We start from the raw sequence: 72,089 nt of genomic DNA, 5'->3' as shown, positions 1-72,089 counted from the left end.
CACAATAATTAAAATAGCTAATAGGTCATATTAAATATTGTATAATTAACTTTAATTTTTTAAGACTTTTTTGTTAATATATAAGGACCCTTTATGACTCGATCGTTGGGGTTTTTCTTTCTTTACCCCTAAATTTTCTTCCTACATCTCAACTTTTTTATAATTTCACTGCTATCCTTTTGGTTGTAGTTATCGGCTCTTAGAATTCGGTGTCACCGGCTTTCAGAAACCGGTATTACCGGCTTTCAGAATCCAGTTTTATCGATTTTCAAGATACGAACAGTGGCGAAACATGAATAAAAATTTTAGGGATGCCAAATTTAATTTTTTTTATATATAAATTAATTTTCTTGTTAAATAAAAAAATCTTCATTTTCTTTACTTAAACCATTTTCATAGAGTGATTCACATATGCATTTCTCAATTTCTAATATTTCTAAATCATTGAATTCACGCAACAGAGATATTCTAATTTTTATTCCAAATCAAGGTTATCCAACTAATTCATTATGTGTAGCAGAATTTGTAATGCAACCCAAGATTTATCCATAAATTTTACCATTTCAGCAAAAAACACAACAACCTTTAAATTTCATAATTTAAGGTTGTACTAATTTGGATAAAAATATAATCAAGGTTCATGCTAATTTGGTAAAAGAATTCCTAAAATCACAATTAGGGTCATATTAATTTGGGTAAAACTTAATTTGGAAGAAACATCATAGGAGAATCATAAATTTAAGATACATAAATCATAAATTTACCGGCTTTCAGCATCCGGTGTTACCGGCTTTCAGAAACCAATATTATCGGCTTTCAGAAATCGGGGTACCAAATTTTAGAAATCGGAATACCGAATTTCATTCTTGGGGATGCAGACTACGAAGATATTTAGTTTATAATTTTTATTTTATTTTCTTGAAGGATTTAATGATTTTCACACTCAAACTTGGAGGTGCAGGAAGAAAAAATAGGGGTGCAGGAAAAAAAACCTTCGTCGGGTTAGTTTGAGAAACCCATAATTTATTTTAAGTTAGGGTATTGAATTACAGGCTCCGAAAATTTGGACCTATTGACCTTGCTTGTCTTGTTGGGCTTCTGAGTCAAGTTGGGCTTTGATAAACAAAGACACAAAGAGTGCTATTCAAAAAAAAAAAAAAACCAATAGTATTAATCAATTTTAAATTAATATTTATTCAATTATTTTATAAACATAGTGCCTTTATATAATTTGAATATAAATTTTTCACTAATTCTTATTAATGTACAATTGTATACTATTTTGTAAAGTACTTTGAACAATATATGTATTCAATTGTTTAATTTAATTATTTAAATTATTTTTAATTTAATTCATTATTTAAAAATCTATACGTTTAAAGTTTTCATCGTCAAATATTATTTCACTGATTTTAAATCATTTTTATTTGAATATTATTACATCAATTAGTTACATATATAATTTTTTATTTAAATATCTAATTATCTAACTCATCATTAAATTTTTCGAACTAAATTTCACATTTCAATACAAAATAGGTTTTATATTTAAAAAGTAATGACTCCATAACGAATTATGTAACATGTTTTTTTTTTCTTCTGATGTTATTAATTTTTAGCATTGTTTTATTAAATTAATATTAATTTATGGATGTTATTTTCTTAATTAATGTAATCATTCAAAGTTTCAGAAATATTATATTTAATAATTCAACCTTTATATATAATCTTTCAAACTACTAAGGTTTTAGTTATACAAAAAATAGTTTCTAAATATGTTTTATTAGTGTCGAATTTATATATAAATTTAGAAACCAATTTTGTTGGTAGCTAAAACTTTCATACTCAATATTAGTAATCAATTCATTATATGACTAGTTATAGACCAATTTAAATAATATTTTAGTCAAAAAAAATTAGTTTTTAAATTGATATCTAAATTGGAGTTGTGATTAATTTTTTTATCACTAAAATTAGTCATTAATAATTTTTTTTTGAAATATTAATTATTAATTTTTTAATTTTTTCTAAATTTTCGGTTTTCAAAATCTAAATAAATTTTCTAATAATACAGGCCATTTTAATCAAAATTTATTATGTAAATAATTTCATAAGAATTCGTTTTATATTATTTTTAAATCAAAATATCACGTGGGAATTCAGTTTCCAGAAAGTTTAATTCTGATTTATTTTCCAATGACATAGACACATGGAAAAAACCAGAATTCGGGACTCGAGGAAAAATTATAGTTATAACAATAAAATGTGTTATTTCTGTATATAATTTGAACTATACATCTCATTAAAAATTATGTTCAAGAGTGCTATAGGGAAAAAAAATTCATTTACGTCTTATTATTTTACTTCCAATCTCAATGTAACTGGCTTAACTGGGTTATGCAAAACCATTCCATGAAAATCAACAACAAAATTGTAACTTAAATTTATTAAGTTTTGAAAAATGTTTAAAAAATAAATAACAGCAGTAGTTGAGTAATGTTTTCTTCTTTTTGTTTTTTATAAAAATAAAAAATTTGAACTCTTTAAGGACAAGTATAAATTTTCCTAACAAATATAACAAAGATTATAGCATTCATAAGGAGGAGAAAATGATGAGAACAATTTCACGACAATTTACTCAAAAGCTCTTTTTACTTTGTATTGCTATAAACTTTAAATTGTTAATTAGACAACATGGTAATTCTAGAATGTGATTCTCTACTAGAGTTTTTTTTTTTTTTTTTGTTTTTCTACTTTGTCTTTAGAATATCATAATAGTCACAAATTTAAAAATTTTAAAATATATTTTAATGATTTTTAAAGTATCAATATAATGTATTTTTAATGCTCAGTAGAAAACAATATAAAAAAATCCTAGTAGAGAATCTAGACTCGTAATTCTACTAGACTTTAGAGAAAAAGGTGCACAAGAATTTAACATAAGAGGTTGAAGGAAGAACCAAAACCCTAAGATTTAGATGAAGATGCAATCCAAGGATTTGCTGGAGTTGGAGGTAGAGGAAGAGGGTAGTATTGGCACTGTGGTGAACCTTGAAAGCACCTTAAAACTTTTGGTGATGAACCTCTTCCAGGGGCACACCTGTTAGCACTAGCATGGTTGGAAGGGCGTACACCATGTGAGTTTTTTTTGGGACCAACCTCACCAACCATCTCATCATGTAGATACTTCAACTTGTGAACTATTTCACTCATAAGGGGTCTTGCTTTAGGGTCTAGGCGAAGACAATGAGTAGCTATTCTCATTGTCCTATGAGCACACTTTGTAGGGTATTGTCCTTCAAGTCTAGGATCCATCAAATAATGAAAATTTGCTTTGTTTCTCAAATGAGGTCGCAACCATTCTATCAGGTTTTGTTCCTCTACAGGCATTGTTTCATCCATGGCTCTTCTTCCTGTCAGTATTTCAAGCAGAACAATCCCAAAGCTATAAACATTGCTTTCAGAAGTGATGTGTCCTGTGTCATCCACATTCTTAATGTGTCAAAAGACATAAAAGTCACTAAAGTTAGATGTCATAATTTTAATGAAAGGAGTATACAGTTAAAAACTAAGAAAATGTCAAATATGATGGATTTTTTACCCAACAATTTAGAGAGACTAATGTTATATATATATATATATATATATATATGTATATATATATATGTATATATGTATATATACATATATACATATATATATATATATACATATATATATATATATACATATATATATATATATATATATATATATATATATATATATATATATATATAACATTAGTCTAATCGACATAAAAAATTGACACTATTTTTAATTTAAAATCTTGAGATAATGAGTTTAAGACTTTTTTCAGTGTTTTGACTATGTCATTGTCTATCAATGTGAAACTTTGACGAATACTTATTATTTGATGTGAGACTTTAATGAATACTTATTATTCTCTATAAGAAGTGAAAGTCTATGAATTTGGTGAATGAATATACTATTGGTATTGCATAGAAGCTATTTACACTCAAGGATCACTAACCTTTCATGACATACTCAGGGGCTTCATAACCTTTTGTTACTACTACTTTAGTTGGTGCATGAATTTCTCTAGCTAGACCAAAGTCCCAAAGTTTTGCGTTGTAGTCCTGAAATAAAATGATATTAAGACGTGTATAAAATTAACATAGTTTGAGATTGCAAAATTGAAGTTATTACCATATCCAATAGGATCTTAGATGTCTTAAAATCTGGAAATATTATTGGCCTTGAAGCTTCCTCTTGTAAAAATGCAAGGCCATTGGCAGCACCAATTGCAATTTTCATCCTCATAGGCCATGTAAGTCGAAGAGTTCCTGCTCACACGTAACAATATATAGCTTGCTAATTTTATGATATATATCTATAATATACAAAATAATAGAAAGAATCTAACTAATATGTCTACGTTGTGATACATGTGAGGTAATATCTTCACATGTCATAAGATAGATAAGATTTAGAAAAGAAAGAGTTAAGAATAGATAAATATAAAAACAATATTAATTTATTCTTATCAGCCAAAGAAATATAATAAAAGATACAAGAAGTATAAAAAATACATAAACCTTAAGAATAACAATAAGTTTAAGAAATAGAAAGAACGAATATGTATGGAAGTTTACAAACCATAAACAAAGGTTAAAACCTAGTTAAGCTTACAAATAACAAGCTTTGCTAAAAGAGCTTTCCTTAATCCTCCCCTTGCCATTAATTACCAATAATTGAACAACTAAAACCAAACACAAAATACAATGATTAACAAACAACTTATATTATCAATTTGCACAAACTTTTTAGTGGCGATCTCCAAAAATATTTTAGAGGTACCAAAATTTTATTTATAAATGCATACAAATTTGAGGGAGTAAAATATATTATGATTAAAAATAATATTTTTATTTATATACTATTTTTATATATACTCATGTTAGCCAATACAATTAGATTATGAAAACAAGTAGTAAATTATAATACATTACCCCTATACCAAATATCTCCTATTTGTTCTAACTCAATCCTAAGGTTAATCACTCATCTAGAGGAAAGCATAAGCTTCTAACAAAAATTTGATAAATATTTTGATTAACCCCACAAGTTATACGAACATAACGAATATAAGGAACTTACCAAATATACAAGAGTAGAAATAGGGTTGCAAGGGTAGAGAGAGATGCTATTATTGTAAATCTTATGGGTAGGTGTTCAACACTTAAGGTGGTGCATGATTGAGCCACGAGAAAGTTAGGCTCAACTACAAAGGCAGCAAAGACAAAAGAAAACCCTTCATAGAAGGAAACCTCTGTAGTTGAGCGCCAAAAGTTCGGCTAAGCACCGCCTAAAAATTTCTATAAATAAAGACCTCCTGTCCTTATTTTAGACATTGAATGGAGAGTTATAAATGTAGTAGTAGATTAGAAATAGGTATTTGAGACTAGAGAGAGAGGCTCTTATTATAAATCCTTTGTGTAGATGCTGTTGGAATTATATTGCAATATTATTTGGGTAGCTGAACTCTCTCGTGTCCAGGTTGGATGTAATCAATTCTATTTCTCTATACTTCTACTTCTTGGATAATTATATATGCTTTCATTCAATAGTTTGTGGTTTGATTTGTATTTATTGCTTGGATGACTTGATCACTCATCTTATTTCACTAGTTTGGATTGAGTTGGAAGATTGGTCTTAAACTTTGGTCCAATCAAACCATCACACTCTAGCTAGAGGCTTCCACATGATCTACAGGATATGTTGGGTGAAAAAGTCTTGCACAATAAAGTAATAATTCATTCATGGAGGAATCACACTAGATTTGAAGTCCTTAAGTTCTAGGCTGTAGGAATGGGCCTCGATCTACCTTTAAGAGTACTCCAGGAAATTGAATGATTTGCATATTAAATAAACAAGATTTTTAGTAGTAGCGTAAAAGAAGAAGAGTTGAAACCCAATCACAGTCTCCACTGCACTCAATCTATATGTATTTATATGTACTTTCTATCAACATCCAAAATCCTAAAAACTACCTACCAATATACTTGCTAAATCTTTGTGGATACGATAACCTTCATTCGAATGTACTACAATTGACTTAGTGCACTTTCCAATAGGTCACACAGTTGAATAAATATCTTAAAATTTGATATTATGTAATGTTAGGGCTTAAGCCTCATGGATATAAATCTCAACTTAAGTTTATCCCAAACACAAGCATGATTACAATAACAGAAAAAACTACAAATGATTGGTAGAAGGTAAACAAATGAAGAAAAATAAAATAGAAAATGAACACACAAAAGTAACATAATTTAATTGAAATTTTAAATAAATTCAATCTATATCCATGATGAAATTTTGCTATGAACCAAGGATTATTAGTCAAAGTTTCTCTCTAAATGACTCATTACTCAACTCGCTTTACAAAGTGACATAACTACCTTATCTATTTTTCATTAAACATGTCTAAATAGGTGGAAAAAACATGTGAACAATGATTCTCACAAAAAAGAAAAAACATCATTGGAAGACTACGTTAAAAAACATTAGTCTTAATAAAAACTAAGGGTTGGACTCCTTACTAACACTATCTACCTTTGATACAAGAAGATAGATGTCTTGTATTGGACACCTTAATGAAGTTAGAATACATGAAACCTTGGTTTAGCCTAAATCTTTTGAGCAAGACTCACTTGCGTGCAACTAAACCCATTATAAGCTTAATCACTAATCAATTAGGTCAAATCCAAGCAATGGTAGAACTTGTTTGAAAAATCTTTCATAATTACGTTGTAAGGGTTACAATTATTTGAGACCTTCAACACCTTCACAAATCCTTAAGCAATCTCTTCTCTTACAAGTATAGCCTAATGTCAATATGCTTTGTTTTTTCATGGTATACTTGGCCCTTTGTTAATTCTATAGTGTTGTTATCACACTATACAATGACAACCTAATATTGCACCCTCATCCTTAGTTAAACACAACTACCATAAGGCTTCACTCATCGCTTTCGTCATGACAATGTACTTTGCTTTAGTGGTTAACAAAGCAACTACCTTCTATAGATTGACTGATCAACTTATAGTAGTACCATAAGCAATAAACACATAACCTATGAGAAAGTTTTTAGTGTCCAAGCCACTACAAGAATTTTGTTTATTACCGACGGAATGTTATTGACGACCAATAATTCATTGGTAGACTTTAATTTACCGATGGACGTTTCCGATGGATTTCACATTTAAATTTATCGATAGATACTTCTGATGAAACAAAGTGAGTTTTTAAAATTTGTTGGAAAGATTCGTCAGTAACTTATCATAAAAAAGTGTTTGTCGGTACTTTAGCATCATAATTACTGATGATCAAATTCTTTCGGTAAACATATTGGCACTTTGGGCAACAAATTTTTCGCCCAATCTACTAGGGATTTATATTATATTAAGGGAAATGGGTGAGGAGAAGAAGAAGAAGATAAGAAGAATAGGTGGGAGGCGGCTAGGGGTTGAGGTGGAGGTTGGTGGCTGACACAAAGGCTTGCTGGTGACATGATAATGTGAATTTTTACCATTATCTTAGCTATCTTTTGCTAACAAAATCAACTACTTTTTAGCTTTTAACCTACTTAATCCTCAATTTTACCTTGCTTTTATTAAATAAATACATCTTGGGTTGCATTGATCTAATGATACCGCTAATCCCAAATTTTTGTATTAATTCAGGGATAGGAACTTTTGCCTCAAACCAAAGAAGTTGGCAACCTAGAGAAGCAAGAAGAAAGACCAAATTTGAAGATTTGAACCCTATATTTAGTGTTGAGCGCCAGAAAGACAAAGTTCAACGCCATTTAGCTTGTATTTTTCCTGCGTTGAGTGCACTAAAAGGAGCGTTGAGCACAAACCTTGCAGGGTTAAACACCTGGAAACCCTAAAGCCAACATTGAGCGACCTTAAGCCAATACTAAGCAACAGCTATCTTGTAAAATGTGGCTTTGAGCACTAGGAGGCGAACATTGAGTGGCATTTTATTCAAAAAAATGCATAGAGAAGTCTTCATACTGAACGCTTAACGATACAGGACTAACGCTGAGTGATACCTGTGTTGACGTGGTAAATTTATCCTATTTCTTCTTAGTTACTCGAAGGAAAGTCATCTTTGGACTTTTGGAGCACGAAAAATACATTGTGGATAGCTTAGAGGTTTGTTAGGGCTGATGGGAATAATCTCTTCTTCTTCTTTGTATCTCCTTCTTCTTCCACTCTTCATTTGTAAGTTTTGGTTTTTTATGACAATGGAGAGCTAAACCCATTTTGTTAGAGGTAGATGTAGCCACTAACTCTTGCATATTCTTCAATGTTTTGAATATATATATATATATATATATATATATATATATATATATGCCTTTTCCATTAAATGCTAGTATCATTGTTTCTTTACTTAATGTTTGCTTTAGTTTGGCCATCCATTGCTTGATATTTGGTTCATTAGGTGTTGGAAAATATCTTTTGTAACCTATAACTGAAACTTGATACCTAATGGGGCTTGTGTCTAAGAATAGAGCTTGACCCATTAGTTGTCGTAAACCCTAACTCATAAAGCGAGTCTGTTTGTTAAGGGTTCAAGGGATTGACTCTTAATAAGGAAATCTAGGCTCATTCTATTAAGGGATTAAGGTTTGAGTAGACTTGTGGGTTGATAGTATATTAATGGAGAGGATGTGAGTTTCTATATGCATGAGAGTGAAGTTGGTGAAATCTAACCCCAATAATAACAATCCATATCATTTGTACCCTTTTACATCATCCTTGTGTTTTCAATCTCCAAAATTTATTTTTATCATTTATGCTCAAGTTTACTTTCTTACACAAACTCAGATTATGAAAATATTTGTTAGTCTAAACTTGTTATTAATAGTACGATTATTTGGTATTACATAAGTCCACTGGGAAACGATATTTCAGTCTTACTGGTTACTACTTGCACGATTTGGTACGTTTGCCAAAGTCCTAACATGATACGCGTTGGTAATGCGTACTAGTGACGTCGATGATTGTTGGTGATGGTGACAATTGTAGGCCTGTGTTAGAGAAGGAGATGAAAGAGGAGGAGATGGAGGACGAGGAAGACAAATAAGAGGAGGATGAGACCTAAAGGATAAAAAGGACCTGAATTGGTGGTGGTGGCACGTCTGCTGGTTAGTGACAAGGAGAAAAAAAATGAAAAAGAAGAGGTAAACAAGGGGGAAGAAGAAGATTCTATCACACATTTTACCAATGAATATTACTGATGGAAATTACTGGTAGATTTGAAGTTGTCGATACTTATTGAAAAATGGTTGTATCGTTGATAAACTTTACCGACAAATTTTTAACTGTTGGTGATCCATCGATAAACATGATTTACCAACAAATTTTTGCATCACTGACTAATATTGACCGTTTGGTAATATGCAATTTTCTTGTAGTAAGCACTTAATGTAGTCTAGGTCAACACAATCTTCTAATTGAGCATCTCAAGCATACTGACTAGCTTTACCATTAACTAAACTCTACCAAGTGACACTTTCAAATATTAAAGCATCCACTTAAGAGCTTGTTAGTGTCTTTCCTAAGATTTGAGATAAACTTGTTAACAACACTCACAACATAGGCTATTTATTATTTTGTTTTTTATTTTTTTAATAAAATGTTCATGTAATGGGAGTGATACCTAGCGTGAGCTTATTTGGAACATAGGCTATGTTGAGGGCAAGCATAAAACATTGCATGCATCACAAAACAAACAATTTTTTGATATGGAATACATCCATATAACTTTGTTCCTTCACCTTCTTAGGAGACTTTGCATCACTCATATTGTAATGTGAAGCAAGAAGTGAGTAAACAAACTTCAAGTTTGTCATTCCAAACCTTTCAAGGTTTTCATTCCAAACCATTCAAGTTTGTTGTTCCAAACTTGTAAAATTATTTGCAAGGCATACAAGTCATTCTTCCTCACACCCTTCATCACTAAAATGGATCCCTCATTACCATCAACATTGTCCGACCACCTTTAAAAAAACATCCCTTCTTCATAAATTTACTAAGAGATATTAGGTTACATTTCAAGCTAGGTATGAGCCGAACATCTTCAAGCTAGGTAGAAGCCTAACTTCTTTAGGAACTATCTCAGATCCATCATCATTTAGACAAATCTTGGTGATTCCAACTCTGATTATCTTACAAGACTTGTTATCTTTAGGGAGAATTGAACTTCCTTCAAGTTTTGTAAAGTTCTGAAACCATAGATGATTAGGTGTCATGTGGAATAAGCAACTATAATCCATTATGCAATAACAATCATCAACATTACTTGACACCAAATAAGCCTATGTTAATTCATGAATATCTTCAACTAGAGTTGCTTCACTAAATGTAGGTGATATATTAGAACTAGACAATCTACAAGATCTAGACAATCTGCCAAGGTTATAAGCATTCTTTTTCCTCTCAGGATAGAACCTTTTGGTATGACATTCCTTCTTGCAATGAAAAGATCTAATATTTAATGCACATCCACTATTGAGATACCTTGACTTCAACTTCTACCACCTCTATTATCAATTGTAAACACTCTTTTCCTCGTTACCAACTAGAGTTGTTTCACTAAACATATGTGGTATATTAAAACTAGATAATCTACAAGATCCAAACAATCTGCCAAGGTTATTAGCATTCTTTTTTCTTTTAGGATAGAACCTTTTGATGTGATATTCCTTCTTGTAATGAAAACATCTAATATTGAATGCACCTCCATTATTCATATGTCTTAACTTCAACTTTTACCACCTCTATTATCATTTGTAAAAGCTATTTTCCTCATTACAAGGTTGTCTTAAAAACTGTATGCCCTACTTTTAAACTTCTAATTAACTCTTTGAAGCTCAGAGTCACTTTCACTTCCTCAAGAAAGAGATAGAGAAAGAGGGAAAAGAGTCTTTCTTCCATAAAACAAGGTTTCCTAAAAATGATTATGCATCTTAGGCAAGATATACAACAACAAAAATGCCTGATCCTCATAATCAATCTAAAGGTCAATATTCTCCAAATCAAGAATAAACTTATTGAATTTATCAACACGTACTTAAGATATAAGTGATTTACCATGGATTTTGGCATGTACAAGCTCTAGACTTTTATCTTTAATCACATTGTGATCTCCCTCTTTAAAATTTGCTTTAATATGTTGTCAATGAGGCTAAGAACAAAACTTGTATAAGTATAATACATGCTTTTGATTTAGACAATTAAACTAGGGATTTCGGCATGTACAAGCTTTCAAGTTTCACCCATTTTTTTTTGCCATCTTCCCTTGAACACTTGTCTCATTACCTTATACCTCTTATTGAGGCTAAGAGAAATGGTGCTAAGACTTTTCTTGTAAAATCTTTGTGTCCTTCTCAACCATGACTACGTTAAGTCTTGATTCACTTTCTCAAACTTGAAGGAGGCCTAGTTGAATCAGAGGATCACACATTTGAACAACCTCAATCTAAAATTGTTTAAACTATTACAACTCTTGTATAAGGACAATACTTATTATTGAGGCTAAGAACAATTGCGCTATGAGACTTCTCTAGTAATGTCTTCTTGTCCATCTCTGCCATGACTATGTCAAACGATTGATTTACTTTCCCAAGCTTCAAGGAAACCTAGTTGAATAAGAAGAGCACACATTTGAAATACTGAAATCTAAAATTGTTCAAAACACTACAACACTTGTATGACTATAATACTTGCTTTTGATTTAGACTATTAACTAAGGATTTTTGCTTGAACAAGCTTTCAAGCTTCATCTATGATTTTTTTGCTAGCTTCGTGTGCGACTTAGATGTTATACCTTGTTATTGAGGCTTAGAAAATCACATTATAAGACTTCTCTACTAATGTTTTCTTGTCCTTCTCTGCCATGACTATGTCAAGCCTTGATTCACTTTCCCGTGCTTCAAGGAGGACTTATTAAATCAAAAGAGCACACACTTCAGCAACCACAATACAATACTTATATGAGTACAATACTTGCTTTAGATTTAGACGATTAGCTATGGATTTCAACATGTACAAGCCTTTGAGTTTCGTCCATAATTTTGTTGCAATCTTCCCTTCAAGACTTGCCTTAATACATTATACCTTGTTATTAAGGTTAAGAACAATCATGCCATGAGACTTCTCCAGTAACGTTTTCTTGTCCTTCTTCACCATGGCTACATCAAGTCTAGATTTACCTTTTTGAGCTTCAAGAAAACCTTATTAAACTATAAGAGTACATATTTTCAATAGTCACGGTCTAAAATTATTCAAAGCAATGAATTTCTCAATCACATACTTTTTGTGAAAGTCATAATGATTGAAGTACTTGCTCATCACACCAATTTGGTGTGGAATGTACTAAAAATAAATCATTGTGAGATGATTTAGCAACACAAACGAAATTACAATAATAGAGAAGAAGGTGCAAACTAACATTAAAAGGAAAATGAAGGAAGATACAAAAAAAGAATCAACGTACAAAAAGCAACATGATTAAATTGAAGTGTTAAGAAACTTCAATTGATATCCATAATAGAATTCACTATGAACCAGAGATTATAACCTGAAGTTTTTCTCGATGAACTCACATTGAAATCACTTACAAAGTGTAAGAGCTGAACTTACAACTCTTATTTAGTTTTCAACTATAACTACAAGTTCCTATATATAGTAATATAACCACCTTAACTAACTTCTATGAAACATGTTCAAACAAGTGGAGAAAACATGTGAATAGTGTTTCCTATTATTGAATTGAAATGTCACTGAGACAACTAATTCCAACTAAGATATATTAAATAACCTAAGTTTTTAATTTATAGTCTTCCACATATTTTAATTTTGTAGATTGTTTTCTAACTTACCCATTCATTTTTTCTAATATATTCTTCTACCTTTTATAGAAATTTTCTATGAAGTGTCTTAATTTTCTTAATCATCTTTTCTGCCATCTAATAGATTGCTACGAAGAATAAAGGTAATGCAAACAATATAAATGTAATGTGAGATACTCTTCCATATATGAATCACTTTTAACAACATGTCTTCAATATGAAATTAAAGGTAAAATAAGAAATTGAAGTATAGTTAATGTATAATTAATTTGTGTATGTGGAAAAAAAGAAATATATTTTAGAAAAGAGGAGTTGGAGATATGAATATAATGATTGAATCCAAGTTCTCATGAGGTTGTCTAGTTTTATGTATTTCTTTTATAATATATATATATATATATATATATATATATATATATATATATATATATATATATATATATATATATATATATATATATATATATATATTATTTTTTACATTAAATTAAATAATATGATTCTTTAGTAGTCGTTTTTATTATGTTCTATAAAATCTAAGAGCATGCCTAGGGGAATTGTAGATTATTAAGGAATGTGTATACGTAGGTGGGGTGCTAGGATTTTAAGTGAAAGTTGGTCAAATTTTTGAGATTATACAAATCTCACTAGATTATGTCTTCCCTTTAAAGATAAATACGAAAGAACAATATAAAAAGCTTGTAGTCTTATATCTTGTACCTATAATTAATATATATTTTATGTCAAACAAAAATCAACAATGATAATGTAGTACTGAGGCATTGAAACAGTCACAAAAAATAGTAGCCAGTGTATATAAAGAAAATATTTTTTTTGTTTCATTTTCAATTGTAAAAATAGAGTTTATTTTTTGAAAACTAAAAGTAAAATTGGAGTAGTAAAAAATAAAGGAAGAAAATAAAAAAAAAAAAACAACTTTTCAAACCATACAATCACTATTGAAAAAGTAACTGAAATAATGAATTATTTGGTACATTAGGACATACTGCTGAATAGATGCTTCTCTAAGCTTCCTTGACACATATACTCATGTACTAGTAGTCTTTTGCCATCCTCAATGCAAAACCCTACTATTTTAACCAGATTTAGATGATTGAGTTCACTGAGATAACTAATTTCATCCTGAAAATACATGAAAACAATGAAAATATTTTATTTTTTAATAAACAATATATATAGTAAGTGATGTGATTAATTTATAACATTTTCTTCTCTAGTATAGTAAGATTATACATGTCAAATAGATTATAAATAGATTATCAGTGTAATGTATTTAAAACGACTAAAAAAGGTTAATAATGATGTGTGCAATCTCAAGAAATCACAAGCATGCCAATGTAATTTGGTTCAATAAATAGCAAAGAAAATAAAGAAATTTAGTTAGGGTTAGCATCACATACAAGCCATTCTTTTTGATCTTGAGATTCATTTAAGTTGAGTGCCTTGACTGCAATGGGAATCCCTTTTCCAGGCCTTGCTGCATAGTTCCCATATTGATTAATCCAACCCTTCAACAAAATCCCAAACCCTTCCTCGTCATGAAAATTCTCAACCTTAAAAGTTCGTGTTGCCAACATAAGATCTTGAAAACTGAACCTTCGAAGAAGCAAAGAAGCTTCAAACAGTTCTTGATCCGGAACACACAGTCTTGTTGCATGCCTAAGTAACCTTCTGTTTGATGAGGATCTTGGGACAATTGGTTCTTGTCTCTCAACATCATTTGTAACATGTTTTCCTGTTGAATTGGGGGAAATAGGTTAAAGAAAATTTAGCAAGGAGCTTAAAAAGGTACATGAAATAGACCCGTAAAATTAAGTCTAAGTTTTTAATCTCCAAGAGTATCAAAGAAGATCTCCAATTCTCAATTTTGTAACATACATATTTTATATATATTCAACTTTATGTCACAATTAATTTTTTTTGAGACATGCATATACATTGGGTTAAATTTTTTTTTATATATAAAGAATTAATTTAAATTAATAATAGAGCACTTGAGAGATGTTCTAATTTATCTACAAAATATAAAAGAAAGATGCATTATAAAAGATGAAAAAAAATGTAATGTATCTTCAAAACTTGTCAAAGACAACGATATAACTTTGATTTACAAAAGTTAAGATTCTTCTAAACATTGGACACCATATTTTAAGGAAAGAATTGATTTTTCTAGCTTTTTTTTTTTTGTGTTTCTATATATTGTATTGTGAGAATAAAGAATAGTGGACACCCACTGCATATTAACACATAATGGAAAAGAAACCATGAATGTGATAAATGATATGATATTTTTAGAAAAAAATAGAGAAAAATGGTGTAGTCAATTAAGTAAGTGTTTTTATAATTACTTGTACACCCATCCCATATAGAAATTAAGTAATGCAATTTAAGAGTTTATTAAAAGAAGTTCTTTAATTGGAACAAGAAAGAAATGTAAACTCTTAGAAGAATAATGGTGAAAGAAGGTAGAATATGTATAAATATATATATATATATATACCATGAATTTGATTGATTTTGTTTGAAGAAGCTTCCCCTTTAGAACTCCAAAGCATGCAACCCAGGAAAATCCTCAATTTCTTCCAAAATCTTGAACCTTCTTCAGTACTACCATGAACAACATCTTTGTTGTTTCTTCCTCTCTTGGTTTTGCCCCCAATTGAAGAATCAACCCTAATACAATCAATGCTTCCCATATTTTCAGTTCAGACCCCTGAAAATTCAACATATACAAATTTCAGCACCAATTCTTAAAATGAAAAACATAGAAGACACACATGCTATAGCAAACAAAATACACTTTGAAACCTTTGTGTGAATTGTTCTTAGTATGCTTCGTGCTTACTAAGATATGGGTATTAGAGGGAAAATGGTGAAATAGCGTGTGAAGAATCAATGTGCTTGGTTTTTTAGTACCAGTGTTTGACTATTTTATGTGGGTCAACGTGTATTTTGTTCTAAATAATAATAATAACAGCAATAAATGCTAGGGTGATGAAAATGTATTTCTGAGATGTTTTATTTATGGGGTCCATTAGTAATGTTTTTTTTTTTTGTCATGAAAGTCAACAATTCCACCAATAAATTTGGTTTAGCAATATAAATAAATAAAAGAAAAAACTCTGGATAAGAGACAATTTCCTATATATAACAGGAAGGATTTGGTGACTTTAAGGATTTTCACACAAAAATTAAATCAAATATGAAAAAATACAATGCATGGTTTGTTAACACAATATATATACAATGGGTGTGTAATTATTACACCAACCAATCAGGTTAAAATCTATTAAAACATAAATGATGTTTACGTATGAAGACAATGAAAATGATCAATTACTTTGAAGAGATAAATATAAATTTAATTAACTAAAAATATCATAAATATAATTTCTAAAGTAATTATCATATGAATGATTGATTTTCAACAATATAGTTTCAGAGATAAACTTACATTTTTACAAAAAAGTTTTTTTTTTTTTAACTGAAAGAACATTTCTAAGCAACATTTTTATATAAAAAGAGCTTACATTTGTAAAGGAGGCCAATTTTAATAATACACCGTAAATGTATTTCAAGTAATTTCAGTTCTCATTTTGTTTGATAAGCATTAATAAAAACCAACATAAAAATTGACTTCATAGAATTAACAAATTAAAAATCACTAATGATATATTTTTCTAAAAAAATAATGCGCATGTAAATAAATTATTTATGATTGAATGACAATATATAAAATTATATGTATATATTATTTTTCTATAAAATTTACAGTACATTTATTAAGATTTTATTTTACTTATTTATGGAAATGATAGTGAAAGATATACAGGTAAGTAAAATTTGACAAAAAAGTTTAATGAATTTTAATCAAAAAATGATAAAAATAACTTATAAAGTTTACAAGGACCACAAACCATAATAAAAAAATAAAAATCACAAAATCACAAGTAATTAAGGAATATATATCTCAGTTAATTATTTCAACATTCAACATTGTAAATGAATTGTTGTGACTCCTTAGTTCATGTTCATATTTCACACAAAAAAGAGAATTTGTAAACACTAGCAATGAAACATAGGAAAAAGTGGATGCATTAAAACCTGTTCTAATAAGATAATCAGACACAACACTGAACTTCTTTACTTCAGAGAAAGGATTGAACCATTGCTACACATTTCAATGTCATAATAACTCGTTGATGCAACATGCAAAGATCTTTGTTCCCGGTTTTTGTGTTCATCAATTTTTAAGTATGCAAAAAGGTTTGGACATATATCTCTAAATTAAAAATAAAAATAAAAAACTAATCACTTAATATAGTAACTGATTATAATTACCATTGACCAAAGTGTTATTTTTATATATAACTTACCAATGATTCTAAATACTTAAATATTTTAAATATATGTGGTCAAGACTACAACTTTAACACAGGTAGTTCTTTTAATGAAATTTAATTTTATTCATTCCATTATTGTTCCTTGGTCAACATTCAAAACTTTCTTCATCTCATAAGTAAACACTTGCACGTGCCATTATATATTGTTATATTATTACCACCTTATTTTCTTAATTTCTTTTGCACTTTGTAGAGAGGTTTCTTGCTTTTATATATGAATATTGGTTCTCAGTGTTGACACATCTTATTGTACTCAATTTAAGATTTATTATTAATGAATTTTTGCTTAAAAGATAATCAGTAATTTTATAAACTGTTTTATTTTTTTATTATTCCTAAACTGAAAAATGTCATTGGATCCTTCTAAAAATTTGTGTCCCTATGTTTTAAAACTATAATATAGATTGTCTTTTTTTTTACGGTTCATAAACTAAATTTGGGAATCTAATTTAAAAAAAAAAATTACAAGATCAAGAGCTGAGTTTTACAATTTTTTTTTTTTGTTTTTAGTTTAATAATGAAGTAATTGAAAATTTTCAAATAGTTTAGCACCCTATAGTTAATCTTGCGTCATTTATTTCTTTTGTTTTTAATTAAAAAACAATAAGATTAAATATTTATATTTGACGCATAAATTCATCCATTCCACACACACACACACACAAAATCTTGAATTTACCTCCTTACTTTTTAAACATTTCTGATATATAAAATGACTTGAACTTTATCTTTCCATTTATCGCATCTGTTATATTATCTGTCTTTCCTTTTAATCTCCAAATACATTTAAAGATGGTAAATAAGTTAAGATATATCCATTGATCATTCATGTTTGAGTCCTTAAATTAAGAAATTCAAGTTTGAGATTACTTTATATATTAGTTTCATCTTTTCATGATAAAATTTTCTCTCATTTTATTTTATCACACATTAATTATAATAATTATTCTTTAAATAATAAATATGTATATTGTTTAATTAATGTAATAATGTTAATAATAGAGGAGACAATTACACTTTTTTTCTCACCTAAGTAATGTAAGTATTTCATTGTTTTTTTTTTTTTGTTAATAGTGTGACATCCCAACCATGCTTGTCCAAAGACCCTATAAACATATCATTCATAGCATTCAAAGTACGAGAAAGAAAAAAAAATGTCCTAACTTATTAGTCAGCCATAATTATGTTCTACAACATATTGGTCAGCCACAATTATGTAAATTTAATGAGGTCAACCACAGTTTCACAAATCTAATATTAAAAAATATACTAAATATTTATATGTTACAGCAAGATCAAACATAGCAAAACCAAACTAAAAGTTATCCTCACTAAATTTCCTTCCTTTTGAAACTATATATTTGAGTTGTAAGAAACCATGTTTGAGTTGTAAGAAGTTGCCCCCACATTTTATTGACTTGACAACCCGATTTGAGTCTCATGCTATGAAGAATACTGAAAATGGAATTAAGTTGAAAAAAAAATATGAATATCAGTGTCACTCAAATTGCGATGCTATTGTTGGTTTAATCGATTCTTTCTAATGTAATATAAAAGATTAATTAAAAACAACTAAAAGAATATGTAATTAGTTTCAAATTTGTGTTAGCATTGGCTTAGCATACGTTAATTAAAATAAATAAAATTAATGTCGATTTAGCATATACTAATTTTATTTATTTTTAATATTTATAATTATTTGAGTTAGTGTTGAGTAAATAAATATTGACTATAAAAAAACTAAAATAAATAAGGTTGGGTCGGTATAGTGGACTCTAAATTTTATTAGTTTTAATATTTTATTTCTTTTAATTAGTATTGACTAAGTGAATGGTAAATGTTAAAAATAAATAAATAAAGTTAGAATTGGCTTAGCCGATGATAACTTTATTTACTTTTAATATTTTATTGATAACTTTATTTATTGATTTATTGAACCCTAACTATTAAAAAAGTTAAATTAAATAAGGTTAGTCTAAGTTCAGTGATGTAAACTTTATTTATTTTCAATATTTATATTTATTTAAGTTAGCATTGGCTTAGCCAACACTAAGTTATATATTCTGAATTTGTGTACGTTCATATCAAACATGTATCGTAGACAAACAAATTTTATTGAAGGAAGAGGACGGTTAGATGGTGGTACCAATAAGTGCCCATTTTAAGTGAAAATTAAAATTATTTTTGGCACTTATTTTGCTTTGATTGATTATAATTTTATGATAACTCATCCAAATTTAGTTTGTTTTGCATAATAGAGCACCATGAGAGAGAATTATAGGAAAATAAGAAGTTTTGATTGAAATAATGATACTTGATTACTTTAATATTAAAAAGTTAAAGTATACATAGAAATTTTATAAATGAGTTTCATTATTTATAAACACACTATCTATTTAAAATCCTTTTCTTAGAGCCTTATCCTTTCTCTTTAGATTTCTCACTCTTGTCTTCATCTTTTTTAATATTAAAAACCACTAGAGTGACCCTTGTGGAGAGCTCTATAATCATGTTCAATCAATTTCTAAAACTGAATAAGTTGATTTAAGTTTGGCATGTGTTTGGCATTTCATGATAACATTTAAGCTAGTTACACCTTTTCACACATTTATGCTTCAACGTTAATTGATAAATGCGTTTGAAACATCAAATAAACCTAACAAAATTTGGTTAAAAGGACTAAACCCGCACATTTCTAAAGATGGGGACTAAATTAGTTCAAAGTTTTGATGAAGGGACCCAAAATATATTTAACCCAAATAAAAACATATTCAAGGGGTACTACATGTGAAGGACATGAAGAAGAATCTATTGTCTATAGAACAATTGGATGAACTCGAGTGCAGGATCCATGTTAAAGGTGGGATCTTAAAGGTAGTGGAATAACTTAAACCCTAATTATGAAAGCAGAGAAGATCATGGCGAATTTGTACGTGATTATGGGAGATACGTTGCAAGAAGTTAATGCAATAGTTGTATTGACAAGTCAAGAAGCGATGATTGTGTGACATCATAGACTTGGCATATGTCAGAGTGGAATCTGCAAATCGTTGTGGAACGTAATCTCTTACCATGGCCTAAGGAGGTTAATTTACCTCTTTGCGAGCACAGTGTGATAAGCAAATAACATAGATTGAAGTTTGCTAGAGTGGCTACAAAAAGCAAACACATATTAGACTTGGTTCTTTTTTATGTGTGGGAATCACCCGTATTATCACTATGAGGGGCAAAATATTTTGCATTATTCATTAATGATTACTCTAGGAGATTTTAGGTGTACCCCATCAAGAGGAAGTCAAATGTGTTACCAATATTCAAAGAATTAAAAACACAGGTAGAGCTTGAAACTTGGAAAACAATTAAGTGTATAGGTTATGCTGACAATCTGAGGGATCTCACCTATGGGGTCCCATTGTGCATAAGGTTATTGTTAGCAAGGATGTAATGATGCTCCAACCATAAGGTTTTAAAGAACAAGAAAACTTGGTTTGCATATTGAACAGGTCTTTGTACGATTTAAAGCAGACAAGGAGGTGTTTGTACAAGAGATTTGATTTTTTTAGTAGCCTCGGTTAGAACAAATTAAGTTCAGACCATTGTACTTACTGCAATAGGTTTCATGAGGATGATTTTATCATATTGTTGCTTTATGTGGATGACATGTTGGAGGTAGGCCCCAACAAAGCTTGAATTCAAGAATGGAAAGCACAATTAGCTAGGGAGCTTGATAAAAAGGACTTGGTGCCAGGAAACAAGATTTTAGGGATGCAGATACACCGAGACAAAAAAAATGGCTTTTTTCAGAAGAATTACTCACTAAAAATTTAACGGCACTTTAACATGAAAGATTGCAAGTCAATTTTTATCCCTTTAGTAGTGAAGCGGAGATTGGAGATGTCTCGAGTATCATATGCATCGGTGGTGGATAACCTTATGTATGTCATGATTTGTACAAGATCAGACATTGCACAAGCAGTAAGAATGGTTAGTAGTTTCATGACAAATCCAAGTGGAAATCATTGATGTGTTGTTAAGAGAATCTTGAGATACATCAAAGGAACTTCATGTCCTAAACATAATGACAAAGAATAAAGCATAATGTGAAGATTTGATTAATTTTGTTAAAATTTTCAAGTGGGAGATTGTGAGAATAGAAATCCACATTGGTGAAAACTTACATTGAATCTTACTTTTCATGTTATAAAAGAAGCTCAGTGTTTCCTTAAAAACGCGTTATAAAATCTTTTTTTTCTCTTTTATTTTGTTGTAGTGCTCGAGAGAAAAATAAAAAAAAATGTTAATTTTTCTTTTAAGATTCTCCTTGTATTTATTTTTCTTATTTTCAAGAGAAAGATTTTTATTATTTTTTTCTCGAGATAAAAGAAAAAGGTACGCATTTTTTCCCTAGTAAAATTTATTTTTTGATCTATTACCAAAATTTCATTTTTATCTATTGCCAATATTTTCCTCATCTTTATTTTAGTTGTGAATATACTTGTGTTATTACTATAATATCCAATAATATAACTGAAAAAATATATAAATAATTAAGTACGTGGAATTAACATATAACTAAATATAAATATAAATATAAATAATTAAATAAATAAGATCTATAAGATAATTAGAAATGAATATAAGTAATTAAATAGATAAATAAAATAAAGTTGGGATATTTCCTGAATAATGAATTTTAAAATTAATAAATAAATAAAATAAGATGAGTGATATTTTCTTCTCTTATCTTAATAAATATAAATATGCACTTCCATATTTTTCTTTTGGTTTCTCTTTCTCTTTCGTTTTTTTCTTTTCCTTTTCTTTCTTTCCTTCTACTCTCTTCCGTCCTTTTTCGTTCTACGTTTCTTCTTTCTCACTTCTCTTTCTTGTTTTCTCTCGATCCTTTTTATGCTCTTCTCATTCTTCTTTCCCCTTAAATTCTTTTTTTCTACCCGCACCCCACCAATATATATACACGTAATGATTACAAACATGATGTTTTTTACCTTCTTTAAACCGTGATTATCTTTTATTTGTACCGACAGATAAGTCATTACCGATATATTTTAATAAATTAATTAATTCTTCTTTTAAATTTTTAAATTTTTAAATTTTATATTAAATTAAAATAGTTATATAATTCATAATTACTAAAACAAAAATTTAATAATCAAGTCACAATTAAAATCGACAATGACAAATCACATAATATATTACTTTTTTCTGTATTTATAAAAAAGAGATAAAAAATAGTACCAAATATTAAACAAATATTTCATTATTAATTGAGACAAAAGAGAATTGCCTTTTTCTTTAGAAATGAAATAAAAGATATGAAAAATATGATTATAAATAATAAGTTTATGTCTAACTTTCTTTTCTTCCATCACAGAAGAAAACAAGTAAGCGAGAGAGATGGGATGAGTACAATATGTGAAAAATACAAAAAGATGATAGAAGAGAAAAAAATATCTTAATTCTTTTTCTTTTGTTATATTGATTTATATTTTATTACTTATTAACATTATAAAAGAACTAAAAAAATACCTAATTTAATTTTCATTAATTTTCAATATACTACTACCTAATTTAAAAGATACATATAATTTAAAAAATTTAAAAAATACATATAATTTACAAAAATTTCACAATACATATAATTTAAAATAAATTGAAAAAGTTTGGGGTCTTGGACACCCTCACCCCTTATATACTTCGTCACGGTATAAGTAAGTGCAGTGGCGGATCTTAACCATAAGTTTTGGAGGGGCCAAAATAATATAATTTGTTTATCATTAAATTGTTATATCATTAGTATAATGTTTTAAAAATTGGTTCCTCTAACCGAATAATTTAATCTTTAGTATAATATTGTGACAAATATAATCTATCTTGTTTCCATCTTCACGAATAGCTTTACTTTTATCACTTTTATCACTTTTGAATAATAAATTTATTATTTTATTCTTCATCAATATACATATTTTTTAAATAATATTTAAAAAAATTTATCATACATTACTAAAAAATTGAATTAAAGGAAAAATATAGTATAGTTAAGTCATAACTAAAAATCGGATACATTGTTTTTTCTTCTATATTCATAAAAAATGAATATACTAAAGGCTCATGAGATAAAAGAAACAATGTTAACTATTAAATTAATATTTCATTATCAAGTAAGATAAAAGATAATTATTTTTCTTTTCTTCAAAAAAGAAATAAGACAAATGAGAAATGAGAGAAAAAATAATTACCTTTTTTCTTAAAAAAAATGACAATGAGAGATGAGTACAATTTTGTAAAACTAACAAGACAATAAGAAAGGACATAAAAAATATATTAATAAATATTTGGTTTAATTATTCTTTCTGTTATTGTTTTAGTTCAAAAATGTTAAGTTAGTCCTCCAATTTTGTTTAGTTTCAATTTAGTTGTGATTTTTGAAAAACTGATATAATTTGGTTATTTTTATTAAATTTTTTGAAAGGTATAATTACTGATTTGGTACCCAAACTTTTTGGTTAAGTTCAATTTAGTACCCAAATTTTTGGTTTGTTCAATTTAGTACCCCAATTATCTAAAGAGATTCAATTTGATCCTCTCCGTTAAGTGGGAGTTAACATCGTGTTCGTACAGGACATGTGTCAAGCTATGAAATTTTTAATTTTTTCAATATTTTTTTTAAATTATTTTTTAAAAAAAAATATTTTTTTTTTCAAAAAATTTAAAAACTGCCACATGTCAGTTTATCATCGTGTCACGTGGCAGCTTACAATCATGACACGTGACAGTGATAATAGTTTTTTTCAATTTAGTACCCCACGTGTCATGATTGTAAGCTGCCACGTGGCACGATGATAAACTAACACGTGACAATTTTTAAAGTGTTTGAAAAAAATAATAAATTTTTAAAAAAATATTTAAAAAAATAAAATAAAAATTTCATGGCTTGACACGTGTCCTGTACAGACACGGTGTTAACTCTAACTTAACGGAGAGGATCAAATTGAATCTCTCTAGATAATTGGGGTACTAAATTGAACAAACAAAAAGTATGAGTACCAAATTGAACTTAACCAAAAAGTTTGGGTACCAAATCAGTAATTATACCTTTTTGAAACATATCAATGTTTTTTCATTAAAATTGTAAACAAAGATAATTTGTTTTGTTGGTGTAATTAACATAATCTCACTATCAATCTTGATGAAAAGTTGATCAACTTTAATAAATTTAACCAAAATGACCAAATTACATCAATTTTTCAAAAGTCGAGATCAAATTGAGACTAGAAAAAACATGATGACCAACTTGACATTTTTAGATGAAAATAGTGACTAAAAGATTAATTAAACCTAAATATTTTTATTCTTTATATATTTAATTTTATGTTTTATTATCTATTAACATTAATTGGTTATATTTTATAAAAGAAATAAAAAGACAAATAATTTAATTTTTATCCGTTTATAAAATATACTACCTATAATTTAAAAATTTTTAAAAAATAAAAAATTTGAAAATGTATATAATTTTTAAAAAAATCAAAAATCTTTGGGGCCATGCCCCTCCCAATGTCAAATCTCACCCTACAAAGTAACTAATTTTATAAGGTTGAGGTAGACTTAAAATTTATTTCTTAACAAATTATAATTTAATAATTATGAAAATAAAAAATTAAGTTTCAATTGTATTGGAAAAGAATCAATGGAATGAAGCATGCCAATAACTAATTAAAGATTTTACATCTTCATATTTATGTTTAATAAAATAGTATAATACTTTGAACAAAGTAAATTTATAACAAAGTCCCTTCGTAAGTAAATTTATAACAAAGTCCCTTCATAATTTAATCGTTAAAAATGTAAACTGAGACATAAGCAATCTAAAATATATGAAAACAAACTCCTCTGGAAAATACCCAAATACCCTTATTTAATTGTTGACACTTGTTCATTTATTTGGTTTTTTGGTCAGTTTAACTTTTTCCAAAAATGGCCCGTGATTTGCACTGGTGGTTCAGTAACACTTTTAGATTTTACTCAAATAACCCAATTTAAACGAATGACACCTGTCCCATCGTTGGTTTTTCTGTAAAATCCCCTTTGACCTTACTTTTCAGATTTCTGTCTCCATTCTTTCTTCTCTCAATTTCTCCCGCTCACGACATTCAAAAAAATTCATAATTTTTTTTTCTTAAATTGTTCGTCCTTTTGCTGTCAAATCTCCTCAGACCATCTTCCCCCTTCTTCTTTCTCCCTTCCTAACCCTAAAACACACCCTTTTTTATCAACCCACTTTTTTCTCAGAACTAACCACACCCTTCTTTTAGTGTTTCTGTTTTGAAAGCGTTGTCTGGGTACTCCAGATTAGTGCATGCAATGATCCACATATATGGTGTTCTTGAAAATTCAGTTTTATGGATTAATATTGTGGGTTGAAAGAAAGGTAACATCTTTTTTTATTTTTTTATTCTTTATAGTTTCAATTTTTAGACTTTCCATTCTTCTTAAACTTATGGTTTTACGGGATTGTTTATTAACTGAAGTTTTTATGGTGCAGGATTGAATGTATAAACTTTTTATTTTGGTATTCAATGGTTCCGGCTCCGATCAAGCAAAAGTACTTTTTTTAATCTTTTATATTTTATATTTATTTTGTGGTTTAATTTTTTGTTTCGTAATATTTACAGTACTAAAACTGGAATGGGAAGTACTTCAAGTTTTCATTTTAGCCAACATTGCAGGTTCCTTATCCTCCACTTATCCAACATTCCAAGTTCTATCACGTTATGAGCTAAAATTTTTGTGTTCTGTTGATTCCCTTTTAAAGAAAGTTGAAGAAAGGTTAAATCTTTAAAGAAATTTTGGGTTAATTTTTTGAGAACTTTTGGTTTTGAATTTTTCAGGTTTGGAGAAACAAGGCTTGGAGGCAAGGATTTAAGGTGGTTTGCAAAAAAAGATTAAAAAAGATTTTAGTTTTAGTCTTTTTTTTATGCTTCAAATGCTTCTCATTTTTTTCTTTTTCTGAACTTTTGTAGTGTTGTTGACAAAGGGGATGTCAAAGTAAAATGTTGCTAATTCTTTCAAACTGATTTAAGCTCTTTTTTTTTTTGTGAAATGTTGTTGGTGACATATAGGATATGCATGGATTCCAAAGGATGACAACATCCACATGTGGGTCTATATAGTAAGCAGCTTCCTCATGCATATGTTGAAGGCATGATTCATTTAGATAGTTTAACTTAATCTTTTTAAATTAATGCTTCAATTATTAATTGATCTTTATTGTTGTCTTATAGAAGCTTGATCCTTATTGAGGCCACAAAATTGGTTGCAAAGCTTGATGAGAAGGAAAGAAATAGTTTACCAATGCTTAGACAAGTTGATTTCATTGATGGGGTCCTCCATGAAGGTCTCCCTAGCTGTTGGCTTTTTTATTTATTTTGCTAATGAATATATTATTGGGTAATTTTTCAATAATGTGTTGTCTTTGCTCCAGGGTTTCTCTGGGATGAATAGGTTTAGCTAGAGCAGATGGAGTAAAGTCCAATATGAGATGATATTTGCGTTTCTTATCATTTGTTGATTATTTCTAGCCAAGGTATTTTTTTTGTTGGAGAATGTGAGGAACTTTGTGTCTTTCAATGAAGTACATACATTGTTTAACCTTGGCTTCACTTTTTGTGATGAGTTATCAGCTAAAATTACTGCAACTTTTTTCCTTAAATGCAACTTTGATTTTTTCCATGCCTTAACTGCAACTAAAATTAGAGTAATTTATGTAGATATCATATTGTTGAATTTGTATTCTTCTCTCATGAAGGACTTCGTGATATCATATTTTAGGGATAAAATGAAGAAAGTAAACAAACTCTCAAAGAGCTTGAAACTAAGCACAACAACTATACGAAAAGACAAAACGTTTGAATGACATGGATTTTGTAATTGAATCAGTTTTCATAGTTATATTGTTGTGCATTAATTCTTAATAATAAGCTTTTGAGGTGGTAATCTTGTCATTATTAACTTCTTTCATTTTCAGGAGTTAGACAATGATATGAGGAAGTGTAAGGAAGAGTTCAAGGAGTTTGAAAGGCATGATGTTAACTACTAGAAAGATTTTAAGCACATAAGTCAGAAGATAAAAAAGCTAGAGGATAAACTAGAAAAGGTAGAGAAGCAAGTCATAGTTCATTGCAACGAGACATATAATTCTTTTGTTTCTACTTTGTATGTCAGGATTCATCCAAAATTGAAGCCCTTATGAAAAAGGGCAATCCACTGATTTGATACCAAAACTTGAGGACAATATTCCAAAACTGCAAAAGTTATTGCTTGATAAGGAGAAGGTCTTGCATGAAATCACAAAGAGTTCCAAAGGTGGACTTTTATCATTTTTACTATTTTATTTCTAATATAGTGTTGTCTATTGATAAAAATATAGTGTTGTTTAATCATAATTTTTTTATGAACAGTTTGGGAGGGTTCCATAACTTCTCTCCCTGTTTTACCTTACTATTTTCTCAGGCTACCAATGATATGGAAAAAAGGCCATTTTCCATGAGTATCTCATTTTATAAAGGTTACAACCTTTCTTCCTAACTTCTTTTTATTGACTTTTATCTAACATTGTGTCCTGCATATTACTGATTTTTTTTCTTTCATTTTTAAATATTTCTCTTTATTTAAAACAGTCACCTACATGCTAGATGAAATCATATGGAGTTAAATAGCCAACAATTTTCACTTTGGTGCAACTATTGTCGAATCAAATATATGAATAAGCCCATGAGAATCCTGCTATTTCAATTCCAAACACAACATGTTCTTTTATTTATAAATATGTTTTCAGTTCCTTTTTTCTTGATCAATAGATTGTTCTGGTAGTTGAAAACTTGATGGTTAACATTGCATTCACCATTGTTTTGGTTATCCAAGCATGTAATCTTTACAGAATGGAAATGTTCAAGGAGTACTAATAGAGATTGAAGAAAGTCTTCTAATTGTTGTAAGTCTCCCTTATTGATTCTTTCTATATATTCATGCTAAGAATTTGATTTTGGCCTATGTTGATACCTGTTTAATGTATTTCCAACCATCATTTTAACCGTGCAAGGATTGCTACAACATTGCAACTAGATTAGACAAGATTTTATCTATTGTTATGATAGTCTTGGCTGTCTTCTCTAACGTGGTGGCTATATATAGTGATGCCTATGCCTTGATCAAGCAGAACCAAACTTCACGCGAATGATTTCCATCATTCTAAATAAGAGAAGCTGAATTAGGAAATTTAGGTTTTCCAAGAGGATCCGATGGATTGATTTGAATGAATAGAGAAGTTACCCTGTGTACAAAAGTGCTTCAGAAGTGTTACAGTCTACAACATGCGTCCATCCTCCTCTGTAATTTGCCATTTGTTGTGGTAGTTGAAAGTTTTTTTGAACAATACTCTCTATCCCTTTCCCTAATTTGTTGGCGTTTGTATGCATTGTATTGAGTGAAAATGAATGAATTTGTTAAAGAAATGGTATACATTTGAAGAATTGGATGAGAGAAAACTATAGCTTCCATTTATATTCCTGTCCTTATTCTCTTTTTTTATTGTTGAAGAAATTGAATTGTAGATTTCAGAATTACTTATTATAAACCATGATATGACTTAATTTGACAATACTAAATATTTTCCCGCTGTTTTTCTAAAAGGTAGAAGACATTAGAATATTGAGCAAGGAAGATATAATTTTCTTAAGTGATTCATTTAGCCTCACTGACGTGGTTTTTGTGATTACATTTATAGAAAGAGCAAAATACATCAAGAATAAAATAAAGATGGAGCAAGAAATATTAGAAATTGCCATGAAGCAAATACATAAAGCTTCATAAGTTTCAGATTTCGATAGTAAAAACAACGTTCATGTGCGTTCATATTCTTAAATGTAAATGAATTTCGTAAGTTATTGTTTGTCAGCAAAATTAAGTGTTCGGTTTATTTTAGTTATTTATTTTTCATGAAAAACTCATTTTTGATTTACATTAAAAAGACAATTATAATTTTATTTTAGAATGTTTTATATAAGTTTTTCAAAAATAAATCTGAATCACAAAAGATCAGATTACTAATTATTTTAAATAGTTCGCAGAAAAAGGTGATAAGTTTTCTTTTAAATTAAAACTATATTTTATAATTGTAATAAAAATAACTTTTACCTTTTATATATTCTCTAAAGTATTAATTATTGTTTATATACATATATCCTTAAAATTGTTTGTCTTTTTTAAGTTCTAAATTTCTAAGTAACCTTTACAGATATACGTAGTGTGAAGAAACTTCTAAAAACAAAATTAAAATCAAAATTAATTATTTATTGAATATTAAAAACAAAATTAATTACTATAATACTTTCATATTTGTTATATTATGTTTAACTTTTATTATAAATACAATGTCTATGTTGATAACAACATATGCATGTATTTTTGTTTAAAATTTTTAACATCAATTTCAGGCTTCTCTAACTTTTTTTAATAGAGATATCATCTCAAAATATGTTTGTATTTCTCCATTTTTCTTTAAATTGATTATTCATGTGTGGACAATACTTTACACGATACCAAAGTTCACAGTATACCTATATTTTATTTTAACAATTATAAGTACATATACATTTCATTTTTAATATAATATATAACTAACTCATAAAACATGTGTGTCGTACCAAACAATTAATTGAGAGTTAATGTTTGATAACAATATCTTTTATATATATATAATATATATATATATATATATATATATATATATATATATATATGTGTACTAGGATTTAAGTATGGTATGAATTAGGAATTTAAATAAATTTATGCATTATATTAAATTTTAAACCAAAAAATGAAATGTTGATAGGACTCTATCGAATAGGGTGGATTGAGTGTTATTTTACTATTTATTAGCCAACACTATCTTCTAAATCAAAAGTTAACAATGCAGTATAATTTTATTTTTTGTTGGTATTTTTTTTTCTTATTATTAATAGTATTGTTATTATAATTATTAGTAGTCTTAACAATTTTAGTGTTTTTATTTTATACGGGACCAAAGTTTACAATAACAAATTTTAACTATATAACACTATTATTCTTTTATATATTAATTATTATATCAATTTTAAAATGTAACACAAATAAATTCATATACAAATAAAAATATAGACCCTATATAATACTATTATTCTTTTATATATTAATTATTATATCAATTTTAAAATGTAACACAAATAAATTCATATACAAATAAAAATATAGACCCGTGCGTAGGCACGGTATCATGCTAGTAACATAGGAAAGTATAGTAACATGGAGACTGTGAGAGTGTTAATATTGAGTAAGTAATTGTCTATGAAAGATTAAATATTACTTTCACTCAAAAAAATATTCTAGTGTTATAATCTTGATCGCATTTATTTATATTATTAAAAAATCATTCACAAATTGTAAATATAATTAAAGTAACATTAAGTAAATTGTATTAATATCGACTAATAATAAATATAAATATTTATTTATTAAAAAGTTTACAAATAAATAATATCGACTTAGAGTTGGTTAGGCCGATTCTCTCGTACATGGTACATTAGATCATTTACAATTCATTTCATATATTTGTATTATAATTATCTTTTTATTATATTTATTGTTATTGATAAAAAAAAATTTAAAAATAATTTTACATTTTAAAACTAAAAAAAAAGAAAAAATCATCCCACTGCTAGGATGTAAATGGGACGGGTTGGATACAAATAGTAGCTCCTCCATACGGTAACTGCTGGATAAATAGTTGTCTCGTATCTATATCTATGTTTGTTTGGGTATTCATTATGTTATGTGGGTACTTACATTTTTTTTTAATATTCACGGTATTTGCGGATATTTACAAAAAGAAAACTTTAATATTTAACAACAAAATTTAATCATAAATTCCAATAAAAATATAATGCATAACATTTATAAATTTCAAAGAGTGCAAATAACCATTTAAATAATGTTGAACGACAATTTAAAAATAAATGAAATTTTTTTAAAACCAATTGATAAAACATAACTCATTCAAACTCAATGTGTTAATGTTTTAATCATTTTTTTTATTTAAAATAGAGTATAGTAATATAGATATCTACGGATACATATACTATAATATTTGTATCAATTTCGTTAACAAGCGAGTATAAAAAATATTCATAATCGTTATCCAACGAGTATCCATTTTTAATATTAATTTTCTATTCGTTACAGATTTTATCCACAAGTACTCACGGGTACTGATTTTTTTTATATCTCTGCCCACCATATAAATATTTAAAATTAATATAATGTTTTATATTCAAGAAAAGAAATTTTAGTGATTAAAAGATTTTCCCATTCTCCACTCTTCTACCAACCATGTTCCACCCCACTCAACCTCCTCTTACGAAACTGAATTTATGACAATTCTTTTATGTATTTGAGATGCATTAATTGCATTTTTATGGTCCTTTAAGTGTTTCATTCATTATTTCCATTGCCAGAAGTCATCTTTCTACTTTTTCATGCATAACGCACAAAATCTCTTTTGGAAATGAGCGTTTCACTTGAATCAGTCAAAACAAATGCTCTCCATATACTCTCTCTAATATTGTTTAATACTTTTCATCTAAACTGAGAAAAATATTTAATTTTTCTCGTTTAGTGTAATCTAAATTAAATTATTTATTACATTTTTTTGGTTTTTATTTCAATTTAAATTTATTGTAATTAAAAATTACTTTAATATTGAAATTTCTGTCTTCCTAATGATCTTGGATAATTTATTAAATTTTCTGATTTATTTTTCTCTAGCTTTAATAATTTTGATGAGTGTGTACCAGTTGTTTTTAGACTTTTTATTGTACTTTACTATTGTTTAACACATTTGAGCACAGTTTATCTATTACTTCCGTTAAATCTACAATTTTAGACTCATTAATAAAGTGGGAGACTTATAATTTTGTAATTTTTATTGAATAATAAATGTTGTCTTTAAAGTAATATATGTGGGAGAGTTACTTTTATCTTTATAATTTGTCCATCTTACCCTCTGAACATCTTAAAATTCCAATTAGTATCACACATAATTTATTATTCTCCCTAATAATATTTAAGTTTTTTCATCCTGATTAAAATTAACCATGAATGATTTATTAAAATAATTTTATTACTAAAGTGAGTCCACCACTTTCCTCAACAAATTTATCCACTACAAATTACAAAAATTAATATATTTTATTTGGAGACAAATAAAAATAAATAAATTTCATTTAAATTTGAAAACATTCATCAATTTGATGACCATAAATAAAACAAGGGTTATTTTAAAATGGAGAGAGTGTTATTCGTTGCAACAAGTTCATCTCACTTCTTTTTTATCTTAGCAGAAATATTTCTTTATTATATTTTACTTAATATATCGATCCTAATTAATCCGAGATAAAATCTTGAGAAATATTTAGACATTAATTCGTATAGTAAAAAAAAAAAAGAAAACAGGTGATATTTTTTACTCAACGACTTGAAAAACTCCCCTATCTCTATTCCTCTGTAATATTTTTTTTTTAACAAAAACTTGTTCCTTTTTTATTTATCATGTTTAAAATTTCAATATAACACAATTTTATTTTCAATTATACCCTTTATTTTCGTGTTTATTGTGCCTTGAAAACTGTTTAAATATGAAAGAGGAAACAAAGTAAAAGAAGTAAGATAAATAACGTATTTAAAACTGGATTAAAAATAGAGCAGTTAGACATTTCTTTAAATTTTGTGAAAAGAAAAAGAAAAGAGAGAGTAGTGAATGGCCCTGAAATAATATGTCAGCATTAAATTCATCATTTATAATTTTGTTTATTTATTTAATATTATTAATTGGTAATAATAATAATAATAAATGTTTATACATTGACCCATATTAAATATCTAAGCATCCATTGCTAAATACAGGTTCTATATAAACAAACACTCCTTGTTCTTCTTTCTTTCACATCTCATATATTAAGTTCTGAAGCATCACAAGATAATTTGACACTAGCATTTCTATTTCCAAGGTTTTCCTTTCATTCATCAGAAAACCCTAGAATTTTCTCTTCTTTCTTGTCATCTTTAATAATTTTGTGCTAAAATTTGTGTGTGAATTTTTGTTTTTTTTTTTTTGAAGTATGGGGAGCATTGGTGGTACTGAAGCTGGTTCCATGAGTGCTGGTAAATCCAACGGAGGAAACAAAAACAAAGATGTTGCTCAAGGTGCCATTAAAGAAGGCTCAAGTTTTTGGAAGAAATTGAAGATTTTTCTAGGTTGCATGCTTCTGAGTTCAAAAGAGAAAGGAACTTCTGGTGACAAAAGCAAAGATGGTGAAGGTATGTAACTTGTTGAACCATTCTTCTCATAGTTCACCCTTTTTCCAATCGTTGTCTTCTTATTACCTTATTTAATTTTTCACATTATTATTTCTATTTCTTTTAGTTTTTTCTCTCTCCATATGGGTGTACACAACTCAAAATCCTCAATTTTTTTTTCCTATGCCATTACATCTTTCAACTTTTTTTTTATCTATGTTTCTGAATCTCTTTTTCTTATTTCCATTTACATCAAAATCCAGTTTAATCAGTCCATTATATGAATTCGTGTTTAAGTTTAATTCAATTTTAAAAAATTGACTCAATAAAATAAGTTTTGTTCCTTCTCATATATTATAATTTGGTATTATCTCTAATTGATATGAAATCGAGTGTAGAAATCGGTGACAACCTAATAATGGATGGAGATCGACTTAAATGTCGACTAAGATAAACTCTTATGTCTCTAATATCATATCAAGATAGAAAATTTAAACTTAATTAAACCATATAAATTAGTTTATTATTAAAATAAGGTCTTCACTCATATGAGACATGAGATCTTCAACAAATTCTGATTTGGGATTTTATATTAAGACCCATTTGTTTATTTTCATTTTTTTAAGTCTTTTATATCCTTGAGGGCATACAATCCTTTGGGGAGAAGAAAAATAAAACTAAAATTAGGAAATAAATGTAATAGATATGCATCTAGAAAAGGAAAAAAGAAAATTAAAAATACGAAAAGATCCGTATTATAAATTTTGAAAATTGTTTTATTTTTCATTAGATCTTTGGAGAAACCAAAACAAAAGATCGATTGCTTTCTTATAAAAGAAGAAGAACTCATTCTACATAGATACCATACGCTTATGTATATGGAATTAGTTGTTAATAAAATCAAAAAAGGGCTTTTTATTAGTAAAAAAAAATACATTGAGCATGTTGCAAAATTGAATTAGATTTAGTTAATGCGACCAGTTCATGTACAATTTCATGTTGTTGATTGAATTTTCTTTGATGTTTTTTGTTTTTTCTATGTAATGAACAGGAAGAAATGTGAGAAAAGATATTGTTCGGCGCAAAAGGTCAAAGAAACCCTCATCCAGCAACGAAGGCCAGGAGTTTATTGCAACTTCTTCCAATCTCAGGAGGTTCACTTTTCTCGATATTCAGATTGCAACAATGAATTTTGATACTAGGAGTTTTCTTGGTAGGGGAGGTTTTGGAACTGTGTTCAAAGGTTGGGTTGATGAAAGAGGGAATTGTGCAGCAACACCAGAATCAGAATCAAGGATTCCGGTAGCAGTGAAGACTCTAAACCCAAATGGATTTCAAGGTCATAAACAATGGCTTGTATGTGATATCATTCTAAACCCTAATTTATAACTTTCCATTTGTATCTTTTAAGGACTTCTTCTGACTGTGTTTTTGAGTTTAAAAATTGAATCTTTTCACTGTTCTGTGTTTTGCAGGCTGAAATTAAATATCTGGGTGAACTCTATCATCCGAATCTAGTGAGATTGGTGGGATATTGCATGGAGGAAGATAAAAGGGTACTCATGTACGAATACATGAGTCGAGGAAGCTTAGAGAAGTATCTGTTCCAAAGTATGTTTTAACTCTATTGAAATTTAGGTTCTAATACATCGACCAATGCAATATTTTAGTCATTTTTTTAAATATAGTACTTTGACATTACTTTTATACCAAAACATTAAGCTAATGGTATTTTGGATTTTCATCTTTATATAATATTTAATTTTGTATTTTCTATTCAATGTGAGACTTTTGACTGGTACTGGGAGATAAGGATTTAAAATAGAAGTAACGAGAAATATTATTATGTATCAGGAGGACATGTGCGACTTCCATGGCGTATCAGGATTAAAATTGCAGTGGATGCTGCTAATGGTTTGACATTTTTGCATGAGGAAGCTTCACGGGCAGTGATCTTTCGAGATTTCAAGACATCCAATATCCTATTGGATAAGGTAATAATTTTAACTTTGCATTCATGAGTATTCAAATTTTAAACATAAAATATAAGTGTGTTTACTTAATATCAACATGTTACAGGACTTCAATGCAAAACTTTCAGACTTTGGGTTTGCAAAAGATGCTCCAGTGGGAGGTAAAAATCATGTCTCTACAGAGGTTATGGGAACAGAAGGTTACATAGCCCCTGAGTATGTGTTGACAGGTTAGTATATTTTCAAAATCTCATCAATGTTATGGTTCATGCATCTGATATAGCTTCTAGCCTTGAAAAAAATTCAGTCTTCAAGTGTGGACTCCTCTTCGAAGATGAATAGTCGTTTTTATCTGTTTTGTGTTCAACTGTTAAGAATATGAACTTATAAATTGTATTGTTGATTGAATGACTAGAACAACATGGTGAATCTGTGGGTTAAGTATGATTTTGTTCCTTTAACTTTTCAGTGAAATGTGAAATTGGTTTTTTTCGAAACTTTGGTCTAATTTAGTTCCTCAAATTTATAAATATATGGATTTAGTTCTTTTAATCAAATTTTATTAAGTTTATTTGACGTTTCAAACATATTTCATGCTAGCATTTGAGTTGCTTATACCGTTTGATATATTTCTGTTTCAATGTTAACTGAGAAACATGTTTGAAAAGTCAAATACACTTAACAAAATTTGGTTAAAAAACTAGACCCACCACTTATAAAGACATGAGACTAAAGTGGTCTAAAGTTTCGAAGAGTGATTAATTTCAATCTTCGTTAAAAGTTAAGGGACAAAAAACATATTTAACTCTACATTTGTTAATTAGAATATTCTCTTCTGTTTGGTTAAGATTAAAAATGTTTTTGACACAGGGCACCTTACAGCGAAGAGTGACGTTTATAGCTTTGGGATGGTTCTCCTTGAAATGCTGACAGGAAGAAGAGCTGTGGATCAAATGAGGCCTACAAAAGAGAAAAACTTGGTGGATTGGTTGCGTCCTCGAATAAGGAGGAAAGAAAATTTTCACTATGTGATGGACCCTAGATTTGAAGGGCAATATCCAATTAGGCATGCATATAGGGCAATGAGGTTAGCCGTTGAGTGTGTTCGCCATGATCCAAGTGCAAGACCATTGATGAGTGAAGTGGTTGGTGAGTTGAAGTCTTTATTGGCTCGTGATGATGGCACACATTCTGGTCCTTCAACTTCACCTTCGATCCCTTCAACCTCACTTGGGAGAATCCATGTTGGTCCCTCCAACCATGGTGGTGGCAGTGGTAGTGGTGTTAACAAGTACGGCCTCAGAACTGCTTCGGAACCAAATGTTCCACGGCGTTTTCAGGCCTCACCAATGGGCCAAGAAAGTCCTCTGACTCCATCTCCTCATAATCCTAGTGTTGAACCTTAATCCATTTATATCGTCTAGGGTTGGACTTTCTTCAAACCCTAATCTTGAGTTTCTTGTGCATATAACCATTTTTTTTATCATGTTATCGAATTTCATTTTGTAGTTAATTTAAAGTATGAAGTCATTCTCTCACCTTTTTGTTTTCCTCTATTACAAATGATTATAATATTTCCATATTTGATAGGAACTACTATATTTATATGTCTCTAAATAAAAAATTTCACTTAGAACCAACACAACACAAGCTCTTGTATTCAAAGAGAGATCAAGTCATCCACAATGTACTTTTATCTTCAATTTTTTTAATCTGATTTATAGTAGATTGTAACACTACAAGAAAATATCTTATTAATGATCAAGTTAATTAGTGATAAAAAAATAATAAGTCATTATAATAGCCAATTTAGATATAATTTATAAACTAAAAATTAGTAGTAACTAAAATAGTTTTTAAATTGGTCATTATAGTGAATTAGTCTCTAAATTGATATCTAATATTAGTTATCAATATTTTAGCTACAAAAAAAAAATGATTTCTAAACTTGTCCCATTAGTGGCCAATTTATATACAAATTTAGAGATCAATTTTTTTTATAACTAAAACTTTGATAACTAATGTTAGTAACTAATTTAAAGATTAATTTACTATATGCATCGATTTAGAAACTATTTTAGTTACCAATAATTTTTAGTTTATAAATTAGTATTTAAATTGGTTAGTACAATAACTAATTATTTTTTATCACTAAAATTGATTGCTAATAAAATATTTTCTTGTAGTGTAGAAAATGATTATGAATGACAACAAACAATATAAAATTAATTATTCTTCTTAATTTACAAAAATAGAATTGATTTACCAAAAGAAGGCCTTACAGCAAACAACTTGCAATAATCAATGAAACTTAAATTGGCATGAGCAATAAAGATAACTTTGCATGAAAACTAATATTGAAGATGATAAGCAAAGAACACTAAAAAAAAAATCATTAAATAACAACTAATTTTAGAGACATAAATATTTAGTTACTATATTAATTGAGTTAAATAGATTAACTAAGTTAAATATCATTTTATAATCTAAAAATTATTGGCATGTAAAATGTCTCTATAATAAATAAAAAATTATAATTGATTTGTGAATTAGAGTCTAAAATGATACGTATCATTAGTTATCAAGATTTTTGCTACTTACTATATTGATTCTATATTAACCTCTAATTTAAAATTAAAAACTAACTTAGACACTAATTTTTTAGTAGTTAAAACTTTAGTAACTAATGTTAAAAATTAATTTAAATTTTAATTTACAAACAAATTATAATTTTTAATTTATAAAAAAGATAATTTTAAATATTAATAATTTTTAATTTATAAAATATTATCTAATTATTTTTTGTCTCTATAAATTCATATATATTTAATGATTTTCTTGCGTAGAACTCCGAAAATCCTTTAATCGTGTTAAATATTTACAACACACCACAATCAAATCCAAACACAAAATTCCCCCACAACCCACAATTCCAAAATTTAGAGGAAGAGATAAAAATTGAAAAAAAAAAAGGAAGGATGAAAATAATATTATCAAAGAAAAAAAATAAGGTTAAATATGTTTTGGTCCCTCAAATTTTAGTGAATTTTGGAATTAGTCACTCTTCAAAACTTTATACCAATTTAGTCGTTCATCTTTAGAAATGCATAGATTTAGTCCTTCTTGCCAAATTTTGTTAAGTTTATTTGATATTTTAAACGTATTTTGTGATATTATTTGAGTTAACATTGAAGCGAAAATGTGTCAAACGGTGTAAATAATTCAAATACTATCATGAAATGCACTTGAAACGTCAGATAAAACTTAACAAAATTTAGTTAAAAGGAATAAATTCACGCAATTTTTAAGATGAAGGATTAAATTAGTCAAAAATTTTGAAGAGGGACTAATTCTAAATTTCACTGAAACTTGAGGGACCAACAACATATTTAACCCAAAAAAAATATGTATAGATATTCTACACTTTAACTAAGGTTGAGTTCAATAAAGGAAGCCAACAATAATAATAAGTTCTAAAGTTTGTAAGAGGGGCAGAAAGATGGAATAAGAGAGAATCAAAAATCAAAAGTTTTGCTTTTCCAGAAATTTTTTAGATTACTATTAGTACTCATTCACTTACTAACGTCACTTTCTTTTATTTTGAGTTATAAGTTTATTTCAACCCAAACCTCAAGGCCCAGTATCTTTTACTATACCCACCACTTAATATACTATTCGCAATCTAAAGATTAAATACAAATATCCTTTTCTAACAAAATCTAAAACTAGCACACACACATTTTATAAATACCTTATATATAATTAAATAAATAAGAGCTTAAATACTTATCTCATAAAAAAAGTCTTTGCGAAAGTGTCATTTTTCTCTTCTCTTATAAACTCTATATCAATTAAAAAAATGTATTCATTGATTATTTAAAAATATTTATTACAATTAATGTGCGTCTACTCAATAATAATTTTTTTAACAAAAAAAGTCTGATAAAATTTTATTACAAAATGGGGAAACTAGACACATAAGATAGTTAATAATTAATTTATTATCAAATTTAAACATGTTTAATAAAACAAATTATCCTTATCCATCGTTTAAAAAATCAAACCGAATAACTCAGGGATATTTATTTATGTCTTTAGATGTATTAAGAAGATATGGAAAGGAAGTAGAAACAAAAATAAATAAAACAGGTCAGACATGACAAAAAAGAATCATTTCTTATATCAGATTGAGGTGTAAAAAAGGGGGAAATAAATTCAAAATTAAGTTTTTTTAAGGAGTTTTTTTTTTCGGTTAAATATGATTTTAGTCATAAAATTGGACCTCAAATTAAAATTTGTCTATGTTTCAAATTTTGTTAATTTTAGTCCTTAAATTTTAAAAAAAAATTATATAATTATATAAATGCAATAACATTAATTTTTTTGAGTTTGTTAAATGATTTTTTCAAACTAACATCGAAATAAAAATATGTCAAACGGTAGTAACAACTTAATTATCAACCTGAAATGCATTTGACATGTCAAAAAATTGTAATTGAGTAAAAAAAACTATTTATTCAATTAAGTTTGGAAAACAATATATATCAAAGTTTATAACGGTCAAATTTCAATTTGGCGTTATATTTGGAGACTAAAAATATATTTAAACTTTTTTTACATAATATATAGTAATATACTTATTCTTATTGTTTTTCAATTAAAAGACATATCCAACTTTTGGTTAAATTAAATAGCAACTTCCTAAACTATTTTGAAAATTTTTAATTAGCTCATTTAACTAAAACAAATATGTAATATTTAAGTACTTGATTGTTTTTTTAGTTTAGGAACAAAGTAAAAAATTTCCAAAAACCATTTGATTATTTTTTAAGCGAAAATTATTAACATCAAATAATACCAATACATATTCAAACAACCTAAATAAAAAAGGCAACACTGAGAACCAATATTCCTTTATTAAGAACATAGTATACCAAGTAAAAGCAGGGAAACCTCCCCACAAAATTCATAAACAATTAAAATAAAAACTTAGAGATGTAATCAAATAGGAAAATTTAGTGACACCTGCAACAGTTAATTGTGATATGATGAGGAGGAGGGTGTTGACCATTGACCAAAGAATAATATGTGAAGTAATAGTTAAATTAAATTAAAAAATTACATGTATTACTGTTATAACCTTGACCACATTTATTTTGAATTAATATTAAGTATTTAAAATCATTGAAAAATTACATATAACTAAACACCTGGTCAATGATAATTATAGTCAATTACTATAGTAATTAAGTTATTAGTTTCTTAATTTATCTTAAAATATTTAGAGATATATCTCCAAACCCTGTGAGTTCTGAATCCCTTGAATATTACAAAAATAATGAACACAAAAACGTGGAATGGTTTTTGCACTGGTTTTCAAAGTTCTCTGCACATTGCATCCAAGAAGTTATTATGACAGAGAAATGTATGAGTGTTTGCATCAGAAATGGTTCTATCGTTCTTCTGAAATAATGCAGTTCATCACTGTTCTTGCATTCCATTCCTTGGCCAAGTAATGTATATTCTGTCATCTGATTTTTCAAATAGTTTTAGAACACTGTTTTTGATGCATTCAACATTTCTTATATTTTTCTTTTGTCGTTTTATGAATTATGTTAATCGAGATGCTTTTGATAACAAGAAAAATGGTGTCGTTTTTGACATGTTACATGTAGACCTCACTTAAACATTTTTGAATTCAAAATATAAAAGTATATATATTTAAAAACGATAATTTAAAAATTATAAAAGTTAAAACTAATATATATTTATTTACTTTATTTTCTTAATTTACAAAAGATTTTCTAAGAAAGTAAAATCATGATGGAATAATCACCTTACAATTGAAACATATAATACTTTTAATAAATCGTTTTGTCTACTAGTCATTTTTGTCGTATGTTTTTTTAATTAATTCACCCAAAAAAATATTTAATATTTAAATTAATCTATTGATAGTTTATTATATAATTGCTTAAATTACTTTTATAAATCAATCCTTAATTAATACATTACGAGTTCAAAATCAAAAACTTATTCATCTTAATGCTTATGCATGTTAACGTGTTCTCTTTCTCAAATATTCATTGATTACTATTGACTATTTTTCTTTGCACATACTCATTTCTCATATTCAATGAGGTTAGTTTTTAACTTGTTTATCAGGTCTAGTTAAACACTAAACACAAAAACATTACCTTTAATATCTTTTGTAATAAAAAAAAAAAACAAGTTTTCCATAGTTATACAATCACGAATGAGATTAATCTGTCTATTTTTTTTAAAATATATATGATATTAAATCTAATTTTATCATTAGTGTTTGTTAACTTCCATGATGTTTTTTTTTTGGAATCTCTCAAAAATATATTTCACCACCCTAACATTTATTATTATTTATTAATAAAAAGCATAGACCCACATAAAACATTCAAACACAGATGATTTTTAATAAGCTCACAATGTTACTCTATTAACCATTCTACCTCTGATGCACATACCTTATTAAGCACTGAAGAATAATACTAAGATCAGTTTCACACAATATTACTGCAAAGTGTGTTGTTAATTACCTGGCATGTCTCTTCTTTGTTTTCATCATTAAGATTTTTTTTCTTTTTTTTGCTGAAATTCATATTTGTTGAATGTTTTAGGGAAAATGGGGAGCATTTCTGGTACTAGGGTTGGATCTACAATTGGGGGAAAATCCAAAGGAGGGAGAAAAAACAAAGATGTTGTTCAAAGTAGTAATGGAAAAGGTTCAAGATTTTGGAAGAAATTGAGAATTTTCCTAGGTTGCATGTTTTGGAGTTCCAAAGGGGAAGGTTCCTCCATAAACAAAATCAACCAAGCTGATCATGGTAATATATTAATTCTACCTTTTTTTTTTTCACCAATATTTCTTACAATTTTGTTTGACTAAAATTCTTGTGTTGACTTGTTTGATTTATACATTGGAATAGTCACTATTAAAAGACTTAATTTGATTCCACATTCTCAAAAAATCATGTTTACCTATATTATCTTTGGTTTTTAATTTGTATTAGATGTCCACAAATCTTTCCTCTTACACTATAAATACAAAAAAGTAATTTTGAAAAGCCAACTTAAAATTCAATTTCTTTCTTAAACAAAATCTACATTGATTTTGTGAACATATTTGTTAACATAATTACTTGTGAAGTAAAATTGAATGTGCATCTTTTATGTGTAGTATGCATGCAAAATGGGAAATTCAAGATCTTCTTTTACATGTACAAATTTAGATTTAGTTGTGTTTAATTCATCTAAATGTTATGTCGCTTATTAAATCAACAGGAAAACATGTTACAAATGATGTTGAGAGACAACAACTGATTGTCCCAAGATCCTCATCATCAAACAGAAGGGTACTCAGGCATGCAAGATTGTGTGTTCCGGATCAAGAACTGTTTGAAGCTTCTTTGCTTCTTCGAAGGTTCAGTTTTCAAGATCTTATGTTGGCAACACGAACTTTTAAGGTTGAGAATTTTCATGACGAGGAAGGGTTTGGGATTTTGTTGAAGGGTTGGATTAATCAATATGGGAACTATGCAGCAAGGCCTGGAAAAGGGATTCCCATTGCAGTCAAGGCACTCAACTTAAATGAATCTCAAGATCAAAAAGAATGGCTTGTATGTGATGCTAACCCTAACTAAATTTCTTTATTTTCTTTGCTATTTATTTTATTTTGACCATTTTTTTTATTAAGAAAATTACATGGCTTCGATATTTCTTATATTATAAGTCTTTTTATAGTTGTTTTAAACATATTACACTCACAACTCCAAAAAGGTGCATAATAATGTGAATCCTCTAAAAGGGGTTAATGTAATGTTGGATACTCAGAAATAGGTGCATAATCTTAAGATAATTAGAAAATGTGTTAGTGTGTAATTTTGCTTATTTTTTTTATACATATAAAATGCTGTAATTCACATTACTTATTACTATTTATGTTGTTAATTAAAAATTTTGATTTTTTTTTTGTCTCTATTTCATGTATATGCAGGAAGAAATTATTTATCTTAGTAAACTCCAACATTTAAATCTGGTTAGACTCTTAGGATTTTGTCTTGAGGATGACAAAAGGCTGCTTGTGTACGAGCATGTATGTGAAGGAAGTTTAGAGAAGCATCTTTTCAAGAGTATGTTTTAATTTATTTATTTATCCATTATTCATGTTAGTTTTTTAATAGTATCTGTATGCTTTTAAAATAATTATTTTATTTTCTATTTTAGTTTTTTTTTTCATTATTCAATCATAATTTTACAAATAAAAAACAACAACAAAAAAAATAAAACCAAAATGAATCCTCCTAAAATAAACTAACCCTTATTTAGTGTGACTGTTTTAATGTCACAAAAGTTACAATGTCATGGTGTAATGAAACTTATTTAGTGGTGTGGGAAAAAGCCAAGTTAAGAAATAGGTTCATAAATTACCAATTGAGTGAATTCCAAGCTTTTTTTTTTTTCCTACAATAAGAGTATTATTTATATACATGGTGCATGTTACCAATTCCTTTTACATAGACCCTATAATCAAGAGATCATATTTTATATCTTATTGCATCTTATTAGTTTTGTAGATTTTGCATTTTATTTCTCATGCCTTTCACCCTTATTGTTGAGTGAGCATAGTGCTTTCTCCGCCATGGACGTGCAATCATGTTATTTCATTATACTAGAAGGACATAAGCTAGTTAAGGTGTTAGTAAAGTGAGACCTAAATAGTTACAAAGAGAAAATGAAAAGTTGGTTAGTACTATCAATTATCTTATCAACCAGAACCTTTTATCTAGTGGTGAGGACCCTTTTCAAGAAGAAGTCATAGTCCATTTTCTTGTGTTAATCAAGAAGAAGGACAAGTAGTGGTGATTTTGCACTAACTAGAGAGTCTTGAAAACTATTATTATCAAAGATTATTTTCCTATAAAAATAGTAGACAAACTACTTTATGAATTTTTTGGAGCCAACTAGTTTCTAAATTACATTTCTCATCAAATTCTTGTGTGGTCAAAAAATAGTTTAAGACAACATTTTATGGGTATTAGAGGAGTTGACAATGTTCTCTAGCTCACTAACACTCTAATCACATTCTAATACCTTATGAACATCGTGTTTTAGTGGAAATTCTAGGTTTTCTTTAACGAAATTTTAGTTTATAGCCTAGGGTTCTCAACTACAACACCTCGAGTTAGTTTTACAAACTCTTCAACAACATGTGACAAAGTCTCGTGTTTAGGTGGATAATGGAAGACTCCAAGGTGCAAGAAGTGATGAAATGACCAACACATACAAATATTAAACAAGTGTGTGATTTTCTTGGACTTAAAGGGTATTATAGACCCTTCATCAAGTATTATGTTACAATAGTCGAACCTCTTAAAATTTTGCTAAAGTTGGAATGAGGCTACCAAAGTAGAAGGTTATAACCTTAAACATGTTAAGTTGAATAAATAATTTGTTCAATTTAAAATGCTTGAGGTTTAATATAGGTTGATGTTCAATTGCAAGAACTTATAAAAGCATGTTCCACCCTCGTATAACTTCTCATTTACCTTGAAAGAGAATTTGCTCTTTCACAAATATTGACCTACTATATGCAATTTGATGAACAATCAAAATTGCTAAAAAAATTCCTTGAGATGTATTTGTATAGTTTCACATTTCAAAACCTAAAAGCTTATTTTTCTTCAACAACTCTCAAAGAACTATCTACTCATGCAACATTGCGCTTCAGTCAAATTCAAGGCAAAGAATATGTTATCCAAAGAAGAGACAAGCATATCCAATTATTGAAATATTATATAAAGAAGATAAGAGCATTTATTGCTACATGGAATGCATTTAATGCATCCTTCAATATCGAGCTCATCAGACAAAAGAAGAGACATTAAAAAAAGAATTTACTCAAAGATCATAAACGATTTTACAATGGCTACTTTCTTCAAAATCTATATAAAATATTTCATAATGAAGAATAGGGAGAAAAAAAACGTTGCATATATAGTATCAAAACACTATTGAAATTTTTTAGCCAACTAAAGATTCATAGAGGAACATTCAGTTAACAAGCTCTAAGAGAGGGTTATTAAATCTTGTATACGTTAATAGATGATTACCCTCTCTAGCGAGCAACTTAGTGATGCCTGATCACTCCTCATACAAATTGCTTATCATAACTAGCAAGCAAAAGTAGTTGGTTATTAACCAAGAGTGACTATTATTTGAAGAATACTTGCTTAAGTCGAAAAGAAACTTGTGAAAGAATATTAAGTTGAGTCAAAAGTAAATTTTTTAAATAATACTTGAACAAGGTGATACAAGACTGGTTGGGAGATGAAAGAGTATTCAAGTTGATATAGAAGTCACTTCAAATATTTCTCTTTAGGAATACCTCTATAAATATGAACTCTCAAGTAAGAAAATAGAAAAGAACATTTCATATAATTGAAAGAAGATATGTGGTTTATCAAAAGGTAGAAATCTTAGAAGCCAATAAATCTTTTATCTATTGTTCCATTGACTTGATGCACCCGATATAAAACTCTACCAATTTGTTAAGTAGTGGAATTTAAGCTTAATTCAACCTTACAAAACTGACTTGTAAGGTGGGGTTTGAACTCACTTATATATTGTAAATTGGCCTTATTTAGTCGATGTAAGACTTCCAGCACATCCCCCTTATGTCAAGGCATATACATATTGAGCATGAGAATAAACATTATTGAGTGGTTTAGTAGCAGCCCAATAACGGGTGGAACAATAAATCCAACAAATAATAAACATTGCAAGGATATGTATAACTCATAACTTTAATATTGTGTTAAGAAGTAGACTTATATATATATATATATGTTATATTAGTCTTATCTCTAGTCGATGTGTGAGTTCTAATACAATTCACTAATACTTTTCAAAGAATTTTTACTACCTTTAGAGGAAACCATAACATCATCCACACATACAAAACATTTGTATGAATAGGAATAACTTTGAATAACATCATAGCATCAATCCTACCATTGTGAACCACTTTTATTGAGTTTCTACTAAGTCATTTCACAAGAAAAAAGAACATAAGAGGATCTCCCCTACTATAAAAAGTTACCCACCAAATCCTTACCACTCTAATAAAAAATTTACAGAATATAAGATAGTGTAGATCCAATAGTTATTTTATCTCTATAGTATTACCTTATTTTACTATCCTCGTTCAATGAATAAAACATTCACAATTTTATTTTAGATCACATTTATCTTAATATAACTTGCACTTTTAATATATTTGCTTTTTATAAAATTTGAACTTATTTTGCTTAACATTTAGGTTATTGATTATTGTATGTGTTAAGATATATATTATAGACTCATAAGTTATTATTGGCATCTATCAGCAAGAGCTGTACACCTTACATGGCCTATGAGGATGAAAATTGCAATTGGCGCTGCTAATGGCATGTCATTTTTGCATGAGGAAACTTCAAGACCATTAATATTTCGAGATTTTAAGACCTCTAATATCCTATTGGATAAGGTAACTTGACTGTTCCATGGCTTACTATTCTAATTTTCAACATATTTACACCATTACCTACATCTTAATATCATCTTATTGGATCAGGATTACAACACAAAACTTTGGGACTTTAGTCTTGCGAAAGATGCTTCAATGGGACATGAAATCCATACAACAACTAAAAGGGTCAGATCAAAAGGCTACGAAGCCCCAGAGTATATAATGACAGGTTCGTATACTTAAACATCTCAATTTTGGAGGCTGTCAAGGACATCCAAAGAAGGGTGTTAAGGTTACATATTTATAAAATAAGAAAGGCAAATAGAAAGTTTAGATTAAATATTTCTTAAAATAAGGCATTATTTGAAAGGATAATGATCATTGAAAAAAAAACTATTGTTGCTAATTTTATATTCCTTTCTTATTTTCTATCTACACAGATGTTATCACTAAGTCTCTTTGATTGATTCAACTAGATATTTCCTGTGTAGTAGACAATCACAGGCATTGAGAAAATACCTCTTCAAGACCCTATTTAGTTTTTCTTCATAATAAACTTATCAAATCAATGTAATAAGATATATGAACTTGTGATATTTTGTCTAAGATAAAAAGTACAACAATTATTTTTCTTAAAAAAAAAGAAGAAGATAAGAACCTATCTACAAAAAGTATAAAATTGCATAGTTGTCATGACTCTATTGTAAATCTAGAGTGTTTGGTGCTTAAAACTACTTTTTGGTTTAATAATTATATAACTTCTCAAATTTCTTGCTAAATGGACAAATATATAAATGACTTGACTTCTTTAATGAAAACTCTCACAACAATTTGTTCAAAGATTAACTATACCAAAACCTCCAATTTTATTAGGATACAATGAATTTCTCATCTTTTTATCTATGTCTTTTGATCTTATTGTTTCACTAAAAACATACACACAATGCATTGCACATGGTAATAGTGTATGCATGCTTTAAGCTTCAATGTTGCATATAGTGCAAGTTTCTACTCCATTTGTTGTTAACATTAATAGTGTTACTGACACAGGACTCCTTACTTCCAAGAGTAATGTTTATAGCTTTGGACTAGTTCTACTTGAACTATTGACAGGAAGAAGAGTTATAGATCAAACAATGCCTACAGAGGAGCAAAACTTGATAGAATGGTTAGGGCCTCGTCTTAGGAACAAAGCAAACTTCCATTATTTGATGGATCCTAGACTTGAAGGTAAATATCCAACAAAATTTGCTCATAGGACAATGAGGTTAGCTATTCATTGTCTTCGCCTTGACCCAAACACAAGACCCCATATGAGACAAGTACTTCATGAGTTAAAGTCTTTGCATGATGACATGCTTGGATCCTCAACCTCCCATAGGAGAATGTATAAAGGTCCATCAAACCATGTTAGTCCAAACAAGTATGGCGTTGGAATATGTTCATCATCGAATTTTCCAAGGTGCTTCCAAGCCATGCCAGAGTGTCAAGATTATCCTCTACCTCTACCTCCATCTCCATCAAATCCAAGAGTTAGATCTTCGTCAAATCCTAGTTTGAAAATTTATTCAACCTAGTGTTAGTTGCTTGTGTACATAACTATTATTTTTATCTTGTGAAATTTAGAGGAATTAATTATATTGTTTTCTAGTTCCATATTGTAACAAACAAATCTAAATTTAGATAGCAATTCAAAGAACAAAGTAAACAAGTATTACTAAATTGTTATATACATATGATCTCACCCTTTATTTATGCATAATGAGTGTTACAATCTTTACCGTATTTGTCATTAAATTTTGTTTTCAAAAACTCGATCCTAAGCACAAAGTATTTGTCTCCTTAACACTTTAGGAAAACAAAACTAAGGATGATGAAACATTAGTAGTCTATTTTTTTTAACCTTTTATTTTGAAAAAAAAAAATTCAAACCATAATCAATTTAATTGATTTTGACTTTCATGAAATTTTTTCACAAATGACTTGCATCACAACAACAAATGTCTAGTAGATTTCATATCACTCTTTTGAAACTTATATGTATTACCATCTCCATAAAATTTCTTCTTTTCTCCAAATTATCATTATATATAAGTTTTACAAAATTAATGTTATGATGTAAATATTTTTCTTTAAAAATATTTTTGAATAATAAGAAACTATTTTTATATTCTAGTAACTATTATAATTTAAGTTTATGTGTGATTAATATATAGAAATAGAATGAGAGAATGCACCATAATATGTGAAACCTAACTTGGTGTCCCTTTTGAAATAGAAATACACTATGGTGACATGTTATGACATTACAAAAAATTGTCTATATTGTAGCGGTTTTAATATGGTGATTGTTTAAAATTGTCGCTTGATAAAGGCAAACTTGGGTTGAGATTTTATATACAGAGGGCTTGAGCCCCAAAATCCCCAACATCACATAGTATGAAGTTTTAAAAGAGTTGTTCAGTTGTGTGACCTATTGGCAAGTGCACCAAGTCATTTGTAGTACAGCTAAATGAGGGTTATCTTATCCACAGAGATTTAGCAAGCATATTAGTAGTTTTTTTTTTGTATTTGGAACATATTGATGGTAGTATATATTATATAGATTGAGTGGAGTAGAGGCTATGAGTAGTTTCATCTCATCCTCTTCCATGGCACCATTGTTGATCTTGTTTATATACTTACGCAAATCATTCATTATCCTATGAGTGTTCTTTAAATGTAACTTTAGGTCCATTCCTGGCACCTAGAGCCTAAGATCATCAAACTTCAGTATGATTTCTCGATGACTGCTTTAATGAATCACCTCAATAAGGATCAAGACTTTATAACCAACTAGAGCCTTATATTTATTCATAGCATCTAAAACTTGAAGGAGAATTAGCTGGACCACAACTTGGAACCAGTTCTCACTCAACTCTAAGTTAGTGAAATAAGACGAGTGGTTAGTTCATCCACAACAAACACAAACTAACTCACAAATATATTGAATGAAAATATAGATAAATATTCAAGAAGTAGAAGTACAGAGAATTAGAATTGATTACATCCAACCTTACAAGAGAGTTCAGCTACTCATAGAATATTGCAATGCAATCCCCGCAACATCTAGACATAAGATTTACAATGAAAATGTCTATCTCAAGCCTCCAAAATTGTGTTCCTACTTTACTACTATATATTTAAGTCTTCACTACTAAATATGTCTCCACTCCACACCTAAAATAAGGACATGAGATATACATTTACAAATTATCCAAGGCAGTGCTTGGCTCCAGCTTTGGCGCTTAAGCAGCAAAGGTTTTATTCCAAATCTTTCCAAGGACTTAAGCCGCAATTTTGGGGCTCGAGATGTAAAAGTCTCGATCCTTCTAAAGGTGGGTGCTTGAGATTTTCTCCTCATGAGGATTTCCTTTTATGGCCCAAGCCTCAAGATCTGGAATGTAACTTCCCTCCTCATGAGAGTTTCCTTCTAAACCTGAGGCTAAGCCATGAAGACTCTTGTCTAAAGAAGTTATCTCAGTAGCTTGAAGTTATCTCATGTTTAATTCTTGAGATTCCTTTTGCAATGGGTTTACTTTATGGCTTGAGCTTTAATTCTGCCGCTCAACTACATCAGTCACAATTTGCCCATAATTGGATATTTTAATCCAGTTTCTCTGTTTTTCCACCTTAACTTTGTTTTGATGCTTAAAATTACAAAACTAACTAAATACGGCTGAATTCAGCAAAATGTAAGTAAAATAAAAACAATATTAGTGCTAACATTATCTTAAAATTCATATAATTTTGGCACTTATGACAGTTTTATACAATATAATATGGTAGTTTGAAAACTACCACATTTTGAATGTAAAGTATGACTTTTTTAATTTCCATAAATAAATTATGGCAGTTGAAAATATCGTAATATAACTCGAATAATGGCATTTCAAAATATCGATGTTTACATTAAAAATGTTTTCAAATAAAAAATGTCATTTTTACACTATTTTAAATTAGGGTTGTTGCGGCGATTTATGAAAATTGTCATATTATACTTTGTGATAATAAGATCTATGACAATTTTAAAAATTATCATATGCGTAAGTTATGGCGGTTCAAATTGCCATAATATACCAAAATAATCGTCAAAATTTACACAGTCTTTTGTAGGGAGTAACAATATAACATTATTAGTTTATATTAGTGTGACAAATATTATATTACAATGGGATAAGATTATTATCATATCTTTAGTTTTTAAGAGAGTGAAATGGAGTGATGTGAGGAGTGGGTAACATTACATGTTATTACGCAGTGTGTATACTAGAGTGATATGTTAATTTTGACCATTGTTATTAGTTATTTTACTTTAACAAAATTAATTTTCTTTAATTTTTAACTTAGTCTCTCTTTTTATTTTTTATTTTGTAAGTAGTTGGATAGTGATTACTCTCGTTTAATTATACCTTTAGTATGTATACAAGAGTGATATGTTAATTTTCACCGTTGTTATTAGTTATTTTACTTTAACAAAATTAATTTTTCTTTAGTTGTTAACTAGTTTGTCTTTTGATTTTTTATTTTGTAAGTAATTGGATATTGATTACTCTAGTTCAATTATACCTTAGTTTCCATTACTTTTTTGTCTAACAATTGAATGGGAATAGGAATGGAAACGGGTTAGGTCGGGCACGGATCGTGCCTACCCGTAACTCGACCCACAATAAAAAAATTCACTAACAACCTGCCTAAAGAATACTCGTCAAGTACTTGCTTAAAAAATACCCATGCATATTTTAAAATCTGTGGATACCTACAAATATTTAAAAAAAATGTTATAATTTTTTTAAATAAAATTACAAAAAAATAAAAATAAAAATAAAAATTAAATTATAATTTTATTAAATTTAATCTAATAAAATATAATTTTAATTTTAATTAAATTTAGTTTAATGAACATAAATTAAATTTTAATTTTAATTTTTTGCAAGTAACGAATACTCGCGGGTATGGATAGTATGATACTCGTACCAGACCCGTATATAGACATGTATTAAAATACTTGCTATCCGCGGATGTTAAATATCCATCATGGATTTTATCCACGAATACTTGGATACCTTGTTGGGAATAGTCCAACTGTGAGTCAAAAATCTCACATTGGATAGAATAGACAAAGTTAAACACTATATAAGAATAAAAACTCATAACATCATTGCCTTAAGGTTTTGGTGTAAAACTGGTGTCAAATGTCTTATATGTATAAAACTTATATCATATAACTATATTGAACCACAATCTCTCTATAACTATAAAACCATATATATGAAAAAAATATAACCCAACATACCTGTGGTATGAATATTTTTGTCATCCCTAAAGAAACACTTGATCAAAGAGAGGAAATGAAAGTGTAAAAAAAAGGTCAAATATGGGAATTACAAAAGAGGAGCTTGCATTGGCTGCCACCTAGCTCTCGCACAACACCACGAAACCAAAGAGGAAATATATTTTTTCCAAAGTCGAGCACTATGAAGATGTATCAAAGCATAGAATAACAATCTTTCTCAAATTAGGTTGGAACAACATTTTCATTATGAGTGCATAATCACCATGTCCCATCGTTTTTTAACACTAATACAAGTGAAGCAAAAACGTTTGAATAATGTTGTCATTCATTATCTTGAACTTCTAAAGGGTAAGGATATCGATTAGGCCAAACATTTACCACATTGAACAATATATATTACCTACAAATTTTCCTGCAGTAATAAATTATTTATAAAAGATACTTGCAATTTTTATTGTAAAATGTTTTCTGTAAAAAATATCCATGCATTTTGCTGAGATTTTTTTTTACAGAAAATACCCACGAAAGTTTTTGTACGAAATTATTTGCTGGAAATTAATACTTGCAGATTTTGCTACACTAAATATTAAAAAACTATTCATTACCTGCAAATTTTTCTATCAATTTTTTTATAAAAAATATACATGATTTTTCTTGTGAAAATTTTATCGTAAGAAATACCTATAGATTTTTTTTTTTCGTAAAATGTCTTTATTCCGCAAGTAGTACTGTAGATATTTTTAGTATAAAATTATTCTGAAAATATTATTTGTAAAAAATGCTCACTTAATCTCAGGCTTTTATTTCACTCGATCTCACGGTGTTCACCAGATAGTTAAAATTGATATTTAAATAGTAATTAATTATGCATGAAAATATTATCTAGAAAAATTTTAAGAAACACTTTCTACAAATTTTGTAAGAAATCTGAAAACAAAAATCTCTATCAAATATGGAAAATTCTAATAATGTCATGTGGTGTAATGAACAACTCGGGATATTTGTCAAACAGGGCTTCAAATTTTTGTATGGGTTGAGGAATAAAGTGTTAATCCTAAGAAGGTAAAAGCTATGATTGGAACATTTTCACAATCCCATCAATAACAATCAAGCTCCTTGATATGCCAAAATCAGAGATGACACCTCAATTTTTAAATTTTGAAGAAAATGTCTGCAACATCTATGATTTAGATGAACCCAATGTAAAAACATTTGAAAGAAGCAAATGGAGAGCTATTTCCATCCAAGATGCATTTAGAGCTCAATAATGATGCTGAAATTAACAAACACTTGGTGATTACATCAGCAATTCTGTGAGTGATTGCTGTTCTGCAATCATGTTAACCCTTTGATTGCATGTCTCTGGCCCTTTCCATGTCTCTGCAGGGAGAACAAAAGTCCACAATTTGAATGAGTATTACAACTTGAATACATTATTACTACTTCATTTCTCAACTATAAATTCTTGAATTTCTATTCCTGTATGCCGAGCACCTCCTTGTACTCTCAACACAATTTCATCTCCAACTTTGAGTGAGGTCACTGGAATGGTTGTTTTTGACATTGTATTTCCTGAATACACAAATACACAACACTTTAAGAAAATCACCAAACTAACAGAAAATAGAAGAAAAAAATGATTGAATTACCTTGTGGGGGACAAACCAATGCAACTGTTTCTGCATTTTGTAAAAGGATGCTGATAGTTTGATTATCTGATTCTATCTGAAATGAGGCAATTATTATTACCAGATCAGAATTTTGGATAGGCATCATCCTTTACTGTACAATATTGCTGCAAAGTGAAGACATCGACAAGGATAATACTCATTCAACAACTAAGTAGAAGATGTAGATATTCTATTCAACCAGTTACTGTGTATTGCATTTATTATAGCATAAACTATGATTATTTTAAGTTTCTGAAACCTTGTAAAACAACTTTTGACTTTTACCAGAATGATGACGTTGTGGTTTTGAAATATGATTAAGGGTAAAATAGAAAAAATGATTTCTGGTTTCCCTAATGATGATGACATTATGAATACTACTTTATGGCACTTGGTTTCATTGCAAGTGCTAAATAAGGGGATATTTGAGAACTCTAAAAGCTAATTTAGAACTACTTAAAATAAGATAACCATATAAATTCAGGTTATTATAAACCCTTGTTAGATATAGTTTGATATTATTAAGATATTGTTAGATATTGATAACCACAATATCAAACAATATCTTCTATTTAATCTTTTTATTTTCAGTTACTCTTTTTACTTGTACCTCTCTCTATTATAAATAGATTACCCTATGTGTGGTTTATACACAAGGGAGATTAATCTCAATCCCTATCTTCTTTATTCTCAACAACCCTAAACCCTATAAAAACTACGTTTAACCCAAACTTCCATTAGAATTTGTTTTAAACCACTTTATATCTATCTGGTTTTAAATTAAAAGCACTAACATGTTAACTGACTGATAAATGAGTGGTTTTTTGCAATTTTATCTTATCCGATAACACCCTTGGATCCAGTTGAGGAGGACAAGGGGAAAATGAAGAGGAAGAGAGAGCAAAAGAAAAAATAAAGTTGGATCAGAAAAAAGACCCACTTTGAATTTGTTGTTTGAGAATCAATTTTGTCTCAGAATCAGATTCCATGAGAAATGTTGTTCAAAAAAACTAACCCACAGTATCTAGTTTTTAGGAGTTTCCATAAACCCCTAAGGAGAAGTTATAATCACAGTGTATTATCAACTGCTACATCTTTAAGAATATATTGTTTTAGATTAATTTGACATATTCCACAGCAAATGCACTATAGCACACTCATTAAAGAAATCAGGCTAAAATATATAAAAGAAACACTTTTCAATATTTTTCTTTTTCAATAATGCATTCTTCACAAACCTTTGCCTCCACTAGGATCAGTGGTCTACTTTCTATCTTTACACGCCCAACAATAGCAATTCGTTGGTGACCCTGCTGATCAACAACAATCACTTCTTTTCCTGACTTCAATTCTGACAGGTAGGATGTTCTGCTTCCTGGAACAGCAACATAGGCATGCACTGGTCCCTGTTATGTTAGAAAGGGTTCATGCAACTTCTGTAAAGAGCATGACTAACATTTTAACTGAAAACTCCAAAACATTGTGAATGCAAAAAGTAATAAAAACAAATTAAGCAAAAGTCAAACTTTCAGCTTCAGGAATGTAAATAGGCTGAATTAACCTAGCAAAATGGGACAAGCAATGAATATATTAATTTCAGTCTTGTGTGCATGATAAGTGCCAAAAATCAGTTAAATTTCATATGGAATTCTGGCACTTTTGTTTTTAATTTGTGTTTATATGATATTGATTTTCCATGATCTAAGCAAAATGAGCTTCAATCACATGTTTCCAAGTTTCTACGGAAATCATTTGATCCCTATTTTATGTATTTTTCAGGTAAATTAAAGAAGGAGAAAAGACCCTAAGAAGAGTAAGGAGAAATCAAGATACAAAGAGAAAAGGAAGAAGCTCTACCACAGTTCGCTCAAGCCAAAACAATCTCACCCAAGCGAGAACTCTTGCCGTCATTCTCGCCTAAGCGAGAAAGACCTTGCCTAAGCGAAAACTCGTGCGATATACATATTTCATGAGTCAGAAAGTGAAAGGAGGCTGGAACTTTTGCATCTACGATCTGAAAAGCGCTGGAGAATCACAAACAGGACAGAGGAAGCATCTTTCAATGGCTACCATGAGTGGCTAATCTTGTCTCTTAGGATTGAATGTAATCAATTCAAACTTGGATGTAATCTGGTGATATTTATATAGCATTTCTGTTTCTACTCAATATTGGTGTTATGGTTCTATTCTTAATGCTTGATTCTATCTGATCAATAGATTCTTTTCTTGATTGTGATTGTTAGATCTGACTGGGAAGTATTTCTGAAAATATAATTTGAACAATGATACTTGATGTGTTGTGATACTAGAAATAGATTTCAATATATCAATTGCTTATAACACTTGAACATAATGCTGGATAGTTTGTTGAACATGTGAGAAATCAATATTCAGGAGACTAATCTTATGAATTTTATACGTGAGGAATCAGTATAAATGATTGTTGAGTGTTGCATCAATATTGGTATTTTCGGATGCTCTATGTTCATATTTATCCAGATTATAGACAAGTGAGATATATGAAATTCAATCCCAGCTTCTTTTATTAAACTTTCTCTAAACTTTTCTGCTTTCACTATAGTACCTTTATGTAAATTTAGTTTAACGATCAATGATGTATCAAATGAATATCTTTGTATATACGCCGATTGAGATAATTATCTATTTTAATTGAATTTGTTCCTCATGGGATAGACACTCTTACTTAAAAATTATATACTACAGTTGACTTTTAGTAGTGCACAACTTACTGCATTCACCCGGAAAGGCCTACTTGCTATGTAATTTGACTCCAAGCATTCTGAGTGAACAAGAAATAAACCTCTGGCAAAAGATCCAATCTGTTGCAAGTATTTGGACAATAAGAGTGGAAGCTTCACTGATTAGCCAAGAAATAACATAAATGTTGCAGAGAAAACTGATACATACCAGAAGTCCTTCACCAGGTCTCATGAGACTGCAGAGATCTACACAAACACGATCCCCCATTCCAGCCACTTGAATATGTGTCACAGTGGCTTTGGTCAAGCTCAGTAGATTGCTTTCTTCCATTCTTCTGTCAAAATATGCCTGAAAGTTTCCAGCTGAAATAAGAGGTCAAGCCTAGTTACTGAAGAAGTCTCATCTAGGTACAGAATACCTTTAGCTCATGAACAGGTTCAACATCTTCAATTTTCATAACTATGCCATCTAAACCATGTTCAAGCGCCTGTAAAATCCAAGGGATGTAACTGTCAGAAGAAGAGAATTAAGGCTGAAAGAAAAAGAGTACTGTACTACTATATACGGTGTAAAGTTTCCTTCATTTGTCTTCTTGTGTATACCTCAAGAAACACCTGAGCTTCAGAAGTATTATTAGAGATGGCCAACACAGTCTTTTGGCTTCTTTGAAATGCAGCTATTATATTTTCAGCAGGTATTACCTGAGAAAATGTAAACAAATAAAATTACTGAAAATGATTGAAAACAAACTATATTACACTTTAAAAAAACAGTGGATTATGTTGCAGGAATTGAAGTCATCAGACATGATCAAACCACGAAAAAAAATGGATTCTAGGTGATGCCCTCGAAGTCATAGAGTTAAAATTGGTATAAAAACTATATACAAAATGATTCATGGATAACAAGTGTGCAAACTATTCCATCATACTTGTTATAGCAAGCTACAACGAAAATACCTGCCAATCTAGTAAATTAACTACAATGCTCTCTGCTTCTTCATCCTCTGGTCTAAGTCCCTCTAGTTCCTCTGGGTTTGAAACGTCAAAAATTGTGGCTACCCTTTTATTCTGTTCATCCAAAACCTCTCCCTCATTAACAAAAAGTGGGCATATTACTGCAATTGCTGTACCCATCAAGACCAAAATTCCAAATTCATAAAATTAGACATGGTAGTATAGTAGTATAATATACCGGTTCACCAATAATTGTTATATGTTCTTTTTGCATCTTGAATCATTGATTGTCTCATGTATGGCAAGATTGCTAGCTTCTATAATTATCATTTTCAAAGTCATTCATAGTGATTGATTCCCAATTGATTGAGATTGTAAATGTTTTTACATTTGCACTCAATCCAAATTAAATTCTGGCAAAAAATAAAACACAAATGGGTGATAGAATCTGCTTCCGAATGAAGAACTTACAAGACCATTCTTGAGCAAGTTGTCGATGGTGTGATGGAAAAACAAAAGTATTCCATCCTCTCTCTACTGCCGCAGTCATTACCTGCTTGTTTGTGGTCCATATCCACACTTTCTTGGATCGTTTACCAGTCTCATCCCACGATGTAAAAGAAGGAGGAGTAGAAGAAGAAGAAGGAGGCATAGAGAAATAAGGAGTATTATGCCTATGCCGCAAAAGGGTCTTCCCACAATGAAGAGAATTAAAGTTGGAACAAAGGTTTGTGGCTCGAATGTTTCCAGAGTCTGTGGACAACCAAGAACATTGGAGGAGAGTGGTTGGTGAAACTGAGAAAGATGAAGAAGGAGAAATTGAAGAGAAGTAAGAGATGCAAATATGAGAGAGCAGTGTCATCCTATGATGTTATTGTTGTTATCTCACCTCAATCTTTTTTTTATTTTGGTTTCGGTCCTCATCTGTTTGTTTGAGTCACGTGGGATTTCTTTCCAGTGTTCCAAGTCACGTGACATTGGCCTCACTGGAACAGGCCAGAGATATCAAAATGGCTTTTACTCTCTGCATCCATTTTTCTTGTACGCTGTGAAAAATAATTTAAATTATCCGAAAAAAATCAAAAAATGATTTTTAAAAGTCTTTTAGATTGAGAGCATTTCAAAACATTATAAATATAACACTTCAGATCATTATGTAGTTAAAATCACACAATAATTAAAAAAAATTGGATTTAATATCTTTTTAATCTTTAAATTCTGATTTAACATAAAATTGAAATTCATCCAAAATTTTAATAAAATTCGGTTCTCAAATTTAAAAATAATAAAAATAGTCATTCTAATCTAATTTTAATTACGTTTAGGTTGACTTTTGAATTTTTTACTCAGTTTCATAAGTTATAAATAACAGGTTTAAATTTAGAAAACCAAAATATATGTTTCAATTTTACATCCAAATTTAAAATCTATAAAAATAGTTAACCCTATATAATATAAAAAGAATATATATATTTTTGTAATATGATTTCCAATTTTCCAATTCAAAATAATATTTTTAATTTCCTGATCAAGTATTTGCATATTATCCCTAAATTTGTTTCGATAAATACATCAAATCTATTTTCAACTCGAAATTGTGTGCAAATTAACTTCAACCAGCAGTATGTATAGTCTACTGAGACTCATTATTTTATATTATATACTCTGTTTTTTCACCAACAAGGCATTCACAAGTTACAAAACTATGGTAACTAGTACAACACAGACTAACTTTTTGAAGGTTAAACAACAATAGATGCAGAAAATTGAAACATGTCATTATTCAGTTTAATGAAGCAAAGCCAAGTTTGCATGAGCAGAAAACAAGAGTGATGCTACACTGATACCAACAAAAGTGGCTTAGAGCACAGAATTCCAATTAGAAATGTGAAAAGGCGTGTGGAATTTTGGTGGAGAATTTAAGCAACAAGACATGTTTGTAAGGCTTCTGAGGGGTGACGATAGTTGATGGAAAATTAGGGTGATTCACAGAATCAGGGAATGCTTGGCTCTCCAAACACAGTGCTGAACGTGGCTGATAAACAAACCCACCTTTTCCCTTATCATTCTCCACAAAATTAGCAGTGTAGAACTGCAAACCAGGAGCATTTGTGAACAGTTTCATCACTCTCCCTGATTTCTTATCCACCACTATGGCACCAAGCTTTATTATCTCTTTGCCTTTTGCACCATCAAGCACATAGTTGATGTCATAGCCATTGGTCTTTGGCAATTGGTTGATCCTTTCCCCAACCCTGTGTGGTTCAAGGAAGTCATATGGGGTACCCTTCACAGAGGCAAATTTGCCTGTGGGAATGAGATGATCATCCAAAAGGGTCACTTGGGATCCAAAGATCTGAACCACTTCATTAAGAATATTGCCACTGTTGTGGTTTCCTAGGTTCCAGTATGCATGGTTCAACAGATTCACCGGTGTAGGCTTGTTCAGTGCTTTTGCTTTCATGATTATACTCAGTGAGTTTTTCCCAAGAATGTAGCTCACTGTTACTAGCAGGTCCCCAGGAAATCCTGAAACACAAATACTCAATTATGCAGATGCACTCTTTCAACAGGCTAAAATGCTCTCTTGGTTCTTGTTTCTTCATATTACAAATTGTGCCAAAAGAAAGATGAGATTGAAAGAAAAGGTTTGTTTTAGTTACATAAATGCAGGTGTCATGGTTCAGCAAAGAAGTGAATTTTAACTCTAATTTAGTCTTACAAAATCAGTTTGTAAAGTAAAGTTTACACTTATTTATATACTGCAAATTAGTCTCATATCTAGTCAATGACTTTAGTCGATGACTTTAATATTATGTTCAGAAATGAACTTTAAACTTAATTCAGTTTATAAAATTGATTTATAAAGTGAAGTTTGCTGTCATTTGTATATACCATTCTGTAAATTAGTTTTATTTCTAGTCGAAGAAAGAAATAAAGTTGATAGCATTCTCATTTACCTCCTTCGCCATCAAAACTGTGGTAGCTGAAGGTGATTCTTGGTCTATCTCCCTCTTTTATATACTTTTCCACATTCCAAAGAACATCACTGAATGCTTTGGGTCCAGCTACAAGTAAGGTGCGTGAGAGAGCATGAGTTAGTCTTTCTGTATGAGAAAATTAAGACTTGAAATTGTGTTCAATGATATTGCAGCAGCATAGACCATAAATTATGGAAAAGTTGTGTGGTAAAACATACAATGAAGTGTGTTGTTTCCTTCATTAGCAACTAATTTGTAATGGACTCCATTCAGAGTGAACTGAGCTCCTCCAATTCTGTTACCAACCCTGCCAACCGTTGCTCCAAAGTATGATGAATCATTCTGCAAAATGTTTTGCAATTTTAATCACAGTTAATGTTCTTAGCTCTTTCATTTTTACACACAATATTCTTTACTTTAGTTATTTTATAAAAGAAGATAAGCTCACAATTTTTTATAAAGAAAATGAAACAGATACAAACGTTGAAAAGTCATTTTCATTGAATTTTTGAATTCTAGTTTATGTGTATATAATATTCATCTCGTGTTGAATGCTTCACACTAAAAGAAAAAAAAAATCCTTTTTATTCAATAAAATATATCAAGATGTTGACTAAACACGTATGGACCATTCCCCTTGATATGGATCTATCTATGTCAGACACATAAAACTACATTTATCATTTTTATAAAAATAAACTCAAATTTTATATATCTCAAAGTCATTAATTTCTGACTTTTTGTCCTCCTTTTATATTATCTTCTGTTCATCGCATTTATGATATGTTAAATTCAAATTCTAGTGTTTTCATTTAAGTGTGTACAGTACAGAGTAAATTCTTCCTACCCTCTCATTAAAATGAAAAATATCTTGGTACTTTGAACAAACATTCCTAGAAACTATTAGAAGAAGAAAAATATAAAAAGTGAATTCGCTTCTTTACATTAATTAAAATTAGGTTATGTAAAAATAAATAATTTAAATGAACTATATAAGAGTTTATATATATATATATATATATATATATATATATATATATATATATATATATATATATATATATTAAAATTCTTATGACTTACAGTGTATGCCTTGGGAGAATCATATCCAAGAACAATATCACCCAACACTCCTTCATGGATGAAGAAAACATAATGAGTGTGTTGAAATGTATAAAAATAAGGAAAAATTGATGAAAAGGTTTGAACTGTGTACCATTTTTATCAGGAAGAATGACAGATACAAGTGTTGCACCCCAGTTGGTGACCTTGATAGAAAAATCACCTTTCTTCAGCTCAAATAACTTGATATCATCCTTCTTCTTCTTCTCATGAGAGCCATGGACAAAACCAGAAGCAGCTAAGAACAGAACACACGACAACACAAAGATCTTGGTCATTGTATTATGGTACCAAGCATTTAAGGAAACTCTGAGAATGGTGTTTTCTGGTGTGTGAAGAGAAAACAGATAAAGTGCAAAAGTGAATGCTAAAAGTTTAGTGGTTTCTGATACTTAAAAGAAGATTCAAAGTAGATCTAATAATGGGATAATTAATATATGGAGTCAAGTCGACTTGTAAATGCTTCTTAGTTGTCATCATGTGCTATAGTACCAACTCAATCATTCTAAATAATTCTTAATTCTTTTAGAATTTAATTTATTTTTTTATAATGATATTTTAATAATTCTTTTTATAGTCTAAAGTGGATTTTTTTATGTGATTTTAAAGTATTAAAAAAAATGGAAAGTCATCTAAAAAATATTATTTAAAATTTATATTATAAAAAAAAATTGTCAAAATTTAATTATTAAAGTATCATTTTTTTTTCTTTAAGATTTCAAAAGCTATTACCTTCTATTTTGATATAATACTTTTTAATTGGAGGGGTGAAATTATATATAATTCGAAAATATATACATTTTAGAAGAAAAAAATGTATGGTCCTTCTATAAAATATTTTATACTTTTTTTGTGAAATATTAAATTTGGTACATTAATAATGTTATTTTAAAAAATGAACAAAACTAACTAAAATTAATTATTTTTATTGACACGTATGTTTCTGTTCGACATTATAAAGGGAGTGTGATAATATATGTTTACAAGCTAAAATGAAAAGGTATTTTTAAAACACTTGAAGAAAACCTCACAAAACATTAGAGACATATTTTAATTTTTTTTTTTTTTTGTAATAGTATACTGTTGTTAATCCGACAAATTTTTACATTCAGTAAGATTAAATACAAATTCTTTGTTAAATTGGTTGTACCTATAATTAGTTTAAATGATGATTTAATATTCCAAGTCACACACAAAATATTAATAAATGTGAATTCTAATTAAATAACTTGTTTGCGTGATTTATTGATTAAAGAATTAATAAATACAAATTATCAATATTTTTTTATCTAAATATATATTAGATCAGTGATATTTTTGAAAGAAAATGAAATCGAAGCAGATTTAAAATAAAAGCTTGGAGCCTACATATGCAATAGCCGCCGGCGGCTCTCATCGATTGGCTGCAAATTATTATTATAATTATCTTCTCACATTATCCTATAACAATATTAATTAACACTAATTACATTATATGTAAGAAAATTATTAGAAAAATGTTAATGTTTGATATTTGGATCTTTATCCAAAATTGTAATTCCGTTCCCATCTTAAACATTGAAATGGGAGCCAAAATTGTATTATTATAAATAGATTTCAATGTTATAAATTTACATTACCAGAAAATATACTAATATGATTATTAGTGTAGTATTTTATACATTTACTTTAATAAGTTAATTATCTTTCTTTTTTACCTAAACCTTATCATGGCCTCCATGTAATTTCCACCATTCATATGAACAAAATTAAAATTTTAAAACATTGAGATTTATTAATTGTACTAAGCATGTCCATATAAGGTAAAAGCTTTTATTAAAATGTGTTATTAATGTAATTTTACTAAGCTTTCTAATGTCAATTCTTTTAGAAATTTTTGGTTATAAATATAAGATTAAATATGTTTTGGATCACTTAATTTTTAGTGAAAATTAGAATTAGTTCATCTTCGAAACTTTAGACCAATTTAGTCTCACATCTTTATAAATGCATGAATTTAGTCTTTTTAACCAAATTTTGTTAAGTTTATTTAATGTTTCAAGCATATTTCATAATAGTATTTGAGTTATTTATACCATTTGACACATTTTCGCTTCAATGTTAATTCAAATACTATCATAAAACACATTTGAAATGTCAAATAAACTTAAAAAATTTAGTTAAAAGAACTAAATTCAACCATTTCTAAAGTTGAGAAACTAAATTGGGTCAAAATTTCAAAGAGAGACAAATTTCAAATTTCACTGAAAGTTAAGAAACCAAAAACATATTTAATCTTTAAATATATTAACTAGTTGGCGAAAAATCTTTCCTTTTTTTCTATAATGTTAGACTTAGATATTCATTTTTGTTCTCCTTTTGTAATATATGTAAGATTAAGAAGCTTTAACTCACTGTTTGAAAGTTTGTAGAAAGAATAAAGGAATTAAAGACCGGAGAAAAGATAAATGATAAAATGTGTGAACTTGTGGTTTGCTTATTTCAAGTTATAATATAAAAATCACATTTATATTTGATTTTATTTTCAAGATAAATATAAACAATGCTGAGAAGATGTCTAATAACGTCACAGGCTTGAAGACTCATCTTCAAAAAATTCTCTTGTTATCTTCATTGATCATAATGAAATATAATAACGATCGTTGGTGGTGGAAATAAAAAAGAAAATGTGGATGAACTTGGTGCATTGAGCAAGTGAATTATTATTTCTATAGGTTGTCACTCTAGTATTAACTAAGCTCCAATGATTTGTCAAATAATAGAAAAAATGTGTGAGACTATTCAAAGGATGCAAAAGAGAGGACACTTCAAGAAAAGATGAAGCAATTGATAAAAAATTCATGAATAATAGAGTGAATGCATACGCCAACAATATGAGCAAATAAAACTTATTTTGTAGCACATCAAACAGAATAATCGTATGTCAGACCCTTCTGATCCTCCTAATAATGGAGATGATATAGTATATCATACTAGTGATGATAGATGAAAGGACCATTCACTAACAAAAAACAAGGCTTTTAACATATATTATTTTAGGCTTTAATGTCAGGTTTTACAGACACTGACACCACTATCAACCCAAAAACCTTAAGGCAATGGGTTTATGGGTCAAATCCTAACAATCTCCCCCTCAAGGGTGAGTCCCTTCAACCACATTGGTACACCCCCCTCCAGCGGAAGCTGCCCAACCACGAGTACTCCTTTTCTGCCCTTACTAGGACCATACTGGTACTGCACTCGTTTGAGTCGGTATTAACCATCGGCTCTGATACCACTTGTCAGGTTTTACAGAGGGGGTATCACTAGGAGATACAACACACCAATGAGACCTGAGCCCAACCACATAAGACACTGACACCACTCTCAACCCAAAACCTTAAGGCAATGGGTTTATGGGTCTTTATTCTTATATGGTGCTCTATTTTCTCAATTCTGGTCAATGTGGGACTTAGACTCATACTTGTATTCCTAACATTTAAAAGTCTGTTAAAGGTCCAATGTCATAGGGAGAGACGTTAAGTTAACATCCGTTGTCCATAAACAAGTGTTAATTAACATCTATTACATTTATAACAAACATTGAACAATAGACATTAATTTGTTAGGGGTTTTTTTGCACATATTTTCCTCATTGAAACCATGGAAAATCAATATACAATACAAGAATACACCACAAAAAAATTCAAATTTTTGCCTGGGTTGACTTAGCTCAACCTTCAGCCTGTATCGACTCGTCTTGACCTTCGTTTCAGGCTGACTCGGCTTGACCTACAATTTGGGCTTAAGTCGACTCGACCTTCGGTACATGTCCAACTTAGGTCGAATTTCGACACAGGTCCAACTCGGCTCGACCTTCAACCTTGACCCAACTTAATTAACCTTTAGCCTAGTCCCAAATCGCCACGACCTTTGACCGAACTCAACTTGACAAAACCTTCAGCCTAGGACAACTCAGTTCGAACTTTAGCCCAAATTGACTTCGTTTGTCCTTCATCCTAGGCCGACTTATCTCGACCTTTGACCTAATTGACTCGTCTCGATCTTTGGCTCACACCAACACATATTAACCTTCGGTCTAAGCCTATTCTTCTTAAACTTTTGTCCGATCTGAATATATTCAGCTTTCAGCTCTAGCTGACTTTGTTGAACCTTCAGTTCGAATTGAGTTTTTAGCCTTAGTCAACTAGATTGAACATTCAGCCTAAGTCCACTTAACTCAACCTTTGTGAATATTGTGAAAAGTAGTAGAATTTCAAATTACTTATTTTTTTTAGTATTTAAATTTTTTTTATTTTATTCTTTTGAAATATCTTTTAAAATATCTTAAATTTTAATTTCTTTTTAATTACTTATTCAAACAAGTCATTTTAATGCGAAAAATTTCAAATTCTTCAAATAAATAAATTACTCTTCTAAATTATGTCATCCAAACACAACATTAGAGTTTGGAATTTTATCAGAAAAATCTATCTGAAGAAATACTTTATGGTGGTCACTTGCATCACTCTATGGACTCTTCACGATTAAACTTGCATTCTTAATTGGCTTACCAACGACTTCTAATCCATGTTGAACTTATTTTAGCCAAATAGGTCAATGCTTTGGATTAAACTTTTTAATTGAATGAGTAGGTGAAAACGTGAAGATTTGGGTTGTATATATAAAGATAACATCGCCTAGTTGATTATTTATATTCTTACAAGATTTAGAGGAATTTTGTCAAATCGCTTGATCTATTATTATTGGTCTCAACATGTTTAGAAGTCTTCGATCTTCTATTACTCTCATCTCGATTTTGAAATAGTGGTTTACTTATAAAAACAAATTCACTTCACCAGTATACATAAAATTCAACAATTTAAATTTCTAATTTTTTCCTTTTCATACATCATTATTCTTAAACCAATTACTAGCTTCCTTTATCTTCATATTTCTCATGCACTTAAAAACTTCATCTTGAAAGATGTTGTGAATTAAGAACACTCATAAATTTCTAACGATGAAAATCTCAACTATTCAACACTGTAAGAATCAATACATTTATCCTATTCTATCTAAATATTTAAAACTAACCCACACATCATAAAATATAAGCTTGATCAAATTTAATCTTAAATATATAGTAAATTTAATTATTCATTTCTCAAAGAATATTACACAAAAACATATACTTATAGATAAATGGTTTAAATACTAATTTTGTTCCTATTTTCATTGAATTTATTTAATTTAGTCTTAATATTTTAAAATTTAATAACTATTTTAACTGGATTTTGAAATCGAATGCTTCCTTAAACATGTTTTCTTTCCTAAATTGTGAGGAAAATGAGAGGATGAGTGCTGGTGGATGGATGAATATAAGAAGAGAGAGAAAAAGTATTTTGATTTAATTATTATTTTTGTTCATATTTTTGTCAAAAAATTTTAAATTAGTCCTCTATTTTTTTTAAGTTTCAATTTAGTCCTGATTTTCAAAAAATTAATGCAATTTGATCTTTTTTGTTAATTTTTTTGAAGTGATTCAATAATTTTTTTATCAAAATTGGTATTATGGTTATGTTAATTACATCAAAAAAGCAAATCATCTTTATTAACAACTTCAATTTTGATGAAAAATCTTTGATCCGTTTCAAGAAATTTAACGCAAAAAAAACAAAATTGCATCAATTTTTTTAAAATTGGAACTAAGTTGAAACTTAAAAAATATGGAAGACTAATTTAATATTTTTAGATACCAAAAAATAATTAAACTAAATATTTTTTACCCTAATCAAACTGTTAAGGGTCATTTAAGGGATTTTAGAAAATTTTGTGAATGCAGAAAAAAAAGTTGGAGTTGCATGAAGAAATCCCCAAAAGATGGGCTGGTGTAACATGCCTGAATAAAGGGCTCTGTTGTTTGGGCTACTTGAGTCCAAAACCAATCACCAAAAGGGGATTTCTTTTCACATGCCTTGTTTTCTTTTTCCAGCCTATAAATGTTGAATTCCATTATCTAATCCAAAAATCATTTCAAGAGTTTATTTTAGATTACATAATCGAATTTTTATTTTCAAAAAAAAAATTAAATTGTGCAATTCATAAGTCATAATCTGGATGTCAATTTTTTTCTAAGCAAAAAACATAACTTTTAAATTATACAATTGGAATATATTTTTATTATGACTTTTGGCAATCCAAAAGTGACTTATAGATCAGGAAGTCTATATTTTACCATCCAAAAGTCATTCTAAAAGCTTATTCTAGATTACATAAAGTCATTTTTTTTTTCAAAAATAATTGACTTCGTTAATGTTCGATCTAAAATAGGTTTTCAGATTACACAATTTGAAAGCTACTCTTCTTAAAAAACTTCTTAATTTTACAATTTGAAAATTTTTAGGTCATAATCCGAAAGAGAGAACAACTAAGACAAAGTAAAAGTCTAAGTTTAATTTTGTCTTTTACACACTCCATTATTGAATATATAGAATAAAACCATAGAAATGAAAAGAAAAAATTAAAAAATCCTCTTCCCAAAAACTAGGGTGATCATGGATTGGATTTTTAATGATTTAATCCACATCCATTTTGGATCCAAATAATTGGATTAGATTTTCGATCCAAATTCATTTTTTCAAAAAAAGTAAATTGGATTTTTTAAAAATCCAAGACCAAATATTTAGATCAAGTTTAAATCCAGATCTAAATATCTGGATAAAGTTCAAAATCCGAAATCCATTTTTCATAAAATAACTTCAAATTAAATTTTTTAAAACTTGTGTCCATAGGGCTGGCACCATAGAATTTGACAGATTTTTTGTTGGGGCCAACGAGGCCAAATTTCAGCATGGGATGAACTCGGATGACTTTCAAACGAATTTCGGTCGGGGACGACGTGACCAAATTTAGGCCAAGGTCGACTTGACCAAATTTCAGTCGAGATCGACTTGACTTGATTCGACTAAATTTCGGCCAGCGCCGATTTTGCCTAATACGACCAAATTTTGGCCAGCTCCGACTTGGCCAAATATGACCACATTTGGGCCAGGGCCTGATCAGTCAAATTTCGGTCAGGGTTGACTCCACTAAATTCGCCGGTCGGTACCGACTTGACTGAATATGGCCAATTTTCGATCATAGCTGACTAAGTTGAATATAGTCAAATTTCGTTCGGGACTTACTCGACTGAATACAGTTAAATTTGGGCTAGTATCGACTCGACCAAATTTTGGTCATGACCAACTCGACTGAATTTGGCCAAATTTAGGTTAGGACCGACTCGCCTAAAGATAACCAAATTTCGGTCGCGATCGACTTTGCCGAATATGACCAAATTCAGGTTAGGACCAACTCAGTCAAATTTTGGTTGAGGCCAACACGACTGAATTTTGACCGAAAACGACTCGACTGAAATCGGCCGAATTTCGGTCGTGGCCGACTTAGTTGAATCAGCCAAAATTCGATCGTGACCGACTGATTTGAATACGGTCAAATTTCATCCTAGGCCATCTCAGCTGAATACGACCAAATTTGGGCTAGAGCCGACTCGGTCAAATCTCAATCAGGGCCAACTCGATTGAATTCGAACGAATTTTGATTGGAGCCAACTAGGCTAAATACAACCAAATTTTGGTCGCGGTTGTCTCGGTCGAATACAGTTAAATTTTGTTTAGGTCGACTCAGCCCAATGCAGTCAAATTTGGGTCGGGGTGAACTCAATCGAATACTTCCAAATTTTGTCCAAGACCAGCTGGGCCAAATTTCGATTGGGACCGACTTGATAGAATTTGGCCTAATTCAACCAAATTTTGTATAGGGTCATGCCAACTCAATCAAATACGACTAAATTTGGGCTAGTCCGTCTCAACCTTTAGTCTAACCTAACCAAAAATATAAACTGAAAATTTGGATTGAATATTTTGGATTATCCATTTTGAAAATCTAGATTTAGGGTATGGATATACAACCCATAAAATATATGAAATGTATATCAGATTGATATCTAGATCCAATAAAATGGATTGAATTTTTAATAAAATGAATATTAAATGGATTAGATCATAGCAAAAATGGATTGGATCATGAAAATTAGATTTTTTGTTCATCCTTAGTTTAACTTTTCATATCATCCTCTGCTTCCTTACGCTCATTTAAGAGTTCAATAAATATAAATTATTGTTGTTATCCTCATAATTTTTATTTTTAGGTGTTAAATAAACATTAATTATTACTTTTACCCTCATATTTGTATTCTTTCACTTATATATGTATTTAATCTTTTTTTATTAATACAATTTTTTACAATAGTATAATTTAAATTTGTTAGTACAAATTTATGGATACATTAACAATTCTTTTATTAAACTTCTAAAATTTTTAATTAATTGTAAGGTTTAGTTTATGAATATAAATTTCAAGGTTTAGTGTTTACGGACGTCTCACGTCTCACGTTGCACATCTCACGTCTCACGTCTCACATCTCTCGTCTCACGTCGCACGTCTCTCTCGTCTCATGTCCCACGTCTCACATCTCACGACTCATATCCCACGTCCCACGTTTCACGTCACACGTCTCACATCTCACGTCTCACGTCTCACGTCCCACATCCCACGTTCCACGTTTCACGTCTGATGTCCCAGGTCGCACGTCTCACGTCTCACGTCTCAAGTCCCACGTCTCATGTCGCATGTCTCACGTCTCAAGTCCCACATCTCATGTCGCATGTCCCACATCTCACGTCCCACGTTTTACGTCCCATTACCCACGTCCCACGTTTTTCGTCTCACGTCCCACGTCTCACGTTTCACGTCGCATCTCTCTCACGTCTCACGTCCTACGTCTCTCATGTGTCACATCTCACATCCCACATTCCACGTCGCACGTCGCATGTCCCACGTCTCAAGTCCCACGTCTCAAGTCTCACATCCCATGTCCCACGTCTCATGTCCCACGTCCCACGTCTCACATCCCACGCCTCATGTCTCACGTCCCACGTCACATCCCACGTCTCACGTCTCACATCCCACATCCCACGTCTCATGTCTCACGTCTCACGTCGCATGTCTCACGCCTCGCGTCCCACGTTTGACGTCTCATATCCTATGTCTCATGTCTCATGTCTCACGTCACACATCCCTCGTCCCACGTTTCACGTCTCATGTCCTACGTCATACGTCCCACATCGTCTAACATCCCACGTCTCACGTCCTACGTCTCACGTCCCATACGTCTTACATCTCATGTCTCACGTCTCACGCCTCTTGTCTCACGTCGCACGTCGCACATCCTACGTTCCACGTATCACCCCCACGTCTCACCTTCCACGTCCCATGTAGCACATCTTACGTCGCACGTCTCACATTATTGCACTGAAATACTTGATTCTTTCATAAAATAATGGTGCTTTGGTTTACTAGTTACAGTATAGCTAAAGTTCTTCTTTGTTGTTTATCCTTCTTTAGATAATAGTTTCTTATTAACCGAAAGAGGGAAGAGAAAATGATATTATTTTACCAGAAATAGGAAAGTTAACCTTATGCAACAACAGTAATTTGAGGCTTTTGCAGATGTATGTTATCATTACATGGATGATTTTAGAAAAGTGTTCAGATGTTGGCAGACAATATTTTCTTTTTTGGTTTTCTGTTTTGACATTCAATATGCAAAGAGATGTGTCACAAAATTCTAATCAAGGGTGGGCAAAAAATCCAATTTTTATAATCCAATCTATTTTTTCTATGATCTAATCCATTTAATATCTATTTTATTAAAAATTAAATCCATTTAAAATCCATTTTATTGGATATGGATATCAATCTGATATATATTTTATATATTTTATGAATTGGATATCCATTCTCTAAATCTATATTTTCAAAATGAATAATCCAAAATATTCAATCCAAATTTTCAGTTTATATTTTTGGTTAGGTTAGGCTAAAAGTTGAGACCGACTAGTTCACATTTAGTCGTATTTGATTGAGTTGGCGTGACCCTATACAAAATTTGGCCTAGCTGGTCTTGGAAAAAATTTGGAAGTAT

At 29.3% G+C, this 72,089-nt stretch overlaps 5 protein-coding genes and 1 long non-coding RNA gene across 7 annotated transcripts; 3 read left to right on the top strand and 3 right to left on the bottom strand.

The window, feature by feature from the left end:
- Positions 1-2,967: 2,967 nt before the first annotated feature.
- LOC114182054 (putative serine/threonine-protein kinase PBL11) lies at positions 2,968-15,648 on the bottom strand. The gene is made up of 6 exons (XM_028068797.2): positions 15,453-15,648; positions 14,353-14,687; positions 13,939-14,074; positions 4,210-4,346; positions 4,034-4,139; positions 2,968-3,476 (listed from the first exon to the last, which is right to left on the bottom strand). The coding sequence occupies exons 1-6, from the start codon at positions 15,646-15,648 to the stop codon at positions 2,968-2,970; spliced, it is 1,419 nt and encodes a 472-aa protein (XP_027924598.2).
- Positions 15,649-26,278: 10,630 nt separating this feature from the next.
- On the top strand, positions 26,279-26,786 carry LOC114181436 (uncharacterized). Its single transcript, XR_003603819.2, has 3 exons — positions 26,279-26,300; positions 26,496-26,545; positions 26,658-26,786. It is a non-coding gene; the product is annotated as an uncharacterized LOC114181436 (long non-coding RNA).
- Positions 26,787-33,584: 6,798 nt separating this feature from the next.
- Positions 33,585-37,259, top strand: LOC114182560 (putative serine/threonine-protein kinase PBL11). The gene is made up of 6 exons (XM_028069448.2): positions 33,585-33,783; positions 34,814-35,118; positions 35,238-35,373; positions 35,617-35,756; positions 35,842-35,965; positions 36,606-37,259. Exons 1-6 carry the CDS (start codon positions 33,585-33,587, stop codon positions 37,139-37,141), a joined length of 1,440 nt encoding a protein of 479 aa, XP_027925249.2. The 3' UTR covers positions 37,142-37,259.
- A 5,134-nt stretch (positions 37,260-42,393) lies between these two features.
- LOC114182052 (putative serine/threonine-protein kinase PBL18) lies at positions 42,394-48,854 on the top strand. Its single transcript, XM_085672633.1, has 6 exons — positions 42,394-42,595; positions 43,053-43,387; positions 43,765-43,900; positions 47,156-47,295; positions 47,383-47,506; positions 48,328-48,854. Exons 1-6 carry the CDS (start codon positions 42,394-42,396, stop codon positions 48,852-48,854), a joined length of 1,464 nt encoding a protein of 487 aa, XP_085528759.1.
- A 4,880-nt stretch (positions 48,855-53,734) lies between these two features.
- LOC114180312 (3-dehydroquinate synthase) lies at positions 53,735-58,862 on the bottom strand. 2 transcript variants are annotated; one of them, XM_028066607.2, is made up of 10 exons: positions 58,431-58,862; positions 57,963-58,129; positions 57,606-57,704; positions 57,422-57,490; positions 57,211-57,351; positions 57,033-57,122; positions 55,521-55,688; positions 54,262-54,337; positions 54,107-54,184; positions 53,735-53,992 (listed from the first exon to the last, which is right to left on the bottom strand). In XM_028066607.2, exons 1-10 carry the CDS (start codon positions 58,819-58,821, stop codon positions 53,910-53,912), a joined length of 1,362 nt encoding a protein of 453 aa, XP_027922408.1. In that variant the 5' UTR covers positions 58,822-58,862; the 3' UTR covers positions 53,735-53,909. The 2 variants fall into 2 exon arrangements, with proteins under 2 accessions (XP_027922408.1, XP_027922409.1); XM_028066608.2 differs by having other exon boundaries at positions 53,866-54,184; positions 58,431-58,861.
- Positions 58,863-59,714: 852 nt separating this feature from the next.
- Positions 59,715-62,458, bottom strand: LOC114180973 (uncharacterized). The gene is made up of 5 exons (XM_028067275.2): positions 62,157-62,458; positions 62,024-62,073; positions 61,159-61,282; positions 60,920-61,027; positions 59,715-60,488 (listed from the first exon to the last, which is right to left on the bottom strand). The coding sequence occupies exons 1-5, from the start codon at positions 62,338-62,340 to the stop codon at positions 59,839-59,841; spliced, it is 1,116 nt and encodes a 371-aa protein (XP_027923076.1). The 5' UTR covers positions 62,341-62,458; the 3' UTR covers positions 59,715-59,838.
- Positions 62,459-72,089: the final 9,631 nt, after the last annotated feature.

Source organism: Vigna unguiculata, chromosome 4 (assembly GCF_037176805.1).
Source record: "Vigna unguiculata cultivar grain cowpea cultivar isolate G323 ecotype 2 chromosome 4, ASM3717680v1, whole genome shotgun sequence".
Classification (NCBI taxonomy): Eukaryota; Viridiplantae; Streptophyta; class Magnoliopsida; order Fabales; family Fabaceae; genus Vigna; species Vigna unguiculata.
Note: the sequence above shows the minus strand (reverse complement) of the source record. Positions and strands in the feature narration are given on the sequence as shown.

Excerpts from the sequence above, each read along its gene's own strand:
- LOC114182054 (XM_028068797.2), bottom strand. The coding sequence starts at position 15,648 with ATGGGAAGCATTGATTGTATTAGGGTTGATTCTTCAATTGGGGGCAAA. Across the intron at positions 4,347-13,938 it reads AGAGAAGCATCTATTCAGCA|GAACTCTTCGACTTACATGG; the intron begins GTATGTCCTAAT and ends ACGTGTGAGCAG. Across the intron at positions 3,477-4,033 it reads CCCTGAGTATGTCATGAAAG|GACACATCACTTCTGAAAGC; the intron begins GTTAGTGATCCT and ends TGGATGACACAG.
- LOC114182560 (XM_028069448.2), top strand. The coding sequence starts at position 33,585 with ATGGGGAGCATTGGTGGTACTGAAGCTGGTTCCATGAGTGCTGGTAAA. Across the intron at positions 35,119-35,237 it reads AAGGTCATAAACAATGGCTT|GCTGAAATTAAATATCTGGG; the intron begins GTATGTGATATC and ends TGTGTTTTGCAG. Across the intron at positions 35,966-36,605 it reads CCCTGAGTATGTGTTGACAG|GGCACCTTACAGCGAAGAGT; the intron begins GTTAGTATATTT and ends TTTTTGACACAG.
- LOC114182052 (XM_085672633.1), top strand. The coding sequence starts at position 42,394 with ATGGGGAGCATTTCTGGTACTAGGGTTGGATCTACAATTGGGGGAAAA. Across the intron at positions 43,901-47,155 it reads AGAGAAGCATCTTTTCAAGA|CAAGAGCTGTACACCTTACA; the intron begins GTATGTTTTAAT and ends GGCATCTATCAG. Across the intron at positions 47,507-48,327 it reads CCCAGAGTATATAATGACAG|GACTCCTTACTTCCAAGAGT; the intron begins GTTCGTATACTT and ends TTACTGACACAG.
- LOC114180312 (XM_028066607.2), bottom strand. The coding sequence starts at position 58,821 with ATGACACTGCTCTCTCATATTTGCATCTCTTACTTCTCTTCAATTTCT. Across the intron at positions 57,352-57,421 it reads AACCTGTTCATGAGCTAAAG|GCATATTTTGACAGAAGAAT; the intron begins GTATTCTGTACC and ends GGAAACTTTCAG. Across the intron at positions 53,993-54,106 it reads TGTGTTGAGAGTACAAGGAG|AGACATGGAAAGGGCCAGAG; the intron begins GTGCTCGGCATA and ends TTCTCCCTGCAG.
- LOC114180973 (XM_028067275.2), bottom strand. The coding sequence starts at position 62,340 with ATGACCAAGATCTTTGTGTTGTCGTGTGTTCTGTTCTTAGCTGCTTCT. Across the intron at positions 61,028-61,158 it reads AGGAAACAACACACTTCATT|CTGGACCCAAAGCATTCAGT; the intron begins GTATGTTTTACC and ends CCTTACTTGTAG. Across the intron at positions 60,489-60,919 it reads CAGTTTTGATGGCGAAGGAG|GATTTCCTGGGGACCTGCTA; the intron begins GTAAATGAGAAT and ends TTTGTGTTTCAG.